The sequence below is a fragment of the Triticum aestivum genome, chromosome 4D (genome assembly GCF_018294505.1).
Source record: "Triticum aestivum cultivar Chinese Spring chromosome 4D, IWGSC CS RefSeq v2.1, whole genome shotgun sequence".
NCBI classification, from domain to species: domain Eukaryota; kingdom Viridiplantae; phylum Streptophyta; class Magnoliopsida; order Poales; family Poaceae; genus Triticum; species Triticum aestivum.
Genome location: NC_057805.1, coordinates 314,851,982 through 314,924,070, shown reverse-complemented (window position 1 = coordinate 314,924,070; position 72,089 = coordinate 314,851,982). Strand labels below are relative to the sequence as shown.

At 47.6% G+C, this 72,089-nt stretch overlaps 1 protein-coding gene across 1 annotated transcript; it reads left to right on the top strand.

Moving 5' to 3' along the window:
* Positions 1-53,237: 53,237 nt before the first annotated feature.
* Positions 53,238-54,878, top strand: LOC123099951 (galactinol synthase 2). The gene is made up of 4 exons (XM_044521963.1): positions 53,238-53,648; positions 53,737-54,060; positions 54,152-54,286; positions 54,384-54,878. The coding sequence occupies exons 1-4, from the start codon at positions 53,322-53,324 to the stop codon at positions 54,615-54,617; spliced, it is 1,020 nt and encodes a 339-aa protein (XP_044377898.1). The 5' UTR covers positions 53,238-53,321; the 3' UTR covers positions 54,618-54,878.
* Positions 54,879-72,089: the final 17,211 nt, after the last annotated feature.

The window sequence follows — 72,089 nt, the reverse complement described above, 5'->3', positions numbered from 1 at the left end:
TAATAATTTTGATATGACCTCTAATCTTGGTGATGATTTTGTGTCAAATGACTCATTGCATGTTTGCTTATTTAAGAATGTTATAGCATGTAAATTTGATGCAAGTAAAGTTTATTCACCAATGTTGGTTGGTTTAATGATGAACATTAATTGTCAATCTTTTGATATGAATAAGAGCTTCACTTATATGTGCAAACTGAGTTGCAATATTTTCATGCCATCTACTTCTTGTGATAATATTTTGGCTTTATATTTTATGAACTATGAAAGTTACTCATGTATAAATGTGTCATATGTGCAAAAACCAATGGAAGTAAAAATGGATGACATATACATATACAACATGTACACCTTGACTCTTTTGTTAGCCACATTTCAGACTAAGCAACGCCTAGGACGGCTTAGTTTTCAAGAAGGGGAGGATGATGAGGACATGGCTATCTTGGATACAGCAAAAAATGTTGAATAGATGCATATTTGTGACGTGATTTCTTATAAGAATTGTGCAATAATTTATTTATGTTATTCAGAACAAAAATACTTCACCTATTTTTAATTCATGCCTAAATGTATAATTGTTGAACACTTGTACGAATTACATGTGAAGACAAAGAAAAAGGAAATGATTAGGTGTTGTTCAAGAAGTCGTCTCGCGTCAAAGGAAATGATTTTTTGCTGTTCAACAAGTCCTCTCACAGAACTTTTGGCCCAAGAGAAGATAGATTCCAAGTCCGCACGTTCTGGACTTAGATTCGGACTGCACAGACATACCTCACTCAAAATGCCAAGAACTCTTTCATCCGGACTCCTAATTGTGTGATTACTTATTTTGTTGGAAAGTTTATTTCGTGCACTTTCCAACCCAATTGTATTCACCTTAAAATTCATCCAAAGCATCGAGATATTGACGAAACAATCTGACGCCGCAGCGGAATCCGAGTCAAACTACAAGTCCAAAGGTGTTGCATCACCTCCACTTGGACCCATGGGCCTTGTATGACCTAGGGTTAGTTTGAGGCTGCCTTGGGACGTCCTCCCACCTCCTTGGACGCCACCCTTGCTCCTATATAAATAGAGCAATCTAGTAGCTTTTTACTTGGGATTTGTTTAGTTAAGAGTTAGCCATCGCAACTTCGTGTACTCTGTTTGTGTCCAACGACCAGACAAAGACCGCTTTTTGATCCCCACTTTTTATCAATACTTCATATATATATATATATATATATATATATATATATATATATATATATATATATATATATTCTTGCTTGTTCATTGATTGCGTGCAGGAATAGACCTTCGTGGTCAGGCTGATCGTGTTTCCGGCATCATCAATAACCTTAGGGATTGGTTTAGCTATTGCTAATGCGCAATGTCGTGCGTGTTTGTAGTCGGATCATCAAAGTCAACTCCACCAAATCGATAGTTATCATCTCATCGAAAGATCGGGATCCTCGCCTCTATCACTATCGTTACACTTAATGATATCCTAAGATCCGGAAAACATGATCACCAACAACACTTGAGTGCGAAACTAGGAACCTTTATTTTATCAGTTTGTCATTTCACACGTGAATATGAGTTTTCCACTGAATCGCATGTTCCAGGATCATAGCAGTTATAGCATGAAATATAAACACTTAATTATGAATATGGAAATATAATAATACAATATTGTTGCCTCCATGGCATATTTCCAACTGCAACACGTTGGTCTTGAGGATCCCTGTACCCCCTATACTTGGCTCATCTTGCTCTCTGACTAGCATCGCCCGACTCGGCCTGATCCATGCCCCAATGCAGTATGTCCACTAACATAGCGCCTTTCACTGGGTCAGGAATCAGCGTCATCAATTCCCCTAACGATATCTTGATCACCACAATGTAGCAATACGGCAACAAAAGATGAATCTCAAAAAAAATATTCAAAGCAAATATAAGGCAGAAAAAACCAAGGCATTCATAGGCTGCCAGGCCTCAATTTCAAGTGCTATTCAAGGGCCGCACAGCCACTGAGTTAAACCTTAATTCAAACCCGTCAGCCAGACCTCACATGACCAATCGTCATTTTAACTTTGACAAATTCAGGGTCTTTATAAGATTGATTGTCAAGAGTACGACGAGTCATTCCAGGATTACCTGGTCGGAGTGGCAGGCAAACAAAGGAAGGATAACTCAGATTTTCGGTGAATACACATGGTGTCCAAGCCTATTATAAGGGACAACAAAGCTCTTGTTCATTAACAAGGAGCCCCCAAGTAATATTTTATTCCAGGCATATAAGCCGGAATAGTAGGGTAGTCATAGCTATGCTCAGTGAGTAGGAAGCCCCCAAGTATTTTGTAATCATGGCATACAAGCCGGATCAAGAGGGTAGTCATAGCTATGCTCAATAAGCAGGAAGCCCCCAAGTGATCGTATGAAGTGACAATACAGACTCTTATTCTCAGAAATGAAACGATAGAGGCACTGGATTATCAGGGGTGCCAGCTTTATTATATTCATCATAATATATACATTGATAGAAGTATGTACATGACAAGAGCCGGTGGCTCAGGTGTAATAAGGTCGAAGATGAGAAATATTCCACGGTCGGCGGGTCTCCTCCTCCGATGTACGTGAGTCCTTGTGGTCTCGAACATCGGTAAGGAAGTATGACCCATTGTTCAGATTTTTGCTGACCACAAAGGGTCCTTCCCAAGGTGGGGATAGCTTGTGCATGTCGGTTTGATCCTGGATGAGCCAGAGCACCAAATCTCCTTCTTGAAAGGTCTTGGTTTTAACCCGGCGGCTATGATAACAACGCAGATCTTGCTGGTAAATCACCGAACGAGACACCGCACGGTCACGCTCCTCATCCAACAGGTCAAGAGAATCCTGATGTGCTTTTTCATTATCAGCTTCAACATAAGCCGCCACACGGGGCGAGTCGTGACGGATGTCACTAGGGAGAACCGCCTCTGCTCCGTAAACCATGAAGAAAGGCGTGTAACCCATAGATCTGTTGGGGTAGTATTGATGCTCCATAACACTGAGGGAAATTCCTCCACCCAACAACCCGGTGTCCTCTGCAAGGGACCATAAGCTGGGGCTTGATGCCTCTCAAGATTTCTTGATTGGCTCTTTCAGCTTGGCCATTGGACTGGGGGTGAGCCACTGATGATACATCAAGACGAATATGCTCCCGTTGATAGAATTCTTTCATAGCACCCTTTGACAGATTAGTGCCATTATCAGTTATAATGTTGTGAGGATAGCCAAACCGGAAAATCACCTTTTTGATGAATTGAACCGTTGTTGCCGCGTCACACTTACTGACCGGCTCTGCTTCGACCCACTTTGTGAATTTGTCAACCGCCACCAAAAGGTGGATGTCGGTGTCAAAACCAGCGGATCTCGGGTAGGGGGTCCCAAACTGTGCGTCTAAGGTCGATGGTAACAGGAGACAGGGGACACAATGTTTACCCAGGTTCGGTCCCTCTCTATGGAGGTAATACCCTACTTCCTGCTTGATTGATCTTGATGAATATGAGTATTACAAGAGTTGATCTACCACGAGATCGCAATGGCTAAAACCATAGAAGTCTAGCCTGTCTGACTATAATTGTATCTCCTCTACGGACTAAGCCCTCTAGTTTATATAGACACCGGAGGGGACTAGGGTTACACAAAGTCAGTTACAGAGAAGGGAATCTTCATATTTAGTCGCCAAGCTTGCCTTCCACGCCAAGGAGAGTCCCATCTGGACACGGGTAAAAAGTCTTCGGTCTTTGTATCTTCACAGCCCATTAGTCCGGCCCATGTCGAATAGGCCTGACGCCCGAGGACCCCCTAGTCCAGGACTCCCTCAGTAGCCCCTGAACCAGGCTTCAATGGTGAGGTGTCCGGCGCGCAGATTGTCTTCAGCATTGCAAGGCGGGTTCCCCTTCCGAATACTCCAAGATAGTCTTCGGACGCAACGAACGTGTCCGGATCTGCAACACAAGTTCCACACACAACCGCAGAGAGTATAATATTTCACGAGTCCAATCTGCTGACAACTTTTTGTAACGTGACATCACACTTGCTCGGTCATTATTTCAAACAGTTCCTTGTCCTGCCGTTCCACGTTTCGAGGCATGGTTTTTATTGGCACGTCTTGTCGAAGCAGGGATCATGTCCCCTTATTGCGGGATTCTCATCAATACGAGCGTGGGTAATCCAACCGTTCCTCTGGAAAGACCCCTTAGGAATAGGCAGGTTTTCAGGCTTAGGAGGAGGCATTCGATACCCGTTGCCTTTATAAAGGTGCCAAGGGCCGTCTTATTTTACGCCAACCCTTTCCTCAACCTTTCCAACTCCGAGCTCTAGCACCCAAGGTTCGACTTCATTGCTTCAAGCTTCCTAATCATGTTCAGACCCAACCCGTAGGGCCGATGGGTGGCTTCCTCCGTTACAGAGGAGGACATTGCGAAGCTCCGGGCGGCCAGATATCTGACCGCGGAGATACCCCACAGACTTCCTGTTCAAGGACAGGTTATTCCGACTCCCAGATCCGGTGAGAGGGTAGTATTCATCTCTCACTTCCTCCGAGGGCTAGGATTTGCTCTTCATCCTTTCGTCCAGGGGCTCGTGTTTTATTACGGACTAGATTTTCACGATCTAGCCCCAGATTCTTTCCTCCACGTCTCGTCATTTATCATCACGTGTGAGGCCTTCCTTCATATTCCCCCACACTTCGGCTTATGGCTCAAGACCTTTAGTGTGAAGCCGAAGGTGGTCGACGGGAAACAGGCGGAGTGCGGTCGTGCCACAGTGAGCAAGCTTACCAATGCTCTCTGGCCAAAAGGCTCCTTCACCGAAAATTCCAACCTATGGCAGCGGGAGTGGTTTTACATCACCGAACCCCGCGGTACCAAGTGGGCAGCTATACCTGCATTCCGCTTTAGCCCTCCGTTACAGCTCGCATCATGGATTAATAAGGGGTTGGACTGGGGATCAGTTGACGAAGTGTAGACTCTACAGAGCCGCATCCGAAGCCTCCTTGAGAAGGACATCGATCTTGTCAATGTGATTCAAGTAATGCTAGTCCGCCGAGCCCTGCCATGCCAGCGTCGGCCTCTCCGTATGTGGGAGTTTAATCCGGAAGGACCGCGGACCCTCCAACACTTCTTTGGCGCTACGCACAAAGGAATGTGGAAGTTGTTTTTTGGGGAACGAAAACAGTGGCCGGACACCGCCGAGGACATCGGCCTCGACTGCAACCATCCGGATACCTCAGTAAGCGCTCGACTCCCGAACACTTTTTTAGTTAAGTATGCCGTAATATGTAACTGAGGAAACTATCTCCTTCCAGGGCTGGATAAAGAAAGCGGAGCGAATTAGGTGTTCGGCCCCCCTTCCCAAAGACTCGGCGGATCCCATGCTAACAAGGATGCTGGCCCCGGCACCGCATCAGGTGCCCGTGAAGGAGGACCAGGCGGAGAGCGGGAAGGCTAAAGGTAGCCTACATTCCAAGGGGATATCATACACAGTGTCCGGGGAGATCAAGGTTCCCCCACCTGAAGACAAAAGTGAAGGAGAAGCCAACATCCCTTCTCCCCATGGTAAGAAAAGGGATGCCTCCGAAGATTGGGAGGAAAGGGCTCCTAAGCGAGGCAAGGTGGCCCTGTCGAGCGGTTCGGGCTTGGAGGACGACGTCGTCGCACAGTCCCACGATGAGGACAAGCCCCTAGCCAAATCGTAAGTGAACAAGGATGTTTTTAAACATATCCCGTTCCTTTCCTGTTACCAAGGTAACATCTAGAATATATGTTTTTGCAGCTCGGCAAACAGTCTTCTTCACCAATCCTCTTCCTCGGGAGATCTTCTTCCGGAGATGATGGAAAGCGAGACACCTCCACTGGTCTCCTCGCCCAATAAGGCGGACGTCTTTGAGGTGTCGTCCCGGAGGGTCTCTCCTGATCAACAAGTGGTGCGAGGGGTGATGAAGACACTACCCGAAGGTGATACTTCGGCGGCCCAGGGTCCGGGGCCCAACAATAAAGGCCCTGGACTGTCCGGTTTACAGCCGGAGACGATGCTGGGGACGAGTAAACGGATCCCTTCGAAGGGAGGCCGTACTCCTACAGCAGCTTCCAGAGATCCAGAAGCGCCGGATATATTGACGAACATGCTGCGTCAGGCGTCCGTCTCAGAGGAACATCGCACCTTGATGGGTACGGTGGTTGAAAGGGTTCTGTCCGTGAAAAGCGGATTGAATGAAGCCTTCACGAGCCTGCTAAGAGGCTTCGAGGTTTGTACTGTAATATTTCGATTGTGCTTTATTCACAAAATGCACCCGTGTATAGATAGTAGCCCCTGAGACTCTGATTGGCTTCCCAAGGGAGGCGATCAGAGGATCAAAAAGATATGCCCAGGAAATAATCCGATTAATTGGAACACAGGTTGTTTCCACCCTGGCGGCTGCCCGAACTACAGAGGTTGCAGATCTGCAGCGGAAGCTTGACGTAGCGGATGATGACATCACGCTTATCAACAGGCGGCTTGACGAGGCGCAAGGTATGTTTTAGGGGTAGTTAGTGCATGCACGTGCTTATAATATAAGCAGGATGCTAAGCATTGTATACTGAAATATGCATGACTGCAGATGGTGCTGCCGCAGTTGAGATCCAAGGAGCAGGCCCGGATTAGTAATGCGGCTGCCGAAAAGGCATCGGCTGAATTAGAGGCCAAACAGGCTGCTCGGCGCCAGTATGAGGAGAGAATATCCACGATGGCGCTTGAGCTAAAGGATGCTGCTAGCCGCTGCGAATTTCTCGAGAAGGATAATAAAGCCGAAACGGATGATCTTGACAAGGCCTTACGAGAGGCGAAAGAAGCGCGGTCCGAGTCTAAAGCGGCCCGGGAGGAGATCCGGCAAGCGGGGGAGATCGCGGCTGGTAAGCCCTTTTTATTACAAACTAAGTTTGGTGATCCGAATTATGCCCCGCTGAATCAAGTGTGGAGTTCTCCAGACGCATTGTTGGACTTGTCGAAGAGTGTCTCCGCTGCGACGCAGTTTTTTCAAGTGCAAGATGGACGTGCAACAGAAAAGCTGTTCTGGTCGCAGTTTAGCATGCCGAAACGTCTGCTACTACTGAACGAATAGATGGCTCTATGGGCAGAGCTCCACAAGATGTCCGGATCTGCCATGAAAGACGTCGTGGTCTGCCTATGGCCGACTGAGCCAATTCCGGATAGTTATTTTGGTTTGGTGCAACGACTTGTTGATGCGGTGCCGCCTATCGACGCCGTGAAGCAATCGTCGTGCATTGAAGGTGCACGGATGGCTTTTGCCCGTGTCAAGACATACCGGGTGAAGATGAAGGCCACCGACGTTGCAGCGAAGAGTCCACCCAAGGGCAAGGACCACCATGCACCAGAGCATTATTTTGAGGTTGTTTTAGAGGGTGCCCGCTTGATAGAGGGTCAGTGCTCGAAAGACATGATATTCGAGTGAAAATGTATTGAAATTGTAAAAGACAATATTATGAAATAATAAATCTATTTTTGATTTTAGAGTTGCTTAAAAGCTTTGATTCCTCCTGTGCGGCCGTTTTTGCATAATATGAAAGTTTTCCAGTCGTCGGCTTCAGCCCCCTCGTAGAAAGTACGGCGGTGTTCGGAAAAGCAATTGATCACTCTTAACCCAATGTCTTGGTCCATAAAGGAGGTGTCAATGCGGTGAACTAGGCAATCGGACTATAGGGCATTAACACTTTCACTTAGCCATAGGAGTTTTATGGTGGATCTACGATATATACCCTCTTATCTACACGGTTATCCAATGCGGTGCCTTACATGTATGACCTGAAAGAAGGTCCTTCGTGTAATACGGGGGAATCGCGAAAGATACCGTTAAGTCATCGAGTGGTTGAACAGCTCTCGCCGCATCATGACAGTCAGTTTTCGGCTTTCTCTACTGAGGTGTTTGACCAAATGAACCGGAAACACAATCGCAGTAGTTCTCGCTTTACTACCCTAGCCGATAGAACGGAACGTAAGGTAGTAAGCACAGGAGCCGGGCAACCCAACTATTGACCCAAGACATGATTCGGAGCTGATGCATATAAGGCCGAACTCGCGAAGTATGCTATAAAGCTATTCAGACTTTATTGGCAACTCATTTTGCTCCCATACCAAGCCCCTGGCAAGTTATGTCGGGGTGCGTGTGTGAAACAACCAAAGGAGCCAAATTCAGTTCTATATAGAAAAGTGAATACCGGATACGGATTATGTTCACTGGAACCTGAGTGACATGCCAATCGTCATTTTATAGATAATAACACCACAACACCGGCTATTAGACATGCCAGGGGTCGACGGCTGAGGAAACACGCACTTTACATGCTCGCAAAATAGATAGTGCGGTCTACAAAAATTTGTTTTGGACCTCCTGTCGCACGTCTGCGCCGCCTTTCCTCAATGAAGGGGCTCCTTAACAGGAGTAGCCTTTGGGTGAATTTACGAGCCCGAACTCCTATAGAGTCTGTGAGATGACCAGCCTTTGCGCCACCCGTGGTAAAGGATAATGAAAAGGAAAGAGTAGTTAGAAAATAAAAAAGAGGTTATGGGAGTACTTGCAGGCTCGTCCGTTTTGTGCTTCCGCCGATGCCCAGGGTATCTTAAGTGCATAGTTATGTATGCGCGGTATAGATTTCACAGGTATATGAGGCGGACGGCGGAAGCCAAACTGCTAGTCCAGCTCCGAAATTGGTCGATCCTGTTGAATGGCGACCACTGGCTTAATGGACAACAAGGTATGCAGTTTAATAAGACCGCTTTGTACTTCGGCTGAGGTCGCCGTAGTATGATCCCAGTCCGGAGGGAGTGCTTCTCCTGCTCTCCTGTAGAGTTGTGTGTGACGTATACCATGTTTACTGTTTTTACTTCGGGGGGAAATTGCTTCTGACCCCCGGTATTTGGTTGGTGAGTCTCTTCATCATCGCTATCACCGGGCGGCCTCCTCCCCTTGTGTTCGATGTTGAGCTTGCCGGCCTGCTGGAAGACCCAACAGCTTATGTTGGTATGATTAGCTGGTTTATCAGGGTGGCCATGAATCTGGCAGGGCCTATCCAATATCCTGTCTAAATTGGATGGCCCGTCTCTGTTTGCCTTGAATGGCTTTTTCCGTTGACCGGGTTTGGGGCCGCTGAATCCGGCGTTGATCGCTGGCTCATGCATTCTTTCATTATCATTGCGACATTTGTGTTTACTGCGTCGTAGCTTGCCATTGCCGTCTCGGACTTCGGAAGTACCCGGATCGCTGGCGATGTTGCTTCTACGAGCGAACCAGCTGTATTCTCCCGCGCAAAAGTGGGTCATCACAGCGGTAAGGGCTGACATGGATTTTGGTTTTTCTTGACCGAGGTGTCGGGTGATCCACTCGTCCCGGACGCTGTGCTTGAAGCCCGCTAGGGCTTCCGCGTCCGGGCAGTCGATGATTTGGTTCTTTTTAACTAGGAACCTAGTCCAGAGCTTCCTGGCTGACTCTCCGGGTTGCTGGACAATGTGACTTAAGTCATCGGCATCCGGTGGCCGGACATATGTACCTTGGAAGTTGTCGCGGAAGGCGTCTTCCAAATCCTCCCAGCTACCAATAGAGTTTTCGGGCAGACTGTTTAGCCAATGCCGAGCTGGCCTTTGAGTTTTAGTGGGAGGTATTTCATGGCGTGAAGGTCGTCCCCGCGAGCCATATGGACATGGAGAAGAAAATCCTTGATCCATACTGCGGGATCAGTTGTTCCATCAGATGATTCAATATTCATGGGTTTAAACCCTTCCGGGAATTCATGTTCCATTACTTCGTCAGTGAAGCAAAGAGGGTGTGCGGCGCCTCTATATCGGGCCACATAGCGACGTAGCTCCGATGGAGTCCGTCTGCGGTTTTTGGCCCAGGCGTAACTAGGCTTGTCACGTCCGAATAGATAGCCGTCGTCACGTGTCGAAGCATGTCCTCGCAATCCGTAGATTGATGTGGTATTTCCTGCTCTACTGTCCAGGTCCTGCCAAAGGTCATATGTATGACCCCGAGCTGTTTTGTCTCTACCTTTACGGCGAGGTCAAGCGGGCTGGTGTTCGGCTTGAGTTGCCCCTTTATCCCAACCGCTTGGTGGTCGGTCAGCCGCATTGCGTGATGATGGTACGGGCTCCGGCGCCTCATCATCGAACTGAGGTAGCACTTTGCGCTTCGGGTAACTTTTGGCTGGGCGCTTAAGGCCGTATTCTTCGGCTGCCAAGACAGCAGTACATCTATCATTTAGCAGATCTTGATCAGCTTGAAGCTGCTGCTGCTTCTTTTTTAGGCTCCTTGCAGTGGCTATTAGCTGGCGCTTAAAGCGCTCCTACTCGAGGGGTTCCTCAGGCACGATAAAATCCTCGTTGCCGAGGCTCGCCTCCTCCTCGGGGAGCGGAAGGTAATTACTGTCCTCCGAGTCTTCGTTTATGGCCTGTTCATCGGGGCTAACTTGCCCATCTTCCCATTCTTCTTGTTCGGAAGTTGCTTCAACGGGGTCTTCATTATCTTCGGCACCGTCCGGAGTATTATCTTCTCCTGTGCTGGTGTTACTATCTTTGCTGCGGCGTGATTTTGAGTGACGCCGTTGATGCCGGCACTTTGGTGGTATCTCGGGAGGTTTATCCTCGACTCGATCCTTCTTGTTATCGCCCCTGTTCTCTTCAGGTGTGTCCACCATGTATACGTCATACGAGGAGGTGGCCGTCCAACATCCGGTAAAAGGCGGGTTTTGGGCCTCCTCTTCTCCGGCATCGTCGTCCATGCCGTCGATGTCTTCGGAGCCGTAATCGAGCATGTCAGTTAGGTCTTCGACAGTGGCTATGAAGTGGGCAGTGGGTGGGAAGCAAAATTCCCCGTCATCAGCCTCCAGTTCGAACCGGATAGTGTTCGGCTGCGAGCCCCCCGCTAAGGATAGTGCTCTTAACGAGTTTAACACGTCGCTCAAAGGCGAGTGCCGAAAAATGTCCGCGGAGCTGAATTCAACGATCGATGACTGATCGAGCTCGACGCTTGTGGACGCACATAGTTTGGAGCCTGTAGACGGAAACGAGTCCGAGGCTCCGGTAACACAGATTCCACTCGAGGTTGGGTCTGTGTGCAGCTTTGACACCGCCGGGACTGCGGCATCCGTGGTGGGGTTGAGCTTCCCGTCTTCGGATGCGCGATCTGCTCCAGATCTAAGGCCAGAGCAGTCGCAGGTGCTATCTCCTGGGTATGGTCCGATGAAATATTTAAGTCATGTTCATCGTGGTGACGGGAAGCGGCTACCGAGGTCTCGAATCCGTCGAAGATCAAGTCTCCGTGGATATCCGCGGCGTAGTTCAAGCTCCCGAATCTGACCTGACGGCCAGGGGCGTAGCTGTCGATCTGATCCAGATGGCAAAGCGAGTTGGCCCGCAGTGCGAAGCCGCCGAGCACGAAGATCTGCCCAGGGAGGAAGACTTCCCCTTGGACAGCATTGTTGTAGATGATTGAAGGAGCCATCGAACCTTTTGAGGACGGCACAGTGGAACTCAATGAAAGTACCAATGTCGGTGTCAAAACCGGTGGATCTCGGGTAGGGGGTCCCGAACTATGCTTCCAAGGTCGATGGTAACAGGAGACAGGGGACACAATGTTTACCCAGGTTCGGGCCCTCTCTATGGAGGTAATACCCTACTTCCTACTTGATTGATCTTGATGAATATGAGTATTACAAGAGTTGATCTACCACGAGATCGCAATGGCTAAAACCCTAGAAGTCTAGCCTGTCTGACTATAATTGTATCTCCTCTACGGACTAAGCCCTCCGGTTTATATAGACACCGGAGGGGACTAGGGTTACACAAATTCGGTTACAGAGAAGGGAATCTTCATATTTAGTCGCCAAGCTTGCCTTCCACGCGAAGGAGAGTCCCATCCGGACACGGGTAAAAAGTCTTCGGTCTTTGTATCTTCACAGCCCATTAGTCCTCCAACAGGCCGGACGCCCGAGGACCCCCTAGTCCAGGACTCCCTTAGTGGGTCTTTTCATCTTTGGATCTTTTGAAAGGTCCAACCATATCCAGCCCCCAGACTGCAAACGGCCAAGTAACTGGAATCATCCTCAATTCTTGAGCCGGTACATGAGCTCGTCTTGAGAATTTCTAACAACCATCACATTTACTGACCAAATCCTCGGCATCAGCATGAGCCGTCAGCCAATAAAATCCATGACGAAAAGCTTTGGCTACAAGAGACTTAGATCCGGCATGATGACCACAATCTCCTTCATGAATCTCTCATAGAATCTCACAGCCTTCCTCAGGAGAAACACAATGTTGAAACACCCCTGTGACACTGCAGCGGTGCAACTCTCCATTGACAATAGTCATTGACTTAGACCGCTGGGTTATTTGCCTGGCCAAAATTTCATCTTCAGGTAACTCGCCCCGGGTCATATAAGCCAAATATGGAACTGTCCAATCAGGAATAACATGAAGAGCCACCACCAATTGTGCCTCCAGGTCAGGAATAGCAAGATCCTCCTCCGTAGGCAATTTGACTGAGGGGTTATGCAGAATATCAAGGAAACATTAGGTGGTACCGGCTTACGCTGGGACCCTAGCCGGCTCAAAGCAACAGCTACCTCATTTTTCCTGTGATCAACATGTTCCACTTGATAACCTTTGAAATGGCCAGCAATAGCATCAACCTCGTGGCGGTAAGCCGCCATGAGTGGGTCCTTAGAATCCCAAGTGCCTGAAACTTGCCGAGCCACCAAATCTGAGTCACCAAAACACCTCACCCGGCTTAGATTCATCTCCTTAGCCATTTGAAGACCATGGAGTAAGGCTTCATACTCAGCTACATTTTTAGTACAAGGGAACATCAACCTTAAAACATAACAAAATTTATCACCTCATGGGGAAGTCAAAACAACTCCAGCCTCCGAGCCCTCCAACTTCCTCGATCCATCGAAGTGAATAGTCCAATATGTGCTATCCGGCTTCTCCTCGGGCATCTGCAGCTCAGTCCTGTCATTGATAAAATCCACAAGTGCTTGACACTTGATAGCTGTCCAAGGCATATACTTAAAACCATGGGATCCAAGCTCAATGGCCCATTTGGCTACCCGACCTGTGGCCTCTCTGTTCTGAATAATATCCCCTAAAGGACCAGAACTAACCACAGTGATGGGATGACCAAGGAAGTGTTGCTTGAGCTTTCGACTAGCCATGAACACCCCATATACCAGCTTCTTCCAATGCGGATATCTCTGCTTGGATTCAATGAGCACTTCACTGATATAATAAACCGGTCGCTGAACCGGATGTTCCTTGCCTGATTCCTTCCTTTCCACAACAATTGCCACGCTGGCAGCTCGGCTATTGGCAGCCACATATAACAACAAGGGCTCCTTATCAATAGGAGCAGCATGGATCGGCGGCTTAGCTAACTGTTTCTTCAAGGCTTCAAACGCCTGATCAGCAGCATCACTCCAAACAAAGTGATCTGTTTTCCTCATCATCTAGTACAGAGGGATAGCTTTCTCTCCCAACCAGCTTAAGGTCGCAATACGACCCGCCAGATGCCGAACATCATTAATACGTGTCGGTTTAGCCAAGGAAGTAATAGCCTTGATTTTCTCCGGGTTAACTTCAATGCCTCGTTCAGAAACCAAAAAAACCAAGAGCTTGCCTGCTGGCACACCAAAAACACACTTGGTCGGGTTAAGCATCATCTTGTAGACCCAGAGATTGTCAAAGGTCTCTTTCAAATCATCTATCAAGGTTTCCTTCTTCTGGATTTCACAACAATGTCGTCCACATAAGCATGAACATTGCATCCAATCTGATCATGAAGGCAATTTTGAACACACCGCTGGTAAGTCGCCTGGGCACTCTAGAGCCCAAAAGGTATAGACACATAGAAGAAGGCTCCAAAGGGAGTGATAAAGGTTGTCTTCTCCTGGTCCTTAACTGCCATCTTGATCTGATGATACCCAAAATAAGCATCCAAAAAACTCAAACGCTCACAACCCGTCGTAGCATCAATAATCTGATCAATACGAGGGAGAGTAAAAGGATCAGTCGGGCAGGCCTTATTAAGGTCTATGTAGTCCACACACATGCGCCAAGTACCATTCTTCTTAAGCACCAGCACCGGGTTAGCCAACCATTCAGGATGAAAGACTTCAACAATGAACCCAACTGCCAAGAGCCGGACCACTTCTTCACCAATGGCCTTATGCCTCTCTTCATTAAAGCGACGAAGGAATTGCTTGACCGGTTTAATCTTTGGATCAATATTGAGAGTGTGCTCAGTGAGTTCCCTCGGTACACCTGGATGTCTGAAGGTTTCCATGCAAAGATGTCTTAGTTCTCATGGATGAACTCGATGAGCGTGCTTTCCTATTTCGGATCCAGATTAGCACTGATACTGAACTGCTTGGATGAATCGCCAGGAACAAAATCAACCAACTTAGTATCATCTGCCGACTTAAACTTCAATAGAGGATCATGCTCTGTGGTCGGCTTCTTCAAAGGTGTCATGTCTATCGGGTCAACATTATCTTTGTAAGACTTCAACTCTTCTGTCGCACAAACAGACTCAGCATAAGTAGCATCACCCTCTTCACACTCCAAGGCTATCTTCCAGCTCCCATGCACTGTGATGGTACCCTTATAATCCGGTATCTTAAGCTGTAGATAAACATAATAAGGCCTTGCCATGAACCTAGCATAAGCCGGCCGCCCAAACAAAGCGGGATAAGGGCTCTTGATTTTAACCACCTCAAAGGTCAACGTCTCAACTCTGGAGTCATGATCATCACCGAAAGCCACTTCCAAAGCTATCTTGCCCACTGGATATGCCGACTTACCAGGCACCACACCATGAAAAATAGTGTTCGACGACTTAAGATCCTTGTCAGTCAAGCTCATACGACGGAAAGTTTCATAGTAAATGATATCGATACTGCTGCCTCCATCCATGAGCACCTTCGTAAACCCGTAACCTCCAACCTGAGGCGCAACCACTAAGGCCAAGTGACTCGGATTATCAACCCAGGGCGGGTGATCCTCACGGCTCCAAAGAATAGGATGTTCAGACCATCGCAAGAAACGAGGAATTGCCGGCTCAACTGCGGTCACCGCCCTTTTATGAATCTTCTGGTCTTGCTTACATAAACTCATGGTGAACACATGATACTATCCAGTATTCAACTGATTTGGATTACTCTGATAACCAGACTGCTGCTGCTGACTCCATAGTCTAGACTGCTGATTAAAACCACCTTGATTGCCTTGGCCCTGGAAACCAGAGTTTGAGCTGCCACCACCAAAGCCAGGCCCATGAGAGCCGGATCCTGAACCACCATTTGGGCCATGATTGTTCTGGAAAAAAATTGGAATTCCTATACTCCCTCATGATGAGGCAATCCTTCCATAGATGGTTGGCCGGTTTCTCGCGCGTACCATGCTTTGGACAAGGCTGATTCATCATCGCTTCAATATTAAACTTTGGCCCTCCAAGCCGGGTCGGCTTTCCCTTGAGATGCTGATTATTATTCTGTGTATTGGTATTAGCCACAAAGTCTAAATTGCCATCAGCCTTGTGCTTATTGTTGCCGCTTTGTCCTGCCGTGTTATGCTGCTGCCCCTTCGTATTGCCGCTCTTCTTCCCCTTACCTGGCTTCTCATCATCAGAGTCGGGGTCTTTGGTACTATCAGAGTCAGCATACTTCACGAGAGCCGCCATGAGCTCCCCAATGTCATTGCAATGGCGTTTAAGCCGCCCCAGTTTCTGCTTAAGGGGGAGGAAACGGCAATCCTTCTCCAACATCAGGACTGCTGAACCGGCATTGATACTATCCGATGAATGTATAACAGCTGAGATCCGGCGCACCCAATTGGTTATTGACTCGCCCTCATCTTGAACACAAGAATCCAAATCCAGGATCGACATAGGATGCTTGCATGTGTCTTTAAAATTTTGGATAAAATGAGCTTTCAACTCTGCCCATGATCTAATGGAGTTAGCGGGCAGCCCTTTAAACCAAGTACGAGCCGACCCATCCAACATCATGGTGAAATACTTGGCACATGCAGCATCACTAACATCCAACATCTCCATAGCCATTTCATAGCTTTCAATCCAAGCTTCTGGGGGCTGACCCGTTGTGTAATTAGGCACCTTTACGAGGACCCTTGAAATCCGTACGCAAACGCTCATTGCGCAGGGCCGGCACTAAACATGGCATACCCAGGGTTCCAGAGGTCACTCCTGCCTCCACCGATGCCGACGGATAAACCGGAGATTGCTGTTGAGCCGCCAGCTCAGCCTCCCGACGCACCCTGCCCTGACCCACCAAAGTCTGAGCATCAATGCCACCACGCGCAGGGCCATGCCTACGAGGCTGGTTGTGGTGCTTCTCACTTCTTGAAACCGCCCTGACGCGCCCTGCCCTGATCCACCAAAGTCTGAGCATCGACGCCACCACGCGCCGGGCCATGCCTACGAGGCTGGTTGTGGTGTTGTCACTACTTGAAACCGCTGGTGACTCAATGTGCCTACTGTAACTCCAGCTTGGATGTGAAGTTGAGTGAATCCATTCACGACTATACGAATAAGCCGCCTGTTGAGCCACGACCGTCTAAAGAAGTTCTTCGGCCCTCCGCGTCTCTATCGTGGCTGGAGACTCGCCTTCAACTGGAAGAGCCGCCAATCGTGTCGCCGCAGTGATCATGTTATCCAAAGGGTTAGAATAATGACCCAACGGTGTCATAACATGTTGAGGCGGAGTCAGATCCAAACAAGCGGATCCATAGTACGCGGCTGAACCGGCGCTCCGGTCACGGGCGCCTCAACCGCCAGGTTCACCACAGGCGGGTCACTGGTCCCTGCCCCAGGCGTGTTGAAGAGGTTTCTCGCATCGTAAGCCGGAGGTAAACGACTCTGGTGCTTCCTTCTCATGATGGCATTTGAAGCGTTCTGATCCAAGGTGAGCCGGAATGACTCTGCCTGAATCCGTTGTGCTTGAGCGTCCAAAACAGCTCGCTCCGTGGCCATCCTGGCGTTCTCAGCTGCCAACTCGTCCTTGGCTTGAGCTATCTCATCTCGTAGCTTTGCCACATCCACCTTATGTTGTTTCAGGTTGTCTGGGGTCACCTACGCCCCCATCAAAGTCGCCAAAGCGTCCAATAAATCTGTCAGAACTTGAGCCGGCGGGCGTGCAGTGCCGCTAGCACCAGCCGCCACTGCAGCCGTTGAGCTAGAGGTCATAGCCACGGCGGTCGTTGAGCCTAGCGCCGGCTGTGTGCCAGCCACGAAAACCGCAACCCTGTACGGCGGCTCATAGGGGTCCGGAATACTGTCGCCATCGGAACAGCCCCCAAGCCGGTCGTCTTGCACTTGATACATTGAATTGGTCTCGCCTGTGGACGATTCACCATCAGAGTAGATGGCCGCCTCACCACTAGACACAGATCCTTCCTCAAATTCCGCTCCATGGATGAAACCAACGTAACAATGGCATGCTTCACGGCGGGTTGAACCTGGGCGGGTCGTGCATGCTGAGCCATCTCGATGATGTCGGTGCAGGTGTCCGGCTCAGGGCCCGGTTCGTCGATCTTGCCGATGAAGACGTGGATTCCGCCGAAGGGGACCCGGTACCCGTACTCAATTGAGCCGCCCTCGGGGCCCTAGCCTGCGTCGTCGATGTAGAGCTTGCCGCGACGACTCTTGGTCATCCGGCCCACAGCGTATCCCTTGATCCCTTCGAAGCTGCCCTTCAAGAACTCGAAACCACCGTGCGCTGGCCCCACGGTGGGCGCCAACTATCGTGGACTTGACACAGCAGATGTCCTAGCGGAAGGACTTAGTCGTGGAGCCATCGCAACTAGGTTAGCTTAAAGGGGTTAATCAGGACAAAGGATACGGAGAGTTTATACTGGTTCGGCCCCACGCGGTGGCGGTAAAGGTCTACTCCAGTTTGGGGTTGTATTGCTTGGGTTTCGATTACCAGGGAGCGAATATGCTTGACCTAGTTCTCGATTTGTTGTTTCTTGTCCCTAAACTGCCGCCAGGTCATCCCTTTATATACACAGGTAGACGCCCGGCGGCTCACAGAGTGCCGACCGGCTCATACACATCGTGTCCGGCTCGGTGACTAACTACACTTGCCTTGCAAAACAAGTTATACACATATGGCAGTTCATCCTCTTGGGCCTCAAGTCGCCTCTGGGTCTTGGGCCGTCAATGGGCTTGTATGATCTGACATCTTCATTGATAAGTCGCCAGTGGTATGACCCGGCCCCTCTTGGGTGGTTCATACCCCGTAGTTATATCCCCAATAGTCTGCCTCCTTGTGCATGTCCCCGATGCTGGTGAAGTGAGAGCACACTTCCATGGTGTTCTCAAACTTGGTGCGATCACCGAGCGAGCAACTGAGAAAGAAAGCCCTCCATCCAATGCCCCATGGGAAGGGGTTGGGGATGGGGTTCATGGCGATGGAGAGGTGGTGAAACAGAGATGTGGAAGAGGAGTGACAGTGACAGACAAAGAGGGTTTGAGTGCGGTGGTGGGTAAGTAGGTGGCCTTGGGGGGCTAAATATAGGGGCTTTTGAAAGAGCGTTATGTCGACTAGAGGGGGTGAATAGGTGATTTTTACAAATTCGTCACTGATGAATTTCACAGTGAGGAAATTCCTAAGTCACAAACAACTTAGCAGCAAAATAAGTACTCGGAAAGAAGGATAACAAAGCAGTAGCACAGTCAGCATGATGAAATGAAAACAAGCAATGAGTACATGAAGCGTAAACACGGGATAAGCAGGCTGAAGACAAGCTGACTGAAGAAATTGAATTGGGGAAATAGAGAAAGTCAAAGTCAAAGTCTTCAAACAGTAACGATCAGGTACAACAACACAAAATGAGGAAATGAAAGGGTTGAGGAAATAGAACCAGTTAGCTTGGTGAAGACAGTGATTTGGTAGACCAGTTCCAACTGCTGTGACAGTCGTACGTCTGGTTGGAGTGGCTAGGTATTTAAACCGGAGGACACACAGTCCTCACCGTATTCTCCTTGAGCTAAGATCACACAGACCTCGCCCAATCACTCATGGTAAGTCTTCAGGTGACTTCCAAACCTTCACAAACTCGGTCACTCGGCGATCCACAATTTCCTCTTGGATGCTCTAGACCATGACGCCTAACCGTCTGGAAGATGCACAGTCTTCAAAGGTAACAAGTGTCGGTTCCACATAGGAACAATCTCTTAAGTGATGCCCAATCACTTTGAGTTTGGATTTTCCTCATTTGATGATTTTCGCTCAAAGTCCTCGGAGGATGGGATGCTCTCAATGACAAGTGTCAGTTTCTCTTGGAGCAGCCAACCAGCTAGTGGTTGTAGGGGCGGCTATTTATAGCCTAGGGAGCATCCCGACATGATAAGACATAAATGCCCTTCAATGATATGACCGTTAGGTGGATAGATATTTTGGGACAGCTGGCGCGTAGCACAGCAACGGTCGGAAATTTGGCTATCAAATTCCTCAGGGCTATCATGTTCCTCACTTGTAGGCAATCCGCACTCGCGAATTCCTAACTCTTCAGTTAGAACAAATTCCTCAGAGAGCAGAAGAACTTCGTCTCTGTCACTGAAGAAATTGACTGAACTGTATGATATTTCCAATGGCTTCACTCGAAGGGATTGGTAGGTATAGGATTTTGAGATGAGCATCACTTGGAAACTTTTCGTTAGTTTTACCTCGACTCCCTTTAACAGTACAGTGTTTCCTATGACTCAAGAAAAAGAAAACGGAACTACGGAAACAAAAGTCTTCACGCTTCATGTTCCTCGCACGAATATCAAGTCTTCAAGGTCACATCAATTTCTTCACTTTCAAAGTCTTCAGAAAGCCAAAGTCTTCAATTGAAGACATTCATTTTTAGGGGTCGACTTTCAATGTAAATATCAAACTCCTCATAGACTTATAGACCTGTGTACACTCAGAAACACATTAGTCCCTTAACCTATAAGTCTTCAATACACCAAAATCACTAAGGGGCACTAGATGCACTTACAATCTCCCCCTTTTTGGTCATTGATGACAATATAGGTTAAGTTTTCAACGGGGATAAACATATGAAGTGTAAATACTGATTTTGAGGAATTTGATTGCAATATATAGAAGAACTCCCCCTGAAGATGTGCATATGTGAGGAATTTTCTTTTGAGAAGCAACGCACATTGAAGAGTAGAATCATGGAGATCTCCCCCAATATCTTGTAATTCATACATGCATTAACATATGATATGAAGAATTTGAAATGCATGATGAAATATGGTGACTGATTTAATTCAGCATGTGTGCATTAATATATATGAGGAAATAGCATGCAGAAGAACATAGCAAAAGTATCAGACCACCATCGGGTTTAAGTTTACAACTCGATCCAATAGCGACTTCAAAAGTACGAGAGTTGTAAGTTAGCAAAAAAATCTCATATATAGACCCACTTGAAGACTAACTCAAAATTTCTCCCCCTTTGTCATCGACTGACCAAAAGGGACGAAAAATGTGGACTAACGCCCCTGAAGAATATCATCACGAAGTTGATGGAGGAGCGCGAGCGTTGTTGGGGTCGGTTGTTGAAGTAGGGCCTGCCGCAGTGTCGTCCAAGTCTTCATTTTCATCAGTCTCGCGTGATGAAGAATAAGATCTGGCCACCAAGTGAGGAACTTTGACCTTCTTGAATTTCTTCGAAGGTGGTTGAGACCAGTCAAAGTCCTACTTGAAGCCCATCTGCTTGAGATCTTCTTCACCGTAGAGATGAGACAGAACAGCCCAGGTGCGATGAAATACTTCATGCAGATAGTAATGGTTCTTCTTCACTGAGTTCTGAGTGATTGTCATGTTCTGAAGAATTGAACCAAACTATCGCTTAACTCATTTATGGTTGCGATCGACCTTTTGGTGAAGACTGAGGAGAAGCTCACGATCAGTCAGCACCCTTGGAGCTGTGCCTTGAGGATTTGGCTTTGAAGCATTAGCGGCAGAGTCATGAGTGGCAGAGTCATCATTGGTGGAGTAGGATGCAGCTTTGCGAAACTGGCCATCCAATGGACGAGTGCCTTCATCAATAATAGCAGCCTTGCCCTTCTCATCAGATGAGGAAATAGGTCGTTTGAAGACCTCTATTGGGGGCAAGTAGCTGTGATGATTGAGAACATCAACCTTGTAGTTGATTGAAGACCTTGATCGGATAAATCTCATGATCCAAGGAGCATAAGGCTTCAATTCAAATGGTGAAAGAGCAACATTGGCCATAGTCCTCATGAAGAAATCATGGTAGTTGATTGGAACTCCATGGATGATGTTGAATAACAGATTCTTCATGATGCCAATGACCTCTTCTTCATTAGAGTCGTGGCCCTTGATTGGACTGAGGGTTTTGGTCAAAATTCTGTATACAGTCCTTGGCACATAGAGCAATTCTTCACGAGGAAACTGGTTCTTGGGGCTTGGCCAGGCTTCGGAGGCTTCATCAACACTTGCATTAAATGATCGGATAGCTCAGGTTCATGGTAGATGAGTCTTGCACCTTCATGGGGAGGACTGACTGGGAGGGCATGAAGTAATTCAGAGGCCGGAGCTTTGAAGTGAGTGTTTTCAGTCATCCAGTCCAACACCCAAGAGTTCACATCTTCAGCATTGTCGGTGATGTGCAATGTAGCATAGAACTGAAGAATTAGCTCTTCATTCCAGTTACAGATGTCGGTGCAGAAATTGAGCAGCCCGGCATCGTGAAGAACACTGAGGACTGGGGTGAACCAAGGCAGCGACTCCATATCCACATGAGGAATATGCTCATGGTTAAAGATCTTGTCCTTATCAAAGAGCAGTGAAGATTAGAAATTCATCTGACTTGCTGTCCAGAACCGCTTGCGGCGAAGACAAGCAGAGTCATAGGGATTATATTCCGTGAATAAAACGTGTTCATGGAAGAAATCATCAGCTTTGAACTTATGTTTCTTTGAGAAGGGATTCTTTGGCTTGGGCTGAGGAGTGTCAGTCAAAGTCTTCACAGCCTCTTGAATCACAGTCTCAGGAGCCACAGGCTGAGGAATTTCAGTTGCAATATCATCAGTAGCAGCCTGGGTCTCCATTTCTTCAGCAGCATGTACATCAACACTAGTGGCTGGAACTTCTTCAGGGATGGTAAGAAGAGAAGCTTGAGGTTCTTTAGAGCCTATATGAATTTCTTCAGTCTGGACAGGGCACTGAGGAATCTGTTGCAGAGGGGTGAACATTGGTGAATTGGGGTGATGACTTTCCCAGTAGTCATCATTCATAATTAGGGTGGTGCACCCAATGTCTACGTCTTCTTCTTCATCAATTTCCTCAACGCCTGCCCCTTCATCTGTGAACTGAGGCATGGGCGATGATACCAAATGACTTGAAGTGATTATTGTCCACTTCAATTTCCTCATCCAACTGCTCTGACGAAGCAGCAGAAGGATCTTCTTCATCTGATCCACTTGGAATTTCATAGTCGTCACCAAAGGGAACAATCTCCTTTGATGGCATGCTTGAAACAGGAACATCATCTATAGGATTGTCATAAGAGATCGTCAAAGTCTTCACCTTCTTTGGTGCGTAAGACTCTGAGGAAGCAGATGCTTTCCTTTTCTTCACAGCTGCTCTCTCTGCAGCTTTGGTTTTCTTCGCTTCTGTTGCACAAGGAAGAATAGGACTTGGTGTTGGTGCAGGAGGAGCAGAGGAAATAGGTGCAGTTTCCTCAGGCGCAACTGATGCAGTTGCCCTGGCTTGTTCAGTGTCTTCAGGCGTAGCAGCAGATGCTTCAGCTGGCCTGGCTTGATCTTCAGGCGCAACACTAGTGGTTGCCCTGGCATTTTCTTCAATGGTTGGAATAGCTTCATCAGCCCTGGTGTTCTCATTTTCGTCAGCAGCATGATCTTCATCAGCGGTGCTGGCATGTTCTTAAGTGGGCTGTGCAGATGCTTCAGCCTGAGGAGATTCACATTGCGTTGGGGCTGCAACGTTTGAGGTGCATTTTTCAGCCATTTTGACGAATATGACTTTGGCTCCCAGCCAATCTGCACGGTAGGCGTTAAATTCATCACTGAGTCCTTTGATCTCAGTTTTCATAGCAACAAGTTCAGCAATTGTCATTTTCACAACATTCTTCTTCAGAAAACGCTCCTTCTTGTACTGAGCTTTCTTCAGCTGCCTGGCCTTTTCAAATTTCCATTTTTCTTCGCCTATGAAGGCGGCCAGCATGTGACTTTGGCCAGGCGTGAGCTTGAAGTCAGGCATAGGAGTGTTGGGGTCCTTGTGCCAGAGATCAATGAAGTCCAGGATCAGCTTGGGATCCAATAGAAGAGGCACATCTGTGCCTTTGGCTCTAGCGGCCCGATGTTGTGCGTCTCTAATGATATCAGCAAGTTCATCATCATCAGCTTCGTCTTCACTTGACGGCACGTGGAAGGCAACTTGCTTCTTGTGAGGACTTGGTCTAGTGCCTCGTCTAGCAGTGGCCTTGGTCTTCAGCAAAGTGGGCCTGTTGAGGACTGCAGAGGAGCTGAAGAACTTGCAGACGCTCCTGAAGCAATTGAGATGCCTGTGGTCCTTTGGCAAGAGGCGAGATGCACATGTGCCGAGGACTTTGCCGGCGGAGCTGAGGGCTTTGCAACCGGAGGAACTGGAGCAGCTTGAGGAATTTGCCGTGAGGACATAGATGAGCTTGGCCATGAGGGCATTGCTAAGGAACTTAGTGGTTTGCGAGCAGGCTTCTTAGGCATAGCCTTCTTGGGCTTGCTAGCAGAGGCCTCAGCAGCGGCAGCAGCAAAGTCTTCGTTGAATTTCCTCACTACTTCCTTAGCCATTTTGGCTAGTTTTGCTTGCCGCTTGGCCCATTCATCAGGCTAGTCCTCACCGCGCTTGAGGCTGGTGGGATCAGCTTCTTGGCCAGGTGCCAGTGGAGGTCTTGGGCAAGGAGGGTGCAATGTGAATTTCTTCATGTACTTGGGAGTAACATAGCGATATTCCCTCCATTCTCTGGCCCATCTCCTCTCAATCCTCTGAATGCACACCTTGCGCTCATTCTTCGTTTCCTTTCCATGAATTTCCTCGTCAGGAGTGCAATAGTCTGCATAGATGTCATCAGGGATTTCAAAGGCAGTGTTCACTTCCAGTTTCTTGCCTCCCTTCTGAGGTTTCTTGCCATTTGCCATTTTCTTCAGCTGAGGATTTTGAACAATTGAGTTCTCTGAAGAGTTATGCAATTTGTCTTCGAGGAACGCTGTAAATGAGTTAAGTTGATGAGAACCTAGAGATTCAGCAGCGGACATGTGTACGTGTGAACAGAGTATAGGTGCGAAGAATTTGGAGAGGTCATATGCGTTCTCAGAAGTTTTTGCAAAAAGACAAGTTTGAGGAATTTGACCAGTGGTGTCTTGAGGAATTTCGCTAAGAGTTCTTTGACTTAGGTTCCAGAGTTGTATACACTGAAAATCCACACAATTAAGGAATCTTGAAGAAAAACATTGCTTAGAGAAACAGATCAAGAACAGATGCTTGTGTGAGGTGTTTAAAGTGTGGAAGTTGAAGAATAAACACCTTTTGAAGATTTTGTGGAAATCAACAGAATCAACAAGGGCAGTAAAAGTAACTTTTAATTACCCTTGACGAAGAATACGACAAATTGGGAGTTGTAGATTGGAAGTTCATCACTCCAGATCTTCCACGCCCTAACTTGGCAGAGGAAGACAACTATGGCGGCGGCGGAGTGAAGATATCCATGGCCGGCACGAGTACGACGGCGACGAGGTCGAGGCAGTGAAGCTCTTCCTCACCGGCGATGATGGAAGTAGCGACAGCGCTAGGTCTTGAGAGCTCGAGCGAGGGGAGTGAGGTCGAGCGGGGTAAATGAAGTCTGAGGAGGGTGAGGGGTATTTATAAACAAGGTGAAAAACCGCTCGCCAGAGGAAAATGGACGAACGTGCCCCTGACCCTTCTCATCCTAGCGACATGTGTCACCCACGTACAGAGCGGTGGCGATCGTGTGAGATCGTGGGTGAATAGATAAATCCTATCATGGGATGTGGAATGGTTTGAGCGGAAAAAGCCAAAAATTCAGATAAGAATATTTTAACATTTCGTTCACAAATTCTTTAGCTGACAAGGACACAGTGAAGATTTTGAACGGGTTTCAAATAGAACGCACATGAATAATTTGTGAACAGATTGGGTTGAGTTTAGCATTGAGGGGGAAGGGTCCGATCACATTCACTTTGCAGAAAAAGGCAACTTGAAGAATTAGCAATAAGTGAATGTTGTAGAGGACTAAAAACTCAAATATATATAGTCAATGAAGAACAATGATGGAAATAGTGAAGAAATTTCAAAGTTCCAGAATTTGAACAACTGAGGAAATTCAAAACTGAAGAAAAACTCAAATTGAAGATTTTCAACTTTTGTTGGTGGCGTGACCCACCGTATAAGAATGATGATTTCAGACGTCGCTTACAATTGTCGTAGGGCTCTGAGAATCAAATTCTTCGTTAATTTCTTCACACTTAGAGGGTTGGTCTTCATTGATTGAAGAAAAACGTTACTTCGTGTGTTGCACATCTAAGTCATCAATTTTGCATAAGTGTCAGGATGTGTGTCCTTTTCAAAGGACATTCAAAGATTCTAAGATATTTAGCTCACACCGCAACTTGCTAAATCTCTTCTCATCCAAGGGCTTTCTGAAGATATCGGCTAGCTGTTCTTTAGTCTTCACGTGCTCGATAGAGATGTCGCCCTTCAAGACATGATCATGAAGAAAATGATGACGAATCTGAATGTGCTTTGTCTTCGAGTGTTGAACTGGGTTATGAGCAATCTTGATGGCACTCTCATTGTCACAGTAGAGAGGCACATTCTTCACATTGATGTCGTAGTCCTTGAGGGTTTGCTTCATCCATAGCAATTGAGCACAGCACGAACCAGCAGCAATGTACTCAGCTTCAGCAGTAGAGAGTGATACGCAGTTCTGTTTCTTCGAGGACCAACATACCAAGGATCGTCCGAGGAAATGGCATGTGCCTGATGTTGACTTGCGGTCCACATGATCACCAGCATAGTCAGAGTCAGAATATCCAATGAGATCAAAAGCCGAGCCCTTGGGATACCATAATCCAAGTGTTGGAGTGTGAGCTAGATATCGAAGAATATGCTTCACAGCCTTATGGTGTGATTCCTTCGGTGTAGCTTGAAAACGGGCACACATGCAAACACTAAGCATAATATCTGGCCTAGATGCACATAAATACAATAAAGAGCCAATCATGGAGCGGTATACCTTTTGATCGAAGTCAATACCATTTTCATCAGTGCATAGATGGCCATTTGTGGGCATAGGGATTTTGACGCCTTTGCAGTCTTGCATGCCGAATTTCCTCAAACATCCTTGAGGTATTTCTCTTGAGATATGAAGATGTCGTTGTGATGTTGACGTATTTGAAGACCCAAGAAGAATTTCAATTCTCCCATCATACACATTTGATATTCTTCACTCATCATATAGGCAAATTCATCACTTTAACATTGGTCAGTACAGCCAAAGATGATATCATCAACATATATTTGGCACATGAATAATTCCTCATCATAGGTTTTGGTGAAAAGAGTTGGGTCAAGTGAACCGGGTTTGAAGCCTTTCTTCATGAGGAATTCCTTCAAAGTATCATACCACGCCCGAGGGGCCTGCTTGAGGCCATAGAGGGCCTTATTGAGTCTGAAGACTTTTTCAGGATGCTTTGAATCTTCAAAACCTGAGGGTTGAGCAACATATACTTCTTGCTCAAGCTTACCATTGAGGAATGCACTTTTCACATCCATTTTATATAAGATGGTATTATGATGGTTAGCATAAGCAAGTAATATGAGAATAGCCTCAAGTCTAGCAACAGGTGCAAAAGTTTCATCGAAATCAATTCCTTCAACCTGTGTGTAGCCTTGAGCTACAAGATGTGCCTTATTACTCACCACAAGGCCATTTTCATCTTGCTTGTTGCGGTAGATCCATTTGGTGCCGATGATATTGTGCTTGCATGGGTCTGGTCGCTTAACAAGTTCCCACACATTGTTGAGCTCGAACTGATGTAATTCCTCTTGCATAGCTTGAATCCACTCAGGCTCCAGAAATGCCTCATCTACTTTGGTGGGCTCTGTGATAGAGACAAAAGAAAAGTGCCCACAAAAGTTTGACAAATGTGAAGCCTTTGAGCATGTGAGAGGACGTGGTGCGTTGATGTCGCTGATGATTTTCTCGATATGCACTTCATTTGCAACGCGAGGATGAGCGGGTTGGCAACGTTGAGTTGGCTCAGCATTTTCTTCAGAGCCATTTTCTTCAGGTGTGCCAGCATGATGTTCTTCACGTTCTAGAATGACTTCTTCAGCAGATTCTTCAGTAGGAATGACATCCTCAGTAGCCTTGAACTTGATAGATTCCTCGTGTGATTTTTCATCTAGCACAGGAGGTAGGTGCTCTCTTTGCAAGCTATTAGTTTCATCAAACCGCACATCTACAGTTTCAACAACCTTGTGGTGAACAGTGTTGAAAACTCTGTAGGTGTGCGAGTCCTTTCCGTAACCAAGCATAAAACCTTCATATGCTTTTGGTGCAAATTTAGAATTATGATGAGGATCTCTAATCCAACATTTAGCACCAAAGACTTTGAAATAACTCACATTGGATTTCTTGTCAGTGAGGAGTTCATATGAGGTCTTCTTGAAGAATTTGTGAAGATATACCCTGTTGATGATGTGGCACGCGGTATCAATTGCCTCGGGCCAGAAATGATGAGGCGTCTTGTATTCGTCAAGCATAGTGCAAGCCATCTCAACAAGAGTCCTGTTCTTGCGCTCCACGATGCCATTCTGCTGAGGAGTATAAGGGGCAGATAACTCGTGAGTAATACCAAGTTCATCAAGATAGTTATCAAGACCAGTATTCTTGAACTCGGTCCCATTGTCACTTTTGATGTGCTTGATCTTCACACCAAAGTTGGTTGAAGCCCTCGAGGAAAATCGTTTGAAGACTTCCTGCACTTCATATTTGTAAGTGACGATATGCACCCATGTGTAACGAGAATAATCATCAACAATAACAAAGCCATATAATGATGCAGCGTTGGTGAATGAGGCATAGTGAGTAGGGCCAAAGAGATCCATGTGAAGCAATTCAAATGGATGAGTGGTAGTCGTATGTTCTATCATTTTGAGCGCTCCACCAAGATGTATGTGACATGGAAGAGTAACCATGATCCTAATCAATTGTGCATTTGCATTCAAACGCAAATTTTAAATAATGCACAAATTTAGGGGAAGCTCTTGCTTATCACATACTTCTCGAAGCGACGATGTAATTCATTCTTATTATCATTTGTCGAAGCTTTGATCTATATGTTGTCATCAATTACCAAAAAGGGGGAGATTGAAAGTGCAACTAATCCCCAGGTGGTTTTGGTAATTCATAACAACATATAGCTCATTGAACTAATATTCATTCAAGATTAATGTTTCAGAAAATTCAATGATTGGTATGGCATGGACTAGAGATGTGGACCCCTCAAAATGCTAAGGACACATATTGGCAAAAGCTCAAGACTCTACATTTTCATTTTAGTGATCCAAGATCACATTGAGTCCATAGGAAAAGCCAATACTATTAAAAGGGGATGAGGTGTTGCTTAATGGCTTGCTTCCTCAAAATGCTTAGTGGTATGCTCCAAAAGCCCTCATCCACTTTCTCATCTCCACATATGTCCTAAACCTAAAGTCAAACTCAGCCCCACCTATTTGATCTATCCGGCGCCACCGAGTTCACTTGACATAGCCATAGCCAGAAACCCTAATCAGTTCTGTCTTACCGATAGGGATCTCGGTCTCACCAAGATGGGATTGCAAACTCTATGTTTGCCTTCGTAACGTTTCGGTCTAACCGAGATGAGCGATCAGTCCCACCGAGTTGGCAATGCAAACTCTTTGTTTCCTTTCCATAATGTTTCGGTCTCACCGAAATAAGCGATCGGTCCCATCGAGTTTGCCTGACCAACTCTCTGTTTGCTTGTTACTGAAATCGGTCTCACCGAGTTGAAGTAATCGGTCAAACCGAGATCAAGTTTTTCCCTAACCCTAGCACATCGGTCCCACCGAGTTGAGCATGTCGGTCCCACCTAAAAGCCTAACGTTCACATTTTGAACCAGGTTGGTCTCACCGAGTTTCACTATTCGGTCCCACCGAGTTTGGTAAATTGTGTGTAACGGTTAGATTTTGTGTGAAGGCTATATATACCCCTCCACCCTCCTCTCCATTTGAGAGAGAGCAATCAGAACGTGCCTACACTTCCAGTGCTCATTTTCTGTCAGAGAGAACCACCTACTCATGTGTTGAGACCAAGACATTCTAATCCAACCACAAGAATCTTGATCTCTAGCCTTCCCCAAGTTGCTTTCCACTCAAATCATCTTTCCACCATAGCCAAATCTGTGAGAAAGAGTTGAGTGTTGGGAACCTATCATTTCAAGCACAAGAGCAAGGAGTTCATCATCAACACGCCATCTATTACCTTTTGGAGAGTGGTGTCACCTAGATTGATTACGGGTCACTTGGGAGCCTCCGTCAAGACTGTGGAGTTGAACCAAGGAGTTTGTAACGGCAAGGAGATCGCCTACTTCATGAAGATCTACCCAAGTGAGGCAAGTCCTTTGTGGGCGATGGCCATGGTGGGATAGACAAGGTTGCATCTTCGTGGACCCTTCGTTGGTGGAGCCCTCCGTGGACTCGCTCAACCGTTACCTTTTGTGGGTTGAAGTCTCCATCAACGTGGATGTACAATAGCACCACCTATCGGAACCACGCCAAAAATCTCCGTGTCTACATTGTGTTTGCTCCCTGCAAACTCCCTCCCTTTACCTTCATATGCAATGATTTACATTCCGCTGCTATACTCTTAGAATTGCATGTGTAGGTTGATTGCTGGACTTGTGTTAAGTTGCTAAAATCTGTCAAGACTTAAAATTGGGCAAAGGCTAGATTTTTATTTGGTCAAGTAGTCTAATCACCCCCCTCTAGACATACTTTCGATCCTACACCCGCCCTCCGGGGGCCATGGAGGCCAAGGCCTAGAGGGGAACCCTCTCCCCATCTAGGGGAGAGGCCAAGCAAGAAGAAGAAGGAGGGGGCCTTTCCCCCTCTCTCTTGGTGGCGTCAGAACACCGTTGAGGGAACCATCATGACAGCTATCTGCTCCAACAATTTCGCCGCCGTCATCAGCAACTTTCTCCGCCTCTGTGTTTCTCCCTCTCTGTGCAGCGGTGTATTCTCTCTCACCTCTATGACCCTAGGAAGGTAGGAGTTAACCATCGCACACCCCTGGTCTAAACATCATTCCACGGCACCATGCCGCCATCATTCTGGGGCATGGCTTGCCTCCGGTAGCGGCGCAACGGAGGGGGCGAGTGGGGGTGGTTCCCGTCGGCGGTGACTGCTGGATCTCGAGGGGGGCAGATCCTCCCCGCCACCACCATCTCGCGCTGTGCCCTGCGGCGGCGATGCCGCGGGAGTGAATGAACGAAGGAGCTTCCTGGCTCCGGGGGAGGGCGACGGCGGGGGTAGCAGCAAGCAGTGTGCCTCAATCACTCACTCGTGAGTCATGTCACGATCGTATACCTTGACAAAACTACGCCAGAGCCCACCCTAGACGTTCGTCATCTCTTGTTGACCGCTTCTTCCATTCGTTAGGTGTTAAAATGACATCCAACGCAGGCAATACGTCCGGCAAGATCGGACGGCAGGCAATACGTCGGACTCCTAAGTCCTACTGCTACTTGTAACGCCCCAAGACCGACGCTCCAGAAGACTTCCATATATTTCGTGATCACCGTGTGTTTCATTTTGCTTGCTCTATTTATTTTGCATTGCATCATGTCATCATGCCATCATGTCATTTAATTTTTAAAACTCAACTAAATAAATTGCATAGATTTTTGATCTATTTAAATCGAGGGAGTTCATATGGTGACTTCTCTTTATAACATATCCTCCCAATATTAGGGGGCTATAATAAATATTCCATTCTTTTGGAATTAACCATAACACACTTGCAAATTATCCCAATGCCTTTGTTATCTTAATTCTTAGTCTCCAACCTTGCCATTTATTCTTTCATCATATTCCGGAGCTCCACCAAAAATCCGAACATTTTTGGACCTTCCCAACCCTCACTTCCTATTCAAATCATTTGAATTTAAATCAAATGAGTTTGAATTTAAACTTTCGGTCATGCCCACTTCTATTTTTCCTGGTTCAAGCTCATTTTTGTGAATCCGGGAAAATAATCCCCATGCCCAAACTCCACTCCAATCTCTCTCGACGTTTCTTCTAAGCTTTTGTTTCTTTGAAATAGAGAGAAAATTAGAGAGAGAGAGAGAAGAGAGCCAGCCAAACCTACCCACAGCCGAGCCGGCCACTAGGCATAGCTAGGCCCAGCCATCCCTGCGGCCAACTAAGCCCAACCGCACCTATAACCTAGCTCTCTCCCTCGATCCCCCCACTCTCCCTCGTCTCCTCCCTCGCGCCGTCACCACGCACAGGAGAGGGATCCCGATCCCCATGGCCACACACGCCACGCGCAGCAGTGCTGCTTCCCTCGAGGCCGCGCCTCAGCGACCTTGGTCGCCGCCGGCAAGCCCTCTGCGACCTCCTTGGGCCCCTTCGTCGGCTCTCCTCCCGGGCTCCTCTTCCTCAGCGCCATCTTCGTCGTGCGCCAGGAGCGCGACCTCCAGTCCTCTCACCTCGCGCCGGCGAGCACAACGCCCCTCCGCGCGACCCCTTCCTCTGCTCCTCCTCCCCACGCGCCGCCTCCGACTTGATTCGCCGCCGCCGCCTTCCTCCGCGCCTCCATGCGGTTCCCCTTGCCGCACCTCCGCGAGCAGGAGCTCCGCCTTCCCTGCTTCGCGCCAAGGCTGATGCCGGCCACTTCATCCTTTACCGTCCTGCTGCCGCTGCAATCCAGCCGCGCCCCTGCTTCGCGTCTGCGACCTTCTGTTGCCGTCCCCATCGACCTGAGCCTCGAGCTGTTGTCATGGTACCTGCCCAAACAGGAGCAATTTTGGATCGCAAGTACCCTTCGGATTCGTCAAGACCCTCATGTACCACTACACCCGGTGATGCGACAAGTACCCGACAACGCGTACATCTACACCGCCAAGATCGGACCGACAAGTACCTCGACGTCGCGTGTACCACTACCGTCGCCCCGAAGACGTTGGATTCTTCAAGTACCTCTCCGAAAACGAACGTGTACCACTACTTCCACTACGCCGCTACGTGTGCCACTACTTCCCACGACGACCCATGAACAACTACTTCCACTTCGAACCCGTCCGCCTCCAAACTCACGCTTCGAAGTTATAACCGACGTGACGATCGCCATGAATGAATGCATGTGTTGTATGAGATGCCCGTTGTTGCATCGTGTCCGAGTTGTCATTACACGTTTCTCCTAGTTTGCCATGCCGTCGACCCGTGGGAACCCGGTAACCGGGAGCACCCCACCATCTCTTGCGTGTTCCACACATCCGCACAATTCTCTTTTGTGCCGGTATCTCCACGAGCTACCGGAACCGATATGTTGTCATGGCATCATTTTCGGATTCGTTGCCGTGGCACCCCTTTCTTTCTTCCACCATGGTGACAAATGCTTCATAACATGCTCATGTCAACATTTTCATAAAATGGCATAAAACTTGCATTGTCATCCGCATCATGATAACAACATTAAAAATGTTTATTATTGTTGTTTCCTTTAAATTGCTATTTATGCATATGGGAATTTTCCGGAATTGTTGTTTGTTATTTCTGGCCTCATTTAAACTTGCCTAAATAGATAGTTTTATTATGCTTCACCTCTTGCCATGCTTAACCACAGTTAATTTTGTTGGGTACATAAACGGGAGAGAACCAAAGAATTGATGTGGTGTTTTGTCAATATGAAACTCGTTGCATATTGAGCTCCACTTAATTTGTAGTATTGTTTGTTGCATTTCGCCATGCCATGCCTCATTTAAACCGGACATGCATCATACTTGATTGTGCATCATGCCATGTTTATGTGATGGTTGTTTACCATGATGTTTGCTTATTTCCGGTTGCGCTTCTCCTTGGTAGTTCCGGTAACGTTGCGATTGTGAGGATCCGTTCGACTACGTTGGTTCGTCTACTTTATGGACTTGATCTTCTTCCTTGCGGGATCCCAGGCAAGATGACCATACCCTCGAAATCACTTCTATCTTTGCTTGCTAGTTGTTCGCTCTATTGCTATGCCGCGCTACCTACCACTTGCTATATCATGCCTCCCATATTGCCATGTCCAGCCTCTAACCATCCTTTCCTAGCAAACCGTTGTTTGGCTAAGTTACCACTTTTGCTCAGCCCTTCTTATAGTGTTGCTAGTTGCAGGTGAAGCTGAAATTCGTTCCATGTTGGAACATGGATATGTTGGGATATCACTATATCTCTTATTTTAATTAATGCATCTATATACTTGGTAAAGGGTGGAAGACTCGGCCTTATGCCTGGTGTTTTGTTCCACTCTTGCCGCCCTAGTTTCCGTCATATCGGTATTATGTTCCTGGATTTTGCGTCCCTAACGCGGTTGGGTGTTATGGGAACCCCTTGACAGTTCGCTTTGAATAAAACTCCTCCAGCAAGGCCCAACCTTGGTTTTACATTTGCCTAACAACCTATTACCCTTCCCTTGGGTCGGCCAACCCGAGGGTCATCTTTATTTAGCCCCCCCCCCCGGGCCAGTGCTTCTCTAAGTGTTGGTCCGAACTAGAGCCACTTGCAGCGCCCCCTCGGGGAAACTTGAGGTCTGCTTTTAGTTGTACGTAGTGCTCATCCGGTGTTGCCCTGAGAACGAGATATGTGCAGCTCCTATCGGGATTGTCGGCACATCGGGCGGCTTTGCTGGACTTGTTTTACCATTGTCGAAATGTCTTGTAACCGGGATTCCGAGACTGATCGGGTCTTCCCGGGAGAAGGAATATCCTTCGTTGATCGTGAGAGCTTATCATGGGCTAAGTTGGGACACCCCTGCAGGGTATTATCTTTCGAAAGCCGTGCCCGCGGTTATGTGGCAGATGGGAATTTGTTAATGTCCGGTTGTAGAGAACTTGACACTTGATTTAATTAAAATGCATCAACCGCGTGTGTAGCCGTGATGGTCCCTTTTCGGCGGAGTCCGGGAAGTGAACACGGTTTTGGGTTATGTTTGGACGTAAGTAGTTTCAGGATCATTTCTTGATCACTTCTAGCTTCTCGACCATTGCGTTGCTCCTCTTCTCGCTCTTATTTGCGTATGTTAGCCACCATATTTGCTTTGTGCTTGCTGCAGCTCCACCTCATTACCCCATCCTTCCTATAAGCTTAAATAGTCTTGATCTCGCGGGTGTGAGATTGCCGAGTCCTCGTGACTCACAGATTCTACCAAAACAGTTGCAAGTGCCGATGATACCAGTGCAGGTGATGCTACCGAGCTCAAGTGGGAGTTCAACGAGGACCTTGGTCGTTACTATGTTTCGTTTCCGGTTGATCAGTAGTGGAGCCCAGTTGGGACGATCGGGGATCTAGCATTTGGGGTTATCTTCTTTTCATTTGGATTTGACCATAGTCGGTCTATGTGTGTATTTTGAATGATGTATGATTTATTTAAGTATTGTGTGAAGTGGCGATTGTAAGCCAACCCTCTTTATCCCATTCTTGTTCATTACATGGGATTGTGTGAAGATGACCCTTCTTGCAACAAAACCTACAATGCGGTTATGCCTCTAAGTCGTGCCTCGACATGTGAGAGATATAGCTGCATCGTGGGCATTACAAGTTGGTATCAGAGCCATCCCCGACTTAGGAGCCCCTGCTTGATCGAATCGCTGGCGTTGTTGAGTCTAGAACAAAAAATGTTTTGAGTCTTAGGATTATATATATCGGAGAGTAGGATTCTTTTTACTCCTCAGTCCCTTCGTCGCTCTGGTGAGGTCTCCTGACATAGATGTTTTGACTTTCCTCTCCTTAAATTTCACTAATTTTTTTAGGATCACGCGGGTATCTTGGAATCATTCCGATGGTTTTGTGACGAGAACATTGTTCTTGCCGCCTCCTGACATTTAGGGGTTGTGGCAGTGTCCCGGGGAGTTGAGCTCCGAGGTGTTATCGTCACAATTTTATCGTTGCAGTTCTGGAATACCTGAGTTTCGCCGACATTGAAAATATCTTTTATGCAGTTGTTGGTGAGATCACCTCGATGCCACCCAGTACTGGGGCGGGAATTCGGGAGTATTGCCATAACTCGTATAACGGATGCTTTTCGAAGGTTGAGGTACACGATTTCCGAAGGTTTCTTGGTTATGTGTTGACGGATGGATACAGCTGGATCTAGGTATTGTTAGTTCGGGTGAGATATATTGCGTCCCCTGTATCTCCAACACCAGATTGCATAACCAGAAAGTTTCGGGAGTTTATAGGTGGGAATTCAAGTAGCTTCTAGAATATCTTTTCGACAGATGTATGATTTGAGATTGGGGTCCAACGTCTAGTGGTTCGCTTTTCACGGTCGATTATAGTGGTCGCGAGGCGTCTTAAAGAATCCTTGGCTATGCCGATTCGAGGACGTCTTGTTTTTCATTCATGACATCCGCTGTACGTCGTGCCCGTGGAGCCTCATCACGAACACTTTGGGCGAAATCTCTATCATATGTTTGTTTCCGGCTTATTCTGCGAGCCAATCCTTTGTTTTGTTTTGAGTTGTGGTATTCGAGTTGCTTCGAAGCCAAGTGTTGATTCCATACCTTTCCTAAGCGGTGTTCTCATACTTCTATGTGAATACCAAATCCTTCTTGATCATCGAGATTGTCATGCCAATTCTTTTCCAACCGACGTGCTCTTTTTCAAGTGGATCCGATCATTTCAACATTCGCGAGATCAATTCTCAGTTCTTTGCAACGGTGTTTGCTTCATCCGTCCCAAGTTGTCTTTGTTTTACCCGCCTTCCCACCCTTTTTCTTCAAGGACTCAGATTTCTTAATCAAGTATCCATCTTATAGATGGAAAGTCTCTCCATTCTCTTCCGTCAATGTTCTTATCCGGTGACTCTCAGGAAGATACTAACGGAGGCTTAACTTCATCATTATTCGTTCTCTTTCTTCTCCAGTGGATTAAATTCAAGCTTTAGCGATCATATCTTTTCCTCGTTTCAAATGTTTTTCTCGTACCGGTGCACCTCTTAATCATCCACTTCTCACTATTCAATTGTGGAGTGATGAAGATATCTCAGAAGATTCAAGTTTCCATTCTCAATTCACTCAAGTTCTTTTGAGGATGCTATCTCATTCAAGCCATTTAATTCAACCAGTGCAATCTCTCTTTTCAAGCAATCGTTCAACGGTGGTTCTTTTGAGTGGGCCCTAACCCACAGGTCTTTTCCCAGGATCTTACCTGACTCTTCTAATTTTCCCGGAGCTTCTAAAATTCTTTTCAAAGTTTGACGTAAGAATGGGTTATCATCAGTCATATGTCTTTCTCCAAGATCTTTCAAATTCTTTTCATCGTTTGTTCAACCTTTCCAATTTTCATTCCGGAGTGCCTCAACAATTCATGGTGGTGTTTCTCATTGTCATTCTCAACATTTGAAGACCGAAGAAGAGTTTCTCTTAAATCTTGCTCCATTCTCTTCAAGATTCATGGTTCTAGCTTGATGCCATCCTCTCATAATTGTTTTCGATTGTGAGAATTCTTTTCACCCATCCAGAGCATTTCAGGAGTCTTTTCAGTTTGATTCTCCGGGTCCATCATCTCAGAATTATTCATTCTCAGCTTTCAGATCTCATTCTCCAAATCTTACCAGTGCATCATTCAAGTATTCTCTAATCAGCTCGTCATCTATTCGTTCACTTGTATCTATATCCCCTCAAGTATCTTCATTCGTTTTCAAATTCTTCCCGGTGAATTGTGCCTTTGCTACTTTCATTTTCAATTCTTACGGTGGTTCGTTCAAGAGTTCTCTTCCTTCGTTATCATATAGATTCATTCGTTCCAATCCTACTGGTGGTTCGTTGAAGACCTTCCCAAGTTTGCGCCATATCTATCTTAATCTTTTCTACGAGAATAAGTAGTATGCCAAATCCATTGCTTGTCATCAATTTAATTGGTGAAGGATGAGCATAATGTAATTCTTATTCTTGTTTCATCGAGTAAATTCAATTCCTTATTCCGGAGGTTCATCAAAATTCTTGATTTCATTTGTTCATCTTTCTTTCCGGAGTTCCAAGTTTTCTCGCTTATATCATTTCAAAGCTTCATCTTATCACTGCAAGGCTTCACCTTGTGTTTTCAACTTCTCTTTCTTTCTATCATCCTTTTTTTTACCACAGTTCTTAATGGAGTTTCTTCATGGTGGTTCATCAAGGATTTAATTCATTCTCGAAGTGTTCTCAAGATTCTTGTTGGAAGAGCTCAAATATTCTTCTTCCTGCATTCCAAAGTGCAATTCGTTCTACCTTATCATTTGAGGTGGTGTTATGTCATTCTTGACAATTTGAGTTCGCTTTCATGATTCACATGTTGTCAAGAATGAGATATTTTAAATCCACCAATCTCTTCGTTGGATTTATCTTGTGTCATGTTTCACCTAAAGCCTTCACTAAGGAATGTTGCTATTATGGTGCTTATCAATGATCCAAGTTTTCTCCTATCCTCTTGGTGAAAGAAGTTTTTCATCGCCTTGGTGCTCTCACTCAAATCAATGGCTTCCTTTAGTGGCCGTTTGTCACCTCATAATGTTGAGATGTTTCCATAAGTCCACTCCAAGCTTATTCTTTTCGTTGTTGGTTTTCCAACAACTCCGTTCAATCCTTCTTTTTAAGGAGGCTCTTTCAAATTCAATTGTGATAGAAGTTGTTGTTCTCTTCTCTGTTCTCTTGATTCCACTCTTTCATTTGTCCCGAAGGCATTGTGATGTTTTCTTCGACCCATCATCTCATTTTGGAGATCATGTTCTTTTCCTTGCTTATCCATTTAACCGGAGTGTCGTGTTTTCATTCGAGCTCTCTCATCTTATCAAGTTTTGCCTCCTTCCTCAACCAGAGTGCGGTCTGAAATCTTTCTTACCCCTTGTGCCATTTTTCAATAGTTTTAGAGGCAGTGTGTTGTTGATTTCATCAAGTACCATCCCATCTTCTCAAGTTCATGTTAATTCCTTCCATTTTCAGTCGGAGTGCTGTCCAAATTATATCATTCTTAATCCTACTCTATCTTGTTTTAACCGGAGTGGCCTCAAAATCTATCTTGTCCCCTAAGCTCTTGGTTCTCATCATGTTCTTTGTTCTTCTAAGCTAACGCAGTGTTTGCAATCTCGTTCACCTCCATTGTATTCTTTCTTTCGATTTGTTCAACCTCTCAAGGTTTGTGGGTTTCACTCGTTTGTCAAAGAAGCAACTTTGTTTTACCTCTTCCTCTTCCGTTTCTCTCCGGTGCCATCCTAGATCTCGGGACGAGATCCTCTTGTAGTGGTGGACTGTTGTAACGCCCCAAGACCGACGCTCCAGAAGACTTCCATATATTTCGTGATCATCGTGTGTTTCATTTTTCTTACTCTATTTATTTTGCATTGCATCATGTCATCATGCCATCATGTCATTTAATTTTTAAAACTCAACTAAATAAATTGCATAGATTTTTGATCTATTTAAATCGAGGGAGTTCATATGGTGACTTCTCTTTATAACATATCCTCCCAATATTAGGGAGCTATAATAAATATTCCATTCTTTTGGAATTAACCATAACACACTTGCAAATTATCCCAATGCCTTTGTTATCTTAATTCTTGGTCTCCAACCTTGCCATTTATTCTTTCATCATATTCCGGAGCTCCACCAAAAATCCGAACATTTTTGGACCTTCCCAACCCTCACTTCCTATTCAAATCATTTGAATTTAAATCAAATGAGTTTGAATTTAAACTTTCGGTCATGCCCACTTCTATTTTTCCTGGTTCAAGCTCAGATCCCCATGCCCAAACTCCACTCCAATCTCTCTCGACGTTTCTTCTAAGCTTTTGTTTCTTTGAAATAGAGAGAAAATTAGAGAGAGAGAGAGAGAGAGAAGAGAGCCAGCCAAACCTACCCACAGCCGAGCCGGCCACTAGGCATAGCTAGGCCCAGCCATCCCTGCGGCCAACTAAGCCCAACCGCACCTATAACCTAGCTCTCTCCCTCGACCCCCCCCCCCCACTCTCCCTCGTCTCCTCCCTCGCGCCGTCACCACACACAGGAGAGGGATCCCGATCCCCATGGCCACGCACGCCACGCGCAGCAGTGCTGCTTCCCTCGAGGCCGCACCTCAGCGACCTTGATCGCCGCCGGCAAGCCCTCTGCGACCTCCTTGGGCCCCTTCGTCGGCTCTCCTCCTGGGCTCTTCTTCCTCCGCGCCATCTTCCTCGTGCGCCAGGAGCGCGACCTCCAGTCCTCTCACCTCGCGCCGGCGAGCACAACGCCCCTCCGCGCGACCCCTTCCTCTGCTCCTCCTCCCCACGCGCCGCCTCCGACTCGATTCGCCGCTGCCACCTTCCTCCGCGCCTCCATGTGGTTCCCCTTGCCGCACCTCCCCAAGCAGGAGCTCCGCCTTCCCTGCTTCGCGCCAAGGCCGATGCCGGCCACTTCATCCTTTACCGTCCTGCTGCCGCTGCAGTCCAGCCGCGCCCCTGCTTCGCGTCTGCGACCTTCTGTTGTCGTCCCCATCGACCTGAGCCTCGAGCTGTTGTCACGGTACCTGCCCAAACAGGAGCAATTTTGGATCGCAAGTACCCTTCGGATTCGTCAAGACCCTCATGTACGACTACACCCGGTGATGCGACGAGTACCCGACAACGTGTACATCTACACCCCCAAGATCGGACCGACAAGTACCTCGATGTCGCGTGTACCACTACCGTCGCCCCGAAGACGTTGGATTCTTCAAGTACCTCTCCGAAAACGAACGTGTACCACTACTTCCACTCCGCCGCCACGTGTGCCACTACTTCCCACGACGACCCATGAACAACTACTTCCACTTCGAACCCGTCCGCCTCCAAACGCATGCTTCGAAGGTATAACCGACGGGACGATCGCCATGAACGAATGCATGTGTTGAATGAGATGCCCGTTGTTGCATCGTGTCTGAGTTGTCATTACACGTTTCTCCTAGTTTTCCATGTCGTCAACCCGTGGGAACCCGGTAACCGGGAGCACCCCACCATCTCTTGCGTGTTCCACACATCCGCACAATTCTCTTTTGCGCCGGTAACTCCACGAGCTACCGGAACCGATATGTTGCCGTGGCATCATTTTCGGATTCGTTGCCGTGGCACCCCTTTCTTTCTTCAACCACGGCGACAAATGCTTCATAACATGCTCATGTCAACATTTTCATAAAATGGCATAAAACTTGCATTGTCATCCGCATCATGATAACAACATTTAAAAATGTTTATTATTGCTGTTTCCTTTAAATTGCTATTTATGCATATGGGAATTTTCCGGAATTGTTGTTTGTTATTTCCGGCCTCATTTAAACTTGCCTAAATAGATAGTTTTATTATGCTTCACCTCTTGCCATGCTTAACCACGGTTAATTTTGTTGGGTACATAAACGGGAGAGAACTAAATAATTGATGTGGTGTTTTGTCAATATGAAACTCGTTGCATATTGAGCTCCACTTAATTTGTAGTATTGTTTGTTGCATTTTGCCATGCCATGCCTCATTTAAACCGGACATGCATCATACTTGATTGTGCATCATGCCATGTTTATGTGATGGTTGTTTACCATGATGTTTGCTTCATTCCAGTTGCGCTTCTCCTTGGCAGTTCCGGTAATGTTGCGATTGTGAGGATCCGTTCGACTACGTTGGTTCGTCTACTTTATGGACTTGATCTTCTTCCTTGCGGGGTCCCATGCAAGATGACCATACCCTCGAAATCACTTCTATCTTTGCTTGCTAGTTGTTCGCTCTATTGCTATGCCGCGCTACCTACCACTTGCTATATCATGCCTCCCATATTGCCATGTCCAGCCTCTAACCATCCTTTCCTAGCGAACTGTTGTTTGGCTAAGTTACCGCTTTTGCTCAACCCTTTTTATAGCGTTGCTAGTTGCAGGTGAAGCTTAAATTTGTTCCATGTTGGAACATGGATATGTTGGGATATCACAATATCTCTTATTTTAATTAATGCATCTATATACTTGGTAAAGGGTGGAAGACTCGGACGTATGCCTGGTGTTTTGTTCCACTCTTGCCGCCCTAGTTTCCGTCATATCGGTATTATGTTCCCGGATTTTGCGTCCCTAACGCGGTTGGGTGTTATGGGAACCCCTTGACAGTTCGCTTTGAATAAAACTCCTCCAGCAAGGCCCAACCTTGGTTTTACATTTGCCTAACAACCTATTACCCCTTCCCTTGGGTCGGCCAACCCGAGGGTCATCTTTATTTAGCCCCGCCAATGCTTCTCTAAGTGTTGGTCCGAACTAGAGCCACTTGCAGCGCCCCCTCGGGGAAACTTGAGGTCTGGTTTTAGTTATACGTAGTGCTCATCCGGTGTTTCCCTGAGAACGAGATATGTGCAGCTCCTATCGGGATTGTCGGCACATCGGGCGGCTTTGCTGGACTTGTTTTACCATTGTCGAAATGTCTTGTAACCGGGATTCCGAGACTGATCGGGTCTTCCCGGGAGAAGGAATATCCTTCGTTGATCGTGAGAGCTTATCATGGGCTAAGTTGGGACACCCCTGCAGGGTATTATCTTTCGAAAGCCGTGCCCGCGGTTATGTGGCAGATGGGAATTTGTTAATGTCCCGTTGTAGAGAACTTGACACTTGATTTAATTAAAATGCATCAACCGCGTGTGTAGCCGTGATGGTCCCTTTTCGGCGGAGTCCGGGAAGTGAACACGGTTTTGGGTTATGTTTGGACGTAAGTAGTTTCAGGATCATTTCTTGATCACTTCTAGCTTCTCGACCGTTGCGTTGCTCCTCTTCTCGCTCTTATTTGCGTATGTTAGCCATCATATTTTCTTAGTGCTTGTTGCAGCTCCACCTCATTACCCCATCCTTCCTATAAGCTTAAATAGTCTTGATCTCGTGGGTGTGAGATTGCTGAGTCCTCGTGACTCACAGATTCTACCAAAACAGTTGCAGGTGCCGACGATACCAGTGCAGGTGATGCTACCGAACTCAAGTGGGAGTTCGACGAGGACCTTGGTCGTTACTATGTTTCGTTTCCGGTTGATCAGTAGTGGAGCCCAGTTGGGACGATCGGGGATCTAGCATTTGGGGTTATCTTCTTTTCATTTGGATTTGACCGTAGTCGGTCTATGTGTGTATTTTGAATGATGTATGATTTATTTAAGTATTGTGTGAAGTGGCGATTGTAAGCCAACCCTCTTTATCCCATTCTTGTTCATTACATGGGATTGTGTGAAGATGACCCTTCTTGCGACAAAACCTACAATGCGGTTATGCCTCTAAGTCGTGCCTCGACACGTGAGAGATATAGCCGCATCGTGGGTGTTACACTACTGTTCGACCACCTGTTGGAATACGGCACAACGTTCAGGAATCCTCCTGGACGTCCATCATCTCTTGTTGACCGCTTCTTCCATTCGTTAGGTGTTAAAATGACATCCGACGGCAGGCAATACGTCCGGCGAGATCGGACGGCAGGCGATACGTCGGACTCCTAAGTCCTACTGCTACTATTCAGCCACGTGTTGGAATACGGCACAACGTTCGGGAATCCTCCTGGCCTCTCGTCCAAGTCTAATCGCTCATGTCTCTAGGCTCCTGCGTGGCAGCAAGAGACAGGTCACACGGGAGCTTCGTGATAAATTTTTGTTGTGTGAGGAGTGAAAGACTCAAACAGAAACAGTAGATACATCTATCAGCTGCGATGGGCAGTAGGGCAAAGTGTGTGAGGGAGTCCTGGACTAAGGGGTCCTCGGGCGTCCGGCCTGTTATCTGTTGGGCCGGACTGATGGGCTATGAAGACATGAAGGCCGAAGACTATACCCATGTCCGGATTGGACTCTACTTGGCGTGGAAGGCAAGCTAGGCGACTGATTATGAAGATTTCCTCCTATGTAACCGACTCCATGTAACCCTAGATCTCTCCGGTGTCTATATAAATCGGAGGGCATAGTCCGGATAGGACAGATTCATTACCATATACTCATAGGCTAGACTTCTAGGGTTTAGCCACTACAATCTCGTGGTAGATCAACTCTTGTAACACTCATATTCATCAAGATCAATCAAGCAGGAAGTAGGGTATTACCTCCATAGAGAGGGCCCAAACCTGGGTAAACATTGTGTCCCCCGTCTCCTGTTGCCATCGATCCTAGACGCACAGTTCGGGACGCCCTACCCGAGATCCGCCGGTTTTGACACCGACATTGGTGCTTTCATTGAGAGTTTCACTGTGCTGTTGACGAAAGGCTCGATGGCCCCTTCAATCATCGGTAATGGCGTCGTTCAGGGAGAAACCTTTCTCCCCGGACAGATTTTTGTATTCGGCGGCTTCGTACTGCAGGCCAACTCACTTGGCCATCTGGAGCAGGTCGATAGCTACGCCCCTGGCCATCAGGTTAGATTTGGAAGCTTGAACTACGTCGCAGATATCCGTGGAGACTTGATCTTCGATGGATTCGAGACCGCGGCGATCGCTCCCCTTCTCTCTGATGAACATGACTCAAATCTGTCATCGGAGCACACCTAGGAGATGGATCCTGTTGCTGCAACGGCCTCAGTACCGAAGCAGGTCATCCCCTCCGAGGCCATAAAGTCCGCGGCGTTGGAGCCGCACACGGATTCGACACGCTGCAATGCTGGCATCAATGGAACTCCGGACTCGTCTCCGGCTACATGTTCTAGATCAAGTGCGCCTGCGGACACCGAGTTGGATCGGTTATCGATTTTCGAATTTAGCGCCGCAGACATCTTCCAGCATTCGCCTTTGGGTGATGTACTAAATTCTTTGAAGAACTTATCCTTGGAGGAAGACTCACAGCCGAACTATGTTCGGTTCGAGCTAGAGGTGGACGACGAGGAATTCTGCTCCCCACCCGCCACCCACTTCATAGCCACCGTCGACGACTTAACCGACGTGCTTGACTACGGCTCCGAAGACATCACCGGTATGGACGACGATGCTGACAATGAGCAAGGCCAAGACCCGCCATTCATTGGACGTTGGACGGCCACCTCTTCTTATGACGTATACATGGTTGATACACCCAAAGGATCTGGCGACGACAAAGAAGAGCCATATAAGAATAAACCTTCCGAGACGCAGTCCAAGCGCCGGCGCCACAAACGCCGTTCTAAGCCTCGCCGCTCAAAAGATAGCAACACTGGTACCGGAGAAAATAGCACTCCGGGCGACGCCGAAAACAATGAAGACCCTGTCGGTGCTGCATCCGAATAGGAAGAACATGACGACAGACAAGACAACCCTGATGAGCAGGCAATAGAAGATGACTCGGGGGATGATAGTTACCATCCACCCTCCGAAGAGGAGACAAGCCTCGACAACGAAGATTTCATCGTGCCTGAGGACCCTCTTGAGCAGGAGCGTTTTAAGCTTCAACTCATAGCCACCGCAAGGAGCCTGAAAAAGAAACAGCAGCAGCTTCAAGCTGAACAAGATTTGCTTGTCGACAGATGGACTGACGTCCTCACAATGGAAGAATACGGCCTCAATCGCCCAGCCAAGAGCTACCCGAAATGCAGACTGCTACCTCAATTCGATGAGGAGGCACCGGAGCACACATCTCCCTCGCGTAATGCGGAACGACCACCACGTGGTCGAGACAGGGCAGCCGACCGGCCACCACGCGGTCGGGATAAAGCGGCAACTCAGGCCGGACAGCAGCCTGCCCAACCGCGCCGCAAAAATAAAGACGGAAGAGTTCGGGGTCACACGTATGACCTCCGGCAGACCCTGGACAGTAGAGCAGGACATACAAGATCGATCTACGGATCACGACGACATGCCTCGAGGCACGAAGACAACTACCTATTTGGACGTGACAAACCTAACCACGCCCGGTCCGAATGCCGCAGCAACACGGCCCGGTACAGAGGTGCTGCACACCCTCTCTGCTTCACAGACGAGGTACTGGATCACGAATTTCCCGAGGGATTCAAGCCCGTCAATATCGAATCATATGACGGCACAACCAATCCTGCAGTATGGATCGAGGATTTCATTCTCCATATTCATATGGCTCGAGGAGATGACCTCCACACCATTAAATACCTCCCACTCAAGCTCAAAGGGCCAGCTCGGCACTGGCTTAACAGCCTGCCTGAAAATTCTATCGGCAGCTGGGAGGACTTGGAAGAAGCTTTCCTAGACAACTTCCAAGGAACCTATGTATGGCCACCAGATGCCGATGACTTAAGCCACATAGTTCAACAACCCGGAGAATCAGCCAGAAAATTCTGGACTAGGTTCCTAACCAAAAAGAACCAGATCGTCGACTGTCCGGATGCCGAAGCCCTAGCGGCCTTTAAGCATAGTATCGGGGACGAATGGCTCGCCCGCCACCTCGGCCAAGAAAAAACAAGGTCCATGGCAGCCCTGATGGCACTTATGACCCGCTTTTGCGCGGGAGAAGATAGTTGGCTGGCCCGCAGTACAAATAGGGCCAACGAAATAAGTCCCTCCGAGGCCAAAAATAGCGCCGGCAAGCTCCGGCGCAACAGAAACAAACGCCGAAGCAATGGAGATAACACCGATGACACAACAGTTCACGCCGGATTCAGTGGCTCTAAGTCTGGCCAACGAAAGAAGCCCTATAAAAGGAGCAGCGAAAAACCATCCAGCTTGGACCGCATACTTGATCGCCCTTGCCAAATACATGGTACCCCAGACAAACCAGCCAGCCATACTAACAGAGATTGTCGGGTCTTTAAACAAGCCAGCAAAGTAAATAACAGAAGCAAAGAAGGGGAATCACAGAGCGAAGACGACGACGAAGAGCCCCGGCAGCCGAACACTGGGGGGGCAGAAGAAATCCCCCCCCCCAAATCAAAATGGTGAACATGATATACGCTACACACATCCCCAAAAGGGAGCGCAAGCAAGCACTCAGGGACGTCTATGCGGTAGAGCCAGTCGCCCCAAAGTTCAATCCGCGGTCATCATTCCCGATCACTTTCGATCGACGAGACCACCCAACTAGCATCCGGCATGGCGGTTCAGCCGCACTGGTCCTCGATCCAATCATCAACGGATTTCACCTGACTCGAGTCCTAATGGACGACGGTAGCAGCCTCAACCTGCTCTATCAGGATACAGTACGTAAAATGAGCATTGACCCTTCATGAGTCAAGCCCACGAAGACTATCTTTAAAGGAGTCATACCAGGCGTAGAGGCCCGTTGTACGGGCTCAATAACGCTGGAGGTAATATTCGGTTCCCCGGATAACTTCCGAAGCGAAGAGCTAACCTTCGATATCGTCCCATTTCGCAGCGGCTATCACGCACTGCTCGGACGAACCGCATTCGCTAGATTCAACGTGGTGCCACATTATGCTTATCTCAAGCTCAAGATGCCCGGTCCACGTGGCGTCATTACAGTAAATGGAAACACGGAACGCTCCCTCCGTACAGAGGAGCACACTATCTCCCTAGGAGCAGAAGTACAGCGTGGCCTTCTCAAGCAGCACTACAATAAGGTCGCCGAGCCCCTGGACATCATTAAGAGGGTCCGGACTATACTGCAGCAGGACAGCCTGGCTCGTCATGAGCCAAACTAGCAAATTTTGGCCTCCGTCCAAGCCCAGACGAGGCAATGGTATTAGTACCGCGAGCACATAAGCTACGCACTCATGGGTACTGACGGAGGCACAACTCGCTCGCAATCCACAGTACGGCTTGATAGACCCTGGGATTCGCACGCTTCTGCTTTTTTCTTTGTACAGGTCCTCTTCCCTTTTCAAGGGCTATACGGACGACCTGCTTGCAGAACACTCCAAGGAAGCAAGGAGCTCCGGCGTACAAAAGAACCCCCAGGTGGTTTCTAATAAACGATTCATCTACTTGTTTTACATACCCGCATGCAGCTCGCCCTTGGTTATGACATTTTCAATAGCCTTACTTGCTTATCGCATTACTTGTACAAAGTACGCCTTGACGTACCGATTACATAACAACGGTGAATAAATAGTGGCGTCAGCCCATTACGTCATTTTTTTCGTTCCCTCACCTTAGTATTTATTACTCACTGCAGACGTACACAATGGTACGTACCAATACGCCAGGGGCTTAATTACACCCCGCATCGCGGATATAAAAGTCCGAACACTTCACAGTACAGTTCGGCACCCCGAACTTATAGCATCATATGCATCGGCTCCGAATCATGTCTTTGGCCAATAGTTGGGTTGCTCGGCTCCTGTGCTTACTACCTTACGTTCTGCTATATCGGCTAGGGTAGTAAAGGGAGAACTACTACGATTGTGTCCCGATTCTTCCGGACGAGCACCTCAGTAGAGAAAGCCGAAAACTGACTGTCATGATGCGGCGAGAGCCGGTCAGCTGTTCGTGAGGTTCTAAATCGTTGGAGATTTTTACCGCTTCTTGCGAAGAATCGGTTCTTCCGATTAGACGTGTATAGCGCCCCTAATTCGGCCTTCCGAACACCAGGGGCTTCGCCGACTTTATTAATTGTCAAACTCCTATGGCTAAGTGGGAGCGGTAAAGGCCGCATAGTCTGATTTCCTTGTTCGTTGCGCTAAACACCTCCTTTAAGGACCAAAATGTGGAGTAAAGAGTGTTTAGATTTATCCCGAACACCCCCGTACTATCTACGTGGGGGCAGAAGCCAACGACTGGTCATCCCTCAGATTTAACAAACGGCCGCACAGGAGGTAAAATTTAAAAATCACATACATTATACTGCATAACATCTTTGTTCCATATTACAGGGCAAGATAATACACATGTTTCTACGGGAATATAATATCTTTTGAACATTGCTCCGCCGCAAGGCGGGACCCCTCCAGGACACCATCAAAATAATGCTCGGGCCGACGATGCTCCTTGCCCTCCGGCGGTCCCTCGATCATCAGCTTCTTGGCATCCAGCTTCGCCCAATGCGTCTTGACGCGGGCAAAGGCCATGCGCGCACCTTCAATACAGACCGACCGCTTTACGGCTTCGAGTCGCGGACAGGCACTCACAAGCCGCTGCACAAGTCCGAAGTAGCTGCCAGGCATTGGATCGGCAGGCCATAGCCGGACTATGAAGTCCCTCATGGCTAGCTCTGCCAACCTGTGCAGCTCGACCAACTGCTTTAGCTGGTCGCTGAAGGGCACCGGATGTTCGGATCCCAGATATTGGGACCAAAACAGCTTCTCCATAGACATCCCTTCCTCGGCTCTATAATGCTCGGCAGCATCCGACGCACTGTGCGGCAGACCTGTAAATGCCCCTGGAAAACCAAAATTAAGGATAAGTACAAGGGACGTTGCTTCTACACGCCCGCTCTGCATGGTGAAGAACTTACCCGCCGCAATCTTCTTGGCCATCTCGACTTCCTGGTGGGCGCTCTGGGCTTCGGCTCGCGCATCCTGAGCGCTCTGGCGAGCCTTCATCAATTCGGACTCTTGCGCCTTACAATCGCGCTCCAGGGACTGAAATCTCTCTATCGCGCCCTGGAGCTGTTGCTGCGCCTCGCCAACCCGGGCCTCGTGCTTTTCGCGCAAAACACGCTCTTTGGCCGCTTTTTCCTCGGCCTCGGCCAGTACCTTCTTCAGGGCTGCCACCTCGACCGTGGCCCCTAATAAAGTTTACGACGTTTTAGACAAGTCGGACTACTCATTTTTTTCGAAATGTACCTACAGGTTATTGCATACCTCGGTTGTCCTCCAACTGCTTCTTCACACGGCCGAGCTCCTCCTCGGCCCACTCTAGTTTCTGCTTCAGTCCTGAGACCTCCGCAGCATGAGCAGTGGCAGCCTGCAGGGATACCTGCTTATTCACATAGACAACTCACGTTAGACTCATGCGATTGTTTGATCCTCTGTTCGGCTTTTCTTCCCGAACACCAAACTGAGTATCAGGGGCTACTATCTACACTGTGATACTTTTCCTACAATCACATTACTTACCTCAAAGCCTGTTAGAAGGCTAGTGCAGGCTACGGCCAGTCCGCTTTTAATGAACTGAACCTTCTCTACTACCGTGTCCATAAGGACATGATGTTCATCCACGATAGAGGCGCCTCGTAGCGCCTCCAGCAGACGATCCGGTGCCTCTGGCTGGACAGAGGTCACCAGTGGAACAGGCACACTCCCTCCTCGCGGGGAATGCTGTTCGCCGGACCCCGGAGCCGTGTAGATCTCTGGAAGGGTATCCAGCTGAGGGCCGAAGGAAACTCGGGCCCCATCACCAGTCCCCATGGGGGCTTTTTCCCCCATGTGTCCGGCGTCCGAGGAGTCGTCCTGGGGCGTCACTCCGATGATTTCCGGAACCCCCCCCGGCCTGGGAAAGTCTTTTTGGACACCACCTCATCATCACCCTTGGGTGAGAGGGAATGAGCAGGTGGCGGAGACATGCTAGCCATCTCCTCCGTGTTTAGCGAATCCTCTGTCGAGGATCGCGGAGAGCCATCGCGCGCCGGACTGCAAGGACAAAGTTTACAATATGTCAATATCACAAACCAGAAAGGCCAGATATTCGCAAATTCTGATACTTACAAAGCGACCCGAGGCTTGGTCCGGCAAGGCCGTTCCGGACTGCTGTCGACATCCCATGCGGAATTATCCGCGAGGGAGCCTCTAACCCTCTTAGGCGTTTTTGCCTCTGGGCTTGCGGGGGGCGCTCTCTTCTTCCTCCCCGCTTCAGGTGGGGAGTCGTTTTCTTCTTCCTCTTCATCGTCATCGTCAGAGGACGAAGAGGAAGTCTCGCTTCCGGACGTCTCGTCCGGAATTCTTCTCCGGCAAAGGCCCTTCTGGGCCCCTTGGGCCGCCTTCTTAGCCATATTCTCCGGCACCTCATAAGGTGCAGGGAACAGCATCTTCTCCAATAACGGAAATTCCTGGTCCTCGGGTAGCGGAGCCGGACAGTTGATCTTCTCGGCCAACTTAATCCAGGCCTGAAAATAGGGGAAGGAAGCTTAAATTTCCCCTCAAAATATGCTAGTAGGGGATACTCCCTGAAAACATTAAAGGAACTGACCAGGTTGGGCTGGCGCTTTAAGCTAAGCCCGCGGTCTTCGGTCACAGGTGGTGGCCTTTCGCCGGCCTTGAAGAGCACCTTCCAGATTTCTTCGTGCATCGTTCCGAAGAGCTCCAGTAGCGTCTGGTGCTTGGCCGGCTCGAACTCCCACAAATTACAAGTTCGGCGTTGGCACGGAAGGACCCGACGAACAAGCATGACCTGGACCACGTTGACGAGCTTGAACTTATTTTCTATCATGTTCTGGATGCACGTCTGGAGCCCAGTCAGCTCGTCCGAGGGACCCCAGGTTAGGCCCCTCTCTTGCCAGGAGGTGAGCCGCATCGGGATTCCGGATCGAAATTCGGGGGCTGCCAACCAGTCAGCGTCGCGTGGCTCGGTGATGTAGAACCACCCCGATTGCCACCCCTGCACTGTCTCCGCAAACGAACCTTCAGGCCAGGTAACGTTGGGCATCTTGCCCACCATAGCGCCTCCGCACTCTGCTTGTTGACCGCGCACTACTTTCGGCCTCACATTAAAGGTCTTCAGCCACAAGCCGAAGTGAGGCGGGATGCGGAGAAAGGCCTCACAAACGACGATAAACGCCGAAATGTTGAGGATGAAGTTGGGGGCTAGGTCATGGAAATCCAGCCCATAGTAAAACATCAACCCGTGGACGAATGGGTGAAGAGGGAACCCAAGCCCGCGGACGAAGTGTGCGAGAAACACAACCCTCTCATGGGGCTCGGGAGTGGGGACGACTTGTCCCTTGGCCGAGAATCGATGAACGATCTCTTTGTCCAGATACCCGACCTCCCGGAGCTCCTTGATATCCTTCTTCTTGACGGTGGAGGCCATCCACTTGCCTCCAGCTCCGGATCCGGACATCTTACTTTCTCGAGCAAGGGAAAAGCTAAAAGCTTGGGCGCTAGAGCTCGAAGACGGAAGGGCTGAGGAGGAGAAAGGGAGTGGGTGAAAGAGGAGAATCCTTACCTTCTTATAGAGGCCGCGAATGTCAAGCGCCTCCCCGCTCGCCTTGAACTCGCCTATTCCCAAGGGCCGTGCAAACGACGCGGTTAAGTTACCCATGCCCACATTGATGAGAATCCCGCAATAGGGGGCATGACCTCTGCATCGACAAGACGTGCCAATAGCAACCGCGTTTTGAAACGTGGGATGGCGGATAAGAAAACGGTTCGAGATTATGGCCGGACAGACATAATGTCGTGTTGTAAAAAGCTATCAGCTGATGGGACTTGTGTAAACATATGTATATATTCTCTCTGCGGTTGTGCATGGTGTGTAACAGGTTCGGATACAATCATCGCATCCGAAGACTATCTTGGAGTTCGGAAAAGGGGGAACCCGCCTTGTAATGCCGAAGACAATCTGCGCGCCGGACTCCTCGTCATTGAAGCCAGGTTCAGGGGCTACTGAGGGAGTCCTGGACTAAGGGGTCCTCGGGCGTCCGGCCTGTTATCTGTTGGGCCGGACTGATGGGCTATGAAGACATGAAGGCCGAAGACTATACCCGTATCCAGATTGGACTCTACTTGGCGTGGAAGGCAAGCTAGGCGACTGATTATGAAGATTTCCTCCTATGTAACCGACTCCATGTAACCCTAGATCTCTCCGGTGTCTATATAAACCGGAGGGTATAGTCCGGATATGACAGATTCATTACCATATACTCATAGGCTAAACTTCTAGGGTTTAGCCACTACGATCTCGTGGTAGATCAACTCTTGTAATACTCATATTCATCAAGATCAATCAAGCAGGAAGTAGGGTATTACCTCCATAGAGAGGATCCGAACCTGGGTAAACATTGTGTCCCCCGTCTTCTGTTACCATCGATTCTAGACGCACAGTTTGGGACCCCCTACCCGAGATCCGCCGGTTTTGACACCGACAGTGTCCACTTCAGAAAACGACCGAAAAACTACCGAGAACCTTTTGGTCCCTTGCACGTGTTACACTTTAGGTTTGTTCAGCAACAGCGGTGGTATGTGATGCATATTTTAGTCCTTCACGCGGACTCTCACGGTACGTACTACGATCAATATGAGCAGGAGCTTTGGTACAGTAGAAATGTGTGTAATTTTTTCCATCGGTTCCTAGGAACACTAGATTAGACTAGAAGAAGGAAGGACGACGTAAAACTTGAAAATCTGAAAGATTCTAGTGAAAAGTAATTGATAAAGGAAAGATTCTAGTAGTAGTCAAATAAGGAAGGGATCTATTCATGAAAATGGGAGGGGAATGATTCACCATCATTTTCGTGGCATCAAGAACATAAGTATGGAGTGGCATATTTGTTTCTCATTCAAGTTCAGATGTCAGTGGGATCTAAGGTAGGACGTCGGGGTGAGGATTGTCCATTGATCCGACGACAGGAATATCCACCCAAGAAAGTAAACCTAGTTAAAACGGATCATCAATTGTCTTCAACCTTTGCCTTTTGCATAATTTTGACTAATCGGCAACGATCACTCCAGAGATTCTGCGACGGTTGCCATGTACGTACGCAACAAAACACAGTCACAAGAGCAATTAGCGCCCTTCTCACCCGATTGACAATGCAATTTCAGTTTAACCATGGCAGTGAATGCGGGGCCCGCCGTGCCATGGAGAGGGGACGAAAGAGCGCTCTCTCATTCTGCACACTTCTCGCGCCTTCCTGCTGCCGCTACCGAAACTGCCCCCGCGAGAAGCTTCCGTCCACGGCGTCCCGGCCGTCCGATCTACAATCTCCACCAGGCATACGCGTCCGATCGAACAGGCCGTGCTCCCTGACCGACGACGTGGGTGTGGAAACCTGGCGTTATCCAGTGGACCATTCCGCCCTGCGTTTCCTTATTTATAGCCTCGCCACCCACCGTGGAACCTCATCAGAAATCCAAAGCCAAAAACCACTCTCTAAACCCGACACAAAAACTCAAGCCCGAACCCAAGAAAGCTTCCTTCCCGAGACGAGATCAAGATGGCTCCCGAGCTGGCCGGCAAGATGACCGCCAAGGCCGCCGTGGCGGCGGCCAAGCCCGCGACGAAGGCGTACGTGACGTTCCTGGCGGGGGCGGGGGACTACTGGATGGGCGTGGTGGGGCTTGCCAAGGGCCTGCGCAAGGTTGGGTCGGCCTACCCGCTGGTGGTGGCCGTGCTGCCCGACGTGCCCGAGCTCCACCGCAAGATCCTCGTCTCCCAGGGCTGCATCGTCCGCGAGATCGCTCCCGTGTACCCGCCCGAGAACCACACCCAGTTTGCCATGGCCTACTACGTCATCAACTACTCCAAGCTCCGCATCTGGGAGGTAAATTGCCGTACCACCTCTGCCTGTCTCGCTAACTTTTGTCAGTGTGTATGGTAGTAATGGTGTGCTGATCTGTTCTTGAGCGCAGTTTGTGGAGTACGAGAGGATGGTGTACCTCGACGCCGACATCCAGGTGTTCGACAACATCGACGAGTTGTTTGATCTGCCCAAGGGGCATTTCTACGCCGTGATGGACTGCTTCTGCGAGAAGACGTGGAGCCACACCCCGCAGTACCAGATCGGCTACTGCCAGCAGTGTCCCGACAAGGTGACGTGGCCGGCCGCCGAGATGGGCCCGCCGCCGGCGCTCTACTTCAACGCCGGCATGTTCGTGCACGAGCCCAGCATGGCCACCGCCAAGGCGCTCCTTGACACCCTCCGCGTGACGCCGACGACCCCATTCGCGGAGCAGGTAAGCCGCTAATGCTTTTGTTTCGAGTCTCCAGATTTTGCAGTAATAACGGCGTTCGTGCTCACCTTGTTCTTGCTCCCTTAATCTGCAGGATTTCCTCAACATGTTCTTCAGGGAGCAGTACAAGCCGATCCCGCTGGTCTACAACCTTGTTCTGGCGATGCTCTGGAGGCACCCGGAGAACGTGCAGCTGGAGAAGGTCAAGGTGGTGCACTACTGCGCTGCGGTAAGGGGACCCCACTCTCGGCCGGTGGTATGAATTCCGTTCGGTTTCTGATTATGGCTTGCATTCTTATGGATGGATTGGTAACACATGGTTGCAGGGATCGAAGCCATGGAGGTTCACGGGCAAAGAGGAGAACATGGACAGGGAGGACATCAAGATCCTCGCCAGGAACTGGTGGGACATCTACAACGACGAGAGCCTCGATTTCAAGGGCCTGCCCGCCCTGGCCGCCGACGCCGACGAGCTCGAGGCGGCGGCCAAGAAGCCGCTCCGCGCGGCGCTTGCGGAAGCCGGCACCGTCAAGTACGTCACCGCGCCCTCGGCTGCGTGATCCCCGGTTGCCTAGCTCCGGCCCGTGCCACTGTGGTCATCAAAGCAGGAAGCCGGGCACCTATAAGCATTTGCATTTTGGTATTTTGCGTCTGTTCGGTTCCAAGTTAGCAGTATCATTTCAAGTTTAAGATAGGATCGAAAGAGTCCACGTATGTGAATATCCTCGACCCTTTGTGAAGTAGAGTGCTGAGTCGTCCTGTATGAAAGAATTATGTGTGAATCAATAGGAAGCTTTAAAAATTATGGCATATATTTTTCACGTCAGCCTCTCTCACTTACGTTCTGTCAGCTCTGCTCTCCTTGTCATTCTCTTTCTGAAATGAGGAAATGCGTCATTCTCGGGTGCTGCATGACGTGAAACACGGGCAATCCTTTTCCCTAATGAGCCCTCTTCACGTTTCTGGATGGTTCATGGATTATGACGTACGGGGTACGGCGGTACAACGTACGTCGGCCCAGCGGCAACCCCAACGTACCTCCAAAGTACAATTCGGGCGAGCCGACGGGTGGCCCCCGTTTTATCTATAGCAGCCTGGCATGCCGCTATTGTAGTAGTAGTAGTATGCGTTCCCTTTGCTCAAAGGATCCTGTCAGTGTTTTGATTGTGTGGATTTCGTGCTCGCCCCGGGGCCGCTGTGCCCAGGACGTGCTCCACCGGTGGGGGCTCCAAGTGCTGTCCAAGTGTCGATCTCATGACTGCCCGGTGAAATGGACGAGGGAAATTTCGTCGGTGAAATGGTAGTCTCTCTGTCGACCTTACTATTTTAGTAGAAACTTCACAAATCCACGTTACCCTATCCGATGCAGCTGCGAAATGTGAGGTCAGACAGCGAGCGTCGATTGCTTGCTCTGCCGTCGTGTTATTGTCCTGGATTACGTAGTGTGTTTTTACAGTCGGACATGGCCGGTGCTGAAAACTACGGTTTGACTCTCGTTTCGTTGCAAAACTGCCAGGGAACCGTCAGTTGCCTGGACTCGGCCGACTTCTTGACATGCCCGCACAGGAGACGCGCACGTAGCATCATGGTACTACCCTCGTAAAGCCGTTCAGTTAAATTGCTCGATGTGGAGCATGTCAGAGCAACGAGGTCCAGTACAAGTGATATTAACTGCACATGAAGTCCCTTTCTGTTCCTGGTGATACATTGATATAACTACCGACTGGCACGCCTAAGAGCAACTCCAATGGGGAGGCGGCCCATTCAAATGAACGATCGTCCGCTTTTTGTCCGCGGACGACCCATTTCCGACTCATTTTTGATCTGGATTTGCGTTGACGTGGACACGCGACGGACGTGCGCACGCTCGCTTTCTCCTCTCCCCGGGCCCGTTGGTCGATGGCACATTGGCCTCCCCCTTTCACCCCCATCCAACGGCAACCCTCGCCCGCCTCCTTCGTCGCCGACGCCGCCGTCCATTTTTGCCGGCGACTCTGTCAGCTGCCGCCGCCTCCACATCCGCCTAGCAACGCCGCCCACTCCCCCGTTGCCCGCCACCGCCGTCTTGCCGACGGGGAGCAGACTGCTTCCCACCCCTGCTCCCCCCACCGCACAGCCGCCTGTGGCCAAGAAGCCGCCCCGGCCAGATCCTCACCGGCCGGCTCGTCGGACGCCGGCCCACACGTCGGACATCGGCAGGGCAGCTAGCTGGTCCGTGCGCGCCGCAACTCCCCTCGCCGGCCGTCTCCTTCGTCGACGCCGCAAGCTGTTCGACAGTTTGCCAAGGTACAAAATGGACTCCGCCGGCGAGTTCTTTTTCCACAATTTCCTTTGCGACTCCGACGATTCGGACGAGGAGGAGGAGATATTGGCTGCCGTGTTGGTCCATCACCACCTCAACAGCCAGCGGCCATTGTTCCGTGGCTCCATTCCGGGCCACCTTCCGGCGTTGAATCGCAACCGAGAGAGGGGGCATTTCCTTCTTTGGAAGGACTACTTTGATAAAACAAACCCGTTGTTCAAACATCAAAAATTCCGCCGCCATTTCCGTATGAGTAGGCATCTTTTCAGCCGTATTAGAGAGGGGGCGGTCTGCTATGATGACTATTTCGAGTGCAAAGAGGATGCCGCCGGCAAGATTGGTTTCTCCTCTTATCAGAAATGCACTGCCGCCATCCGAGTGCTTGCATACGGAGTGCCCGGTGATCTCATTGACGAGTACGCCCGTATGAGCGAGTCTACATGCCTAGAGTCCCTCTATAAGTTCTGCAAGGCTGTTATTGTTGTGTTTGGCCCTGAGTACTTGAGAGAGCCGACAGCTGAAGATACAACCCGTTTGTTGGCGATGAATGCCAGTAGGGGCTTCCCAGTGATGCTTGGCAGCATAGACTGCATGCACTAGGAGTGGAGGAACCGCCCTCTGCTTGGCAAGGGCAGTATAAGGGCCACGTCAGGGCTTGCACTGTCATACTAATAGATGTATCTTCTTTTATTCGTTTACAAAACTATGAAACATTTTTATTTGTATTCGGCTTGTAAAACTATACTATTTTATTCGCTTTAAACTATGTTATTTGACAATATGTTTGAATGCAATCATCAATGTAAAATTGGGCGGCCAGCCGGTCACGCCGGCATATATGGGTCGGCGCGTTGGGCGCGCTACCGACCCATATAAAAAACAGGGCAGACGCCGGGCGGGCGGCCGACCCAAACGGCCAAAAAGCGGACGAAATTGCCGTCTGTTTGGGTCGCCCCATTGGAGTTGCTCTAACGTATAGAACTAGGAGTATTTTCTTACCAAAGAAATTGAAGAGCATTGATAGAACAACACCTACGTTGGTCCATCGGCAACCGCACACAGTCACGCTGCAGTGGATCGTATGTCGTCGCGAGATACCGAGGACTGAGGGAAACTCCAACGTGCAACCACAAATGGTCCGACCGCGCTCGTCTGGGATAAATGGACAGAACAGGTGGCCCAACGTGCGGTAGCAAACGGACTAATGTCCCAACTTTAGACCGCATTTGCGGCCAAATGGACGTGCGCGGGCGGGCGAGGCGTGTGCTCTTGTCCTCCCTGACCCTCCCATCGGTGGCACAAACGCCCCTTGTTCTCTTTCCCTGTCGTATTTCCGCCCCCTCCCCCCCATCCCCGTCATCGCCGTCGTCACCCCGTTCCCGGACGCGTTGCCTTCCACCAAGGCCGTTCGAAACATGACCACACCATGCCATAGCCGTCCTACGCTCGCGATCCGGAAAGAATTTTGCCGGCGTTCGTGGTTCCTTGTTGCCGGTGGATGAGAAGCTACGGCCGTCGACATCGCCCATCGACCCCAACAACTTCCGGCAGGCGCTGCATTGCCGGAGGGCGCCCACCACCACCACCGACCCCAACCTTGCTTTGTTGTCTGCGAGGGGAGCTGGACGTGCATTTCCTGGCCATGTCTCAACCATGACCGCAAGGTGTTCAACGCTTTGCTCACAAGGTACAATGGATAGCGGGGATGAGCATTTCTTTCACAACTTCATTTGCTCATTGATATGCCCATTTTGCATCATGCTTTTATATTGATATTTATTGCATTATGGGCTGTTATTACACATTATGTCAGAATACTTATGCATATTCCCTCTTATTTTACAAGGTTTACACGAAGAGGGAGAATGCCGACAACAGGAATTCTGGGCTGGAAAAGGAGCAAATATTAGAGACCTATTCTGCACAACTCCAAAAGTACTGAAACTCCACGAAAGTCAGTTTTGGAATATATTAAAAATATTGGGCGAAGAAAGCACCAGAGGGTGCCTACACCCTGTCCACGAGGGTGGGGGCGCGCCCTACACCCTTGGGCGCGCCCCCTGCCTCGTGGGCCCCCTGGCAGGCCTCCGGTGCCCATCTTTTGCTATATGAAGTCTTTTGCCCTAGAAAAAATCAGAAGAAAGCTTTCGGAACAAAGCGCCGCCGTCTCGAGGCGGAACCTGGCGAAACCAATCTAGGGCCGGAGCTGTTCTGCCGGGGAAACATCCCTTCGGGAGGGGGAAATCATCACCATCGTCATCACCATCGATCCTCTCATCGGGAGGGGGTCAATCTCCATCAACATCTTCACTAGCCCCATCTCATCTCAAACCCTAATTCATCTCTTGTATCCAATCTTTGTTTCAAAACCTGAAATTGGTACCTGTGGGTTGCTAGTAGTGTTGATTACTCTTTATAGTTGATGCTAGTTGGTTTATTTGGTGGAAGAGGATATGTTCAGATCCTTTATGCATATTAATACCCCTCTGATTATGAACATGAATGTGATTTGTGAGTAGTTACGTTTGTTCCTGAGGGCATGGGAGAAGTCTTGCTATAAGTAGTCATGTGAATTTGGTATTCGTTCGATATTTTGATGAGATGGATGTTGTCTTTCCTCTAGTGGTGTTATGTGAACGTCGACTACATGACACTTCACCATTGTTTGGGCCTAGGGGAAGGCATTGGGAAGTAATAAGTAGATGATGGGTTGCTAGAGTGACAGAAGTTTAAACCCTAGTTTATGCGTTGCTTCGTAAGGGGCTGATTTGGATCCACATGTTTCATGCTATGGTTAGGTTTACCTTAATACTTCTTTTGTAGTTGCGGATGCTTGCAAGAGGGGTTAATCATAGGTGGGATTCTTGTCCAAGAAAGGGCAGTACCCAAGCACCGGTCCACCCACATATCAAATTATCAAAGTAACGAACGCGAATCATATGAGCATGATGTGTCCTCGGGAGCGTTTTCCTTTATATAAGAGTTTGTCCAGGCTTGTCCTTTGCTACAAAAAGGATTGGGCCACCTTGCTGCACCTTGTTTACTTTTTTTACTTGTTACCCGTTACAAATTACCTTATCACAAAACTATCTGTTACCGATAATTTCAGTACTAGCAGAGAATACCTTACTGAAAACCGCTTGTCATTTCCTTCTGCTCCTCGTTGGGTTCGACACTCTTACTTATCGAAAGGACTATGATAGATCCCCTATATTTGTGGGTCATCAAGACTCTTTTCTGGCGCCGTTGCCGGAGAGTGAAGCGCCTTTGGTAAGTGGAATTTGGTAAGGAAAAATTTATATAGTGTGCTGAAATTTACTATCACTTATTACTATGGAAAGTAATCCTTTGAGGGGCTTGTTCGGGGTATCTTCACCCCGACCAGTAGAGCAAAGAGTTGCTCCTCAACCTGCTGAACCTACTGAAAATGTTTTCTTTGAAATTCCTTCAGGCATGATAGAGAAACTGCTAGCTAATCCTTTTACAGGAGATGGAACATTGCATCCCGATTTGCACCTAATCTATGTGGATGAAGTTTGTGGATTATTTAAACTTGTAGGTATGCCCGAGGATGTTATCAAGAAGAAGGTATTCCCTTTATCTTTGAAGGGAAAGGCATTGACATGGTTTAGGCTATGCGATGATATTGGATCATGGAACTACAACCGATTGAAATTGGAATTTCATGACAAGTTTTATCCTATGCATCTGGTTCATCGTGATCGTAATTATATATATATATATATATATATATATATATATAATATTTTTGGCCTCGCGAAGGAGAAAGCATCGCTCAAGCTTGGGGGAGGCTTAAGTCAATGTTATATTCATGCCCCAATCACGAGCTCTCAAGAGAAATTATTATTCAAAAAATTTATGCTCGGCTTTCTCTCAATAATCGCTCCATGCTCGATACTTCGTGTACTGGTTCTTTTATGATGAAGACTATTCAAATGGGATTTATTGGAAAGAATTAAACGCAACTCTGGCGATTGGGAACTCGATGAAGTTAAGGAGTCAGGTATAACGCCTAAGTTTGATTGTGTTAAATCTTTTATGGATATCGATACTTTTTGTGAATTTAGCACTAAATATGGACTTGAATCTGAGATAGTAGCTTCTTTCTGTGAATCATTTGCTACTCATGTTGATCTCCCTAAGGAGAAGTAGTTTAAATATCATCCTCCCATTGAAGTAAAAGTAGTTGAACCTATTAAAGTTGAAGAAAAGACTATCACTTATAATGTTGATCCTATTGTTCCTACCGCTTATATTGAGAAACCACATTTCCCTGCTAGAATAAAGGATCATGCTAAAGCTTCAACTGTGGTTCGTAAGAGTAATACTAGAACACCTACATCCCTTGAGCAAATTAAAGTTGAACCTAGTATTGCTATGGTTAAAGATCTCTTGGTCGATAATATTGATGGGCATGTTATTTACTTCTGTGATGAAGCTGCTAGAACTGTTAGACCCGATACTAAAAATAAACATAGACCTGTTGTAGGCATGCCTGTTATTTCTGTTAAAATAGGAGATCATTGTTATCATGGCTTATGTGATATGGGCGCTAGTGCGAGTGCAATACCTCATTCTTTATACGAAGAAATTATGCATGATATTGCACCTGCTGAGTTAGAAGGTATTGATGTTACAATTAAGCTTGCCAATACAGATACTATTTCACCAGTTAGGATTGTTAGAGATGTTGAAGTCTTGTGTGGGAAAGTTAAATATCCTACTGATTTTCTTGTTCTTGGTTCCCCACAAGATGACTTTTGTCCCATTATATTTGGCAGACCCTTCTTGAATACTGTTAATGCTAAGATAGATTGCAAAAAGGATGTTGTTACTATTGGTTTAGGGGATATGTCTCATGATTTTAATTTTGCTCAATTTCGTAGACAACCCATGATAAAGAATTGCCTAGTAAAGATGAAATTATTGGTCTTGCTTCTATTGTCGTGCCTCCTAGTGATCCTTTAGAACAATATTTGCTAGACCATGAAAATGATATGTTTATGAATGAAAGAAGGGAAATAGATGAAGTATTCTTCAAGCAGGGACCTATTTTGAAACACAATTTGCCTGTTGAAATTCTAGGGGATCCTCCTCCACCCAAGGGTGATCCCGTGTTTGAGCTTAAACCATTACCTGGTACTCTTAAATATGCTTATCTTGATGAAAAGAAGATATATCCTGTTATTATTAGTGCTAACCTTTCAGAGCAAGAAGAAGAGAAATTATTGAAAACTCTGAAGAAGCACTGTGCTGCTATTGGATATACTCTTGATGATCTTAAGGGCATTAGTCCCACTCTATGCCAGCACAAAATAAAATTGGAGAAAGGCGCTAAACCGGTTGTTGATCACCAACGACGGTTAAATCCTAAGATGAAAGAAGTGGTAAGAAAAGAAATACTAAAGCTTCTAGAGGCAGGTACAATTTATCCTATTGCTGATAGCCAGTGGGTAAGTCATGTCCATTGTGTCCCTAAGAAGGGAGGTATTATTGTTGTTGTAGCGACCCGACCTCAGACGGTCAAGTCTCTGTGCATAAGTGTCATCCCTGGATCAGTAATGCTGACACACACAGTACTCGAAGGATTTATAACAGAGTAGCAATCACACACTTATTACATCGAATGTCTCCAAAAGAGAACTTATTACAATAAATATGGCTTAAGGCCATCTAACTAAGATAACAATGGAAGACTTGGAAGATAAAGTGAGTCCATCAACTCCAACGGCATAGCTGAGTGCACGATAATGACCTAGCGCACCTTACTCTTCGTCTGAAAAGTCTGCAACATGATACGTTGCAGCCCGAAAACGGGTCAGCACATGGAATATGCTGGCATAGTAACACGGTAGAGCAATGAACAGAATAAATGCTATCACTACATGCATATATGGCTAGTGGAGGCTCTATGGTTACAATGTTTTTGCGAAAAGCCAATTTTTCCCTACTTCAAAGGAATATATTTTATTTAACTATCATGGTAGTTGAACAACATTGAGAATGGTACCCCCATCTCAATCCCAAATTAAAAGTATCAACCCAACAAATTAATTTAGAGTGATGAGATCCATATGATAATCCAAAAAAACCAGATACTCAAGATGTCCATAACCGGGGACACGGCTAACCATGATTAGATTGTACACTCAGCAGAGGTTTGCGCCCTTTTCCCCGCAAGACTCGATCTCCTCCGTTGGATTTCTTGCACTACATGGTGTTTGAGAAACAGATGACCGAGACACGGTCTTTCAGAATCATTAACTCTAACCCCGGGTAGACAGTACCAACCTACGTCCCCTACATCTGCTAGCCTACCACTGGAAGAGGTCATGCAACCTACTCAACTATGCTAGAGCCCATAATACCTTGTGGCTGCACACGGAAGTTTCTAGCATGAATAATCTTACGATCCCTTTGAGCCTGGGTGGCGGACCATAGGAGGATCACACGGTATAACCCCGGGATCTCCTAGGACAACACTGGTATATCCCCAGGTGCCCAAACCAACAATCCACCCAGATGTGTATTAAAGTTGCCACCTTAAGTTGAACCATTAAATAAACACTCACATATGTCATGAATACACTCAAACCCAATCCACGTCTACGAGCATAGCATGGATATATAAGCATAACGTAGAAGTAACTCCAAGGGTTTGACAATCAACAGGGCAATAGGTTCTACCTCATCATCTACTTCCCAAAACCCACATGTTAATCACATCCTAATCATGCAGTGTTTGAGGATTGAAACTAATGCATAAAACTTGGTATGAAAAGGGTATGATCAATGTGTTACTTGCCTTGCTGACGATCCGCAAAACCTAATGACTCGTAGTAGCACGCTTCGCACTCCGGGAACTCTATCGCATACAAACAATAGCATACATAAGCACTCAAGCATAGATGCAAGGGTAAAACTCAAATAAGAAGATCAAATCTGAAAACTCAACTAAAGAGATTCGATCTGCAAAAAGAATCAACCAAATCGGAGCTACGGAACTGAAACTAAGGTCAAAAGAACTTCGAAATCAAATATGCTTGAAACCCAATTTTAAATAGTCAAAACCTTGTTCAAGTTGATTAAACAGAAAGAGGGTTTCGAGACGAAGATTTTGGCGTTGGTTTCACTGGATTTGGACAAACGGTTAAGAAACGGCGAGCGTTTGAAGATCAGGGACAAATCTGTGATAAAAGTAATCGTGAATAGGTCCCTGGACGGAAAAATAAAATAAAAAGAAAAGACTAACGAACGAACGTTCGCTGTCTGAACCTAACCGGTGAATAGCGTTCGTACAAACGAAAGAACGGACGAACGTCCGCTAAATAAATAAACCGACAAAAACCGATCTAATAAATTAAACCGGGTAAACTAAAAAAACGGATCTAGATCTAGATCTAGGGTTTACCTAAAAACCAAAAAAACCACGGCAACTCCGGTGACGGTGGCGGCGAGATGGCGCGGCGGCGCGGGCGAGTGGCGGCAGCGGCGCGGCACGCGGCTCGAGGCAGCGGCTAGGGTTTGGGCCGCAGCGTGGGCTGGCGGTGGGGTGGGCTGCGGGGCATGGGGCCGGCTTATAAAGCCTGGGCGGCGGCGGAGTCCGGGTCGGCCACGGCTCAGTTAGGTCGGTGCGATTTTTTTAAAACAGATTTTGTCAGAAAAATTCTAGAAAATAAAAGAAAAATACCAAAATACCAAAATAAATTTTCACCATCTAAATAGAATATTTAGAACAAAGTGAACATTTTTTTGGCTAAAAATGCTATTTTGGAAAAAATGCATATTTTTCTAATTGAAATAAAACAACGATAAAATCCATATAAAATTATTTATTTGATTTTAATATTTTTCCTTCAATATTTCATTTATTTTGGAGAAGTCATATTATCTCCTCTCATATATTTTAATATGAAATATTTCAGAGAGAAAATAATGAAATCAAAATGATCCTCTTTTCAATATTTGAGAAAAATTCAAATATGAAAATAATAAAATCCCCAACTCTCTCCGTGGCTGCTTGAGTTGCTTAGGATTTTTAGGATCACAACCAAAATGTAAATAAAAATATGGTATGCATATGATGACCTATGTATAACATTCCAAATTGAAAATTTGGGGTGTTACAAACCTACCCCCCCCCCCCTTAAGATGAATCTCGCCCTCGAGATTCGGGTTGGCTAGAAAATAGGTGTGGGTGGTCTTTTCGTAGATCATCCTCTCGTTCCCAGGTGGCTTCATCCTCGATATGGTGGCTCCATTGAACTTTGCAAAACTTGATAACCTTGCTGCGCGTGACTCGGCTGGCAAACTCTAGAATCTTGACTGGTTTCTCCTCATAGGTCAGGTCACTGTCCAACTGAATCGCTTCCAGGGGCACTGTATCTCTCAGAGGTATAGCGGCCATCTCTGCATGGCACTTCTTCAACTGGGAAACGTGAAATACATCATGAACTCCTGACAATCCTTCGGGTAACTCCAACTTGTAGGCAACTTCTCCCATACGTTCCAAAACTCGGTATGGTCCTACAAATCTCGGGGCTAACTTTCCCTTAACTCCAAATCGCTTAACTCCTCGCAAAGGTGATACACGAAGATATGCTATGTCTCTGATTTCATAGACTACCTCCTTGCGTTGCGAGTCTGCATAACTCTTCTGCCTGGACTGAGCTACCTTCAGTCTATCTCGAATCAGCTTAATCTTCTCTTCTGACTCTTTGATCAAATCTGGTCCAAACAACTGGCGGTCTCCAACTTCGTCCCACATCAACGGTGTCCTGCACCTTCGTCCATACAAGGCTTCGAAAGGTGCCATCTTCAAACTGGCCTGGTAGCTATTATTGTATGAGAACTCGGTGTAAGGCAAATTATCATCCCAACTAGATCCATAGTCTAGCGCACAAGCTCTCAACATGTCCTCCAGAATCTGATTGACTCTCTTGGTCTGTCCACCTGTCTGTGGATGAAAGGCTATGCTGAACTCTAGCCTGGTACCCAAAGTCTGGTGCAGTTGATGCCAAAATTTTGATGTGAACTGTGTTCCTCTATCTGATACTATGGTCCTCGGAACTCCATGCAGACATACGATCCTAGTCATATATATCTTGGCCAACTTCGCACTTGTATAAGTGGTTTTCACTGGGATAAAGTGAGCTACTTTGGTCAAGCGATCAACTACTACCCAGATAGAATCATATCCCGATCGGGTCCTGGGCAATTTGGTGATAAAATCCATGCCAAGCTTGTCCCACTTCCATTCGGGTATCGGCATAGGCTGCAGTAATCATGCTGGCTTCTGATGTTCTGCCTTCACTCTCTGACATACATCACATACGGCTATATACTCGGCAATATCCTTCTTCATACCCGTCCACCAGAAACGTTCCTTCAAATCCAAATACATCTTGGTGTTTTCGGGGTGTATCGAGTATGGTGAGTCATGAGCTTCCTGTAGTATCAATTTTTTTATCTCGGCATTATTGGGCACATAAACACGGTCCTCAAACCACAAGGTGGCGTGCTCATCCTCACGAAAACCCTTGGCTTTTCCTTTGCTCATTCTCTCCTTTATCTCGGCAATTTCCTTGTCATCCTTCTGAGCTTCTCGAATCTTTCCCAATAATGTTGATTGAACCTCCAATGCTGCAAGAAAACCTCTAGGGACTATCTCCAAACGTAGCTCCCTGAGATCCTCGGCTAACTCCAGTGGCAATCCTCCGCTTACGAGGGTATTGATATAACTTTTCCGGCTCAGAGCGTCTGCTAGGACATTGGCCTTGCCTGGATGATAGTGCAACTTCATGTCATAATCCTTAATAAGCTCCAACCATCTCCTCTGCCTGATGTTCAGCTCCTTCTGTGTGAAAATGTACTTCAAACTCTTATGATCCGTGTACACATCACAACGGTTTCCAATAAGAAAATGTCTCCAGGTCTTGAGTGCATGCACTACAGCTGCTAACTCCAAATCATGCGTGGTGTAATTCAACTCATGCGGTCGAAGTTGACGTGAGGCATATGAAACAACTCTCCCGTCCTGCATAAGCACTCCTCCAAGTCCTAAGCGAGAAGCATCGCAATACACTTGGAAATCCTTGCGTATATATGGCAGAATCAGCACTGGGGTTGTAGTCAAACGTTTCTTCAACTCGTGAAAACTGGCCTCACATTCCTCCGTCCATTTGAACTTGGTGTCCTTCTTCAACAACTCCGTCATGGGCTTTGCAATCTTCGAGAAATTCTCAATGAATCTCTGGTAGTATCCTGCGAGTCCCAGAAAACTGCGGATCTCTCCGACCGAGGTGGGTGATAGCCAATCAGTGACTGACTTAACCTTGGTGGGGTCTACTGCTATACCTTCTCCTGATATAACATGTCCAAGGAATCCAACTTCCTTCAACCAAAATTCACATTGCTGAATTTAGCGTATAGCTGATGTTCCCTGAGCTTCTCAAGAACTAAACGCAAATGCTCCTTGTGCTCCTCTTCATTCTTCGAGTATACCAAAATATCATCAATGAACACCACAACGAACTTATCCAAGAACTCCATGAACACCTTATTCATCATTCTCATGAAGTAGGCAGGGGCATTAGTCAATCCAAATGACATAACTATATACTCATATAACCCGTACCTTGTGGTGAAAGCTGTCTTAGGTATATCCTGTTCTCGGATCTTCAGCTGGTGATATCCCGATCGCAGGTCGATCCTTGAAAACACTTTAGCTCCTTGCAGCTAGTCAAACAAATCATTGATCATTGGCAGCGGGTACTTGTTCTTGATCGTCACTTCATTCAACGCACGATAATCAACAACCATCCTCAAGGATCCAACCTTCTTCTCAACCAAGAGCACTGGGGCTCCCCATGGTGATGAACTTCGTCGAATGTAACCTTTCTCCAATAACTCCTTAATCTGCTTCTTGATCTCTTCCAGATCATTTGCGGGCATCCGGTATGGTCTCTTCGATATTGGTCCGGTGCCTGGCAACAAATCTATCAAAAACTCAATATCACGATCTGGCGGCATGCCTGGTAATTCCTCTCCTTCACTACAGGCACTTCCTCCTGAACAACTCCAGAGAGGGAATTTACTTGGGTCCTCCTTGGTGCATGCCTGGATACATACTTAATCCTTTTTCCCTCCGGGGTAGTGAGCAGAATTGACTTGCTAGCGCAATCAATGTTTCCTCCATACTTCGATAGCCAATCCATTCCCAATATCACATCCAATCCTTGTGATTCCAAAATTATTAGGTCTGAGTGGAAAACATGGCTGCCAATGGTTAAGGGTAACCAGTCGCACCATCGGCTGGCCATATACTCTGCTCCTGGTGAGCTCACTAGCAAGGGTGTCCTAAGGGCTAAGGTGGGTAACTTAAACTTGTCCACAAATCCCCTTGAAATGTATGAATGCGAGGCACCAGTATCGAAAAGAACGAGAGTAGTAAATGACTTAACCAAAAACTTACCAATAACTGCATCTGGCTGCTCTTCAACCTCCTCCACGTTCACGTGGTTCACTTGTCCCCTGTTGAAAGGGTTGGGCTTCTTCCCAGAGCTTCCATTCCCATTGCCATTCTTCAACTCAGGACAATCATTGGCGTAGTGTCCAGTCTTCCCGCACTTGAAACAGGTAATGTGACTCTGGTCCTTCTTGGCGGGTGTGGCTGGGTTAGAGCGGTTCTGATTGTTGCCTGCTCCATTCCCGTTTCCATTCTTGGGGCCACTATGGTTGTGCGAACTTCCTCCATTGTGAGTGTGGCCTCCATGGTTATGGATATATCCTCCCGAGTTCGGGGTAAAGCGAGGCTTCTGCTGAGCTCCTGAATTATACTTCCCTTATCCATACTTCCTTCTGCGGCTCTCAATCTGCTGTTGCTTCTCTTCAATCATAAGAGCTTTGTCTACCAACTCCTGGTAGTTGTTAAATGTTGCCACCATCAACTGCATACTCATCTCATCATTCCATAAACTTCTCCTACTTCGCGGCATTTGTGGCCACATCATTAGGGGCATAGCGAGATAACTTGCTAAACTCATCCATGTATTGAGCTACAGTACGGTTCCCTTGGCGTAAGTTGCGAAACTCACGCTTCTTCATGCTCTAGCTCCAGTTGAGACATGTGCTGTGCGGAATGCTTGCTGAAATTGCTCCCAAGTGACATTGGCTATAGGGAAAGTGGTTGTGTAATTCTCCCACCATGAGGCTGCGGGTCCATCCAATTGATGTGCGGAAAAACGCACCTTCTTAGCATCTGTGCAACCTGCGGTGGTCAACTCCCTTCCAATCCTGCATAGCCAATCATCAGCAACTATCGGCTCGGTGCTACTGGAAAACACCGGCGGCTGCAACCTTAGAAAACTGGCTAAGTTGTCAACTGGAGGTGGTGGCGGTGGGTTGTTGTTATTGTTGTTGCCTTGGTTCTGGACTAGTAGCTGCATCAAGGCATTCTGTTGTTGGATCAACTTAGTGAGCTCCGGCGGGAAGGCAAATCCGGTATCGCATCTCGGAGGCATCTGATGGGTTTAGAGGGAAGAGTTTTAGAATAGAATGAGGTCTAGTGAGAAAGCACTACCCATATGCACATGAGACAAACACAATCATATCATATCACTCAATCAATCAAGCAAGGGCATACAATCGATCTAACTATCGTTAGAGTGCTCAGACTATACTATTTACATGGGGGAAATACTACTACTCATATGGTGGTCTACTAGAAATTTTGATCGATGGAAGACTCCATGATATCCGCTCCAGCTTCATCTTCATAATCATCATCACTACTGTCGGGGTCGGAGTCGGTGTCGTCGATGATGATGTAGTCTTCAGAACGAATGTCCTTGGATTGGTCGTCATCTCCTCCTGGCGCGGAGTCTCCCATGAATACTCCTAGCTTCCTTGTCAGGTCGTCATTCTTCTCCACTAGTATTGCGATTTCCTCCTCGTATCCATCACGTGTAGACTTGAGTTCCTCTTCTAGCTCCATATTCTTGGTCATCACCTTCTTCAGGTCTATCATGCTTGCACACATCTAGTTCTCCTGGCGTCGAATGTGCTGGTTTAACTCCTGGATAAAAGCTGCAATGGATCTGTCCTTCCTGGTGCTGATCATCTCCCATTGCTCATCTAGGCGCCCACATATCTGATAGATAGTGTCCTTCAGCTCTTGTTTGTAGACTTCGCCAATACATCCCATAGCAATGTGGGCTGCCATGCTCTTGCCTAGACTCCAGGTTGGTGCATCAAAGGAAAACTCTATGGGCTCAGTGACTGGCGTGAATGTCCTTCTTGGAACTTGTACTCGAATCATCCAGCGCTCCTCTTCTGGTAAAGTGGACGTGTAGGTCCCGGTGAAGCTTGGTATTCCGATGTTCACGTACCTAGTGACTTCCTTCAAGTGTCTCCCGAAAGGTGTGTCTTCATCCGGGTGTGCAAACTTATTCCTTGAGTCCGCCATCCTAAAGAGTAGAAACTAGAGAGGAGTCAGAAATGAGTAGAGAGGAGTGACCTATGGCTCATCTTAGTGGTCGTGTCCTACATTAAGCGTGTGCTCTGATACCATCTTGTAGCGACCCGACCTCAGACGGTCAAGTCTCTGTGCATAAGTGTCATCCCTGTATCGGTAATGCTGACACACACAGTACTCGAAGGATTTATAATAGAGTAGCAATCACACACTTATTACATCGAATGTCTCCAAAAGAGAGCTTATTACAATAAATATGGCTTAAGGCCATCTAATTAAGATAACAACGGAAGACTTGGAAGATAAAGTGAGTCCATCAACTCCAACGGCATAGCTGAGTGCACGACAACGACCTAGCGCACCTTACTCTTCGTCTGAAAAGTCTGCAAAATGATACGTTGCAGCCCGAAAACGGGTCAGCACATGGAATATGCTGGCATAGTAACACAGTAGAGCAATGAACAGAATAAATGCTATCACTACATGCATATATGGCTAGTGGAGGCTCTATGGTTACAATGTTTTTGCGAAAAGCCAATTTTTCCCTACTTCAAAGGAATATATTTTATTTGACTATCATGGTAGTTGAACAACATTGAGAATGGTACCCCCATCTCAATCCCAAATTAAAAGTAATTATCAACCCAACAAATTAATTAGATTGATGAGATATGATAATCCAAAAAAACCAGATACTCAAGATGTCCATAACCGGGGACACGGCTAACCATGATTAGATTGTACACTCAGCAGAGGTTTGCGCACTTTTCCCCACAAGACTCGATCTCCTCCGTTGGATTTCTCGCACTACATGGTGTTTGAGAAACGGATGACCGAGACACGGTCTTTCAGAAGCATTAACTCTAACCCCGGGTAGACAGTACCAACCTACATCCCCTACATCTGCTAGCCTACCACTGGAAGAGGTCATGCAACCTACTCAACTATGCTAGAGCCCATAATAGCTTGTGGCTGCACACGGAAGTTTCTAGCATGAATAATCTTACGATCCCTTTGAGCCTGGGTGGCGGACCATAGGAGGATCACATGGTATAACCCCGGGATCTCCTAGGACAACACTGGTATATCCCCGGGTGCCCAAACCAACAATCCACCCAGATGTGTATTAAAGTTGCCACCTTAAGTTGAACCATTAACTAAACACTCACATATGTCATGAATACACTCAAACCCAATCCATGTCTACGAGCATAGCATGGCAATATAAGCATAACGTAGAAGTAACTCCAAGGGTTTGACAATCAACAGGGCAATAGGTTCTACCTCATCATCTACTTCCCAAAACCCGCATGTTAATCACATCCTAATCATGCAGTGTTTGAGGATTGAAACTAATGCATAAAACTGGGTATGAAAAGGGTATGATCAATGTGTTACTTGCCTTGCTGCCGATCCGCAAAACCTAGTGACTCGTAGTAGCACGCTTCGCACTCCGGGAACTCTATCGCATACAAACAATAGCATACATAAGCACTCAAGCATAGATGCAAGGGTAAAACTCAAATAAGAATATCAAATCTGAAAACTCAACTGAAGAGATTCGATCTGCAAAAGAATCAACCAAATCGAAGCTACGGAACTGAAAGTACGGTCAAAAGAACTTCGAAATCGAATCTGCTTGAAACCCAATTTTAAATTGTCAAAACCTTGTTCAAGTTGAATAAACAGAAAGAGGGTTTCGAGACGAAGATTTTGGCGTTGGTTTCACTGGATTTGGACAAACGGTTAAGAAACGGTGAGCGTTTGAAAATCAGGGACGAATCTGCAATAAAAGTAATCACGAATTGGTCCCTGGACGGAAAAATAAAATAAAAAGAAAAGACTAACGAACGAACGTTCGCTGTCTGAACCTAGCTGACGAATAGCGTTCGTAAAAATGAACGAACGGACGAACGTCCGCTAAATAAATAAACCGATGAAAAACCGATCTAATAAATTAAACCAGGGAAACTAAAAAAACCGGATCTACATCTAGATCTAGGGTTTACCTAAAAACCAAAAAACCACGGCAACTTCGGCGACGACGGCGGTGGTCGGCGGCGGCACGGGCGAGTGGCGGCGGCGACGCGACACGCGGCTCGAGGCGGTGGCTAGGGTTTGGGGGGCGGCGTGAGGAGGCGGCGGGGTGGGCTGTGGGGCAGGGGGCCGGCTTATAAAGCCTCGGCGGCGGCGGAGTCCGGGTCGGCCACGGCCCGGTTAGGTCGGTGCGATTAA

Excerpts from the sequence above, each read along its gene's own strand:
- LOC123099951 (XM_044521963.1), top strand. The coding sequence starts at position 53,322 with ATGGCTCCCGAGCTGGCCGGCAAGATGACCGCCAAGGCCGCCGTGGCG. Across the intron at positions 53,649-53,736 it reads CCAAGCTCCGCATCTGGGAG|TTTGTGGAGTACGAGAGGAT; the intron begins GTAAATTGCCGT and ends TCTTGAGCGCAG. Across the intron at positions 54,287-54,383 it reads TGGTGCACTACTGCGCTGCG|GGATCGAAGCCATGGAGGTT; the intron begins GTAAGGGGACCC and ends ACATGGTTGCAG.